This window comes from Aristolochia californica, unplaced genomic scaffold, assembly GCF_029961685.1.
Source record: "Aristolochia californica isolate CCGP_79_NKW_82.1479 unplaced genomic scaffold, dmAriCali1.0.hap1 SCAF_5, whole genome shotgun sequence".
Taxonomy (NCBI): Eukaryota; Viridiplantae; Streptophyta; class Magnoliopsida; order Piperales; family Aristolochiaceae; genus Aristolochia; species Aristolochia californica.
The window spans coordinates 9,493,069-9,564,118 of record NW_027182214.1 but is presented as its reverse complement, the minus strand read 5'-3'; the positions used below and the strand labels follow the sequence as shown (position 1 = coordinate 9,564,118).

The 71,050-nt window shown below is 37.4% G+C and overlaps 5 protein-coding genes and 1 long non-coding RNA gene across 11 annotated transcripts; 2 read left to right on the top strand and 4 right to left on the bottom strand.

Moving 5' to 3' along the window:
- Nucleotides 1-31,009: 31,009 nt before the first annotated feature.
- LOC137965658 (putative E3 ubiquitin-protein ligase XBAT31) lies at nt 31,010-33,972 on the bottom strand. Its single transcript, XM_068811946.1, has 8 exons — nt 33,414-33,972; nt 33,256-33,315; nt 33,041-33,112; nt 32,827-32,948; nt 32,596-32,736; nt 32,401-32,508; nt 31,898-32,162; nt 31,010-31,820 (listed from the first exon to the last, which is right to left on the bottom strand). Exons 1-8 carry the CDS (start codon nt 33,591-33,593, stop codon nt 31,437-31,439), a joined length of 1,332 nt encoding a protein of 443 aa, XP_068668047.1. The 5' UTR covers nt 33,594-33,972; the 3' UTR covers nt 31,010-31,436.
- Nucleotides 33,973-36,383: 2,411 nt separating this feature from the next.
- Nucleotides 36,384-38,851, bottom strand: LOC137966714 (uncharacterized). Its single transcript, XR_011116237.1, has 3 exons — nt 38,692-38,851; nt 38,510-38,584; nt 36,384-36,822 (listed from the first exon to the last, which is right to left on the bottom strand). It is a non-coding gene; the product is annotated as an uncharacterized lncRNA (long non-coding RNA).
- Nucleotides 38,852-43,752: 4,901 nt separating this feature from the next.
- On the top strand, nt 43,753-52,667 carry LOC137966095 (uncharacterized). 4 transcript variants are annotated; one of them, XM_068812576.1, is made up of 7 exons: nt 43,753-43,861; nt 44,564-45,507; nt 45,826-46,301; nt 47,460-47,647; nt 48,175-48,241; nt 48,329-48,399; nt 52,360-52,667. In XM_068812576.1, exons 2-6 carry the CDS (start codon nt 44,679-44,681, stop codon nt 48,365-48,367), a joined length of 1,599 nt encoding a protein of 532 aa, XP_068668677.1. In that variant the 5' UTR covers nt 43,753-43,861; nt 44,564-44,678; the 3' UTR covers nt 48,368-48,399; nt 52,360-52,667. The 4 variants fall into 4 exon arrangements, with proteins under 4 accessions (XP_068668677.1, XP_068668679.1, XP_068668678.1 ...); XM_068812578.1 differs by lacking the exon at nt 52,360-52,667 and adding an exon at nt 51,882-52,351; XM_068812577.1 differs by lacking the exon at nt 43,753-43,861 and adding an exon at nt 44,024-44,040.
- LOC137965225 (mitogen-activated protein kinase homolog D5-like) lies at nt 52,288-59,447 on the bottom strand. Its single transcript, XM_068811583.1, has 7 exons — nt 59,418-59,447; nt 58,784-58,887; nt 58,483-58,591; nt 58,049-58,268; nt 53,375-53,580; nt 53,032-53,215; nt 52,288-52,460 (listed from the first exon to the last, which is right to left on the bottom strand). Exons 1-7 carry the CDS (start codon nt 59,445-59,447, stop codon nt 52,288-52,290), a joined length of 1,026 nt encoding a protein of 341 aa, XP_068667684.1.
- A 2,497-nt stretch (nt 59,448-61,944) lies between these two features.
- On the bottom strand, nt 61,945-66,086 carry LOC137966489 (uncharacterized). 3 transcript variants are annotated; one of them, XM_068813123.1, is made up of 12 exons: nt 65,725-66,086; nt 65,486-65,620; nt 64,922-64,988; nt 64,629-64,707; nt 64,477-64,536; nt 64,186-64,264; nt 64,022-64,105; nt 63,678-63,718; nt 63,225-63,290; nt 62,791-62,850; nt 62,665-62,716; nt 61,945-62,582 (listed from the first exon to the last, which is right to left on the bottom strand). In XM_068813123.1, the coding sequence occupies exons 1-12, from the start codon at nt 65,861-65,863 to the stop codon at nt 62,500-62,502; spliced, it is 945 nt and encodes a 314-aa protein (XP_068669224.1). In that variant the 5' UTR covers nt 65,864-66,086; the 3' UTR covers nt 61,945-62,499. The 3 variants fall into 3 exon arrangements, with proteins under 3 accessions (XP_068669224.1, XP_068669225.1, XP_068669226.1); XM_068813124.1 differs by lacking the exon at nt 62,665-62,716 and having other exon boundaries at nt 61,945-62,629; XM_068813125.1 differs by lacking the exon at nt 64,022-64,105.
- A 3,100-nt stretch (nt 66,087-69,186) lies between these two features.
- Nucleotides 69,187-69,468, top strand: LOC137965051 (signal peptidase complex subunit 1-like). Its single transcript, XM_068811448.1, has one exon. The coding sequence runs from the start codon at nt 69,187-69,189 to the stop codon at nt 69,466-69,468; it is 282 nt and encodes a 93-aa protein (XP_068667549.1).
- The last annotated feature ends 1,582 nt before the right edge of the window (nt 69,469-71,050 follow it).

The window sequence follows — 71,050 nt, the reverse complement described above, 5'->3', positions numbered from 1 at the left end:
CGACGACGAAATTGAAATGGAACTTTCCAAGCTTCAACAAGTGTTGCATGCCTCCTTTCATATGAAGGACCTTAGACACCTCACATACTTCTAAGGCTGGAGGTACATCACCATCCCAATGGTATTTTCTTAAACCAGCATAAGTATACTCATGATCTTATTTCTCTAACTGGATTGGAGGACACATCTTCAGTTGCTACTCCTATGGAGGTCAATGTCAAATACAAGAAAGATGAACGGACGCTTCTTGATGATCCTACTATTGATCGGCGACTGGTTTGGAGTCTGATATACTTGACTACTACTCGCCCAAACATCTCCTATGATGTGCATCTAGTCAGTCAGTTTATGCATCTCCTCGACACCTTCATCTTGCGGCGGTTCGGCGCATCATCCGCTATCTATGTGGTTCTCCTACTCGTGGGTTATTCTTTCCTACAGGCTCCGCACTATGACTTGTTGCCTACAGTGATGCAGATTGGGCTGGATGCCCAGATTCCCGTTGATCTGCTATAGGTTGGTGTGTGTTTTTAGGGGAGGTGCTGATTTCTTGGAAATGTAAGAAACAACACAGGGTGTCCAAGTAATCCACCGAGGCTGAGTATCTCGCCATGCCTACTGCCTGTTCTGAAGTTATCTGGCTCCGCAACCTTCTTACTGAGCTCCAGTTTCCTCAAACCTCTACTACACCACTTCATGCGGATAATAGGAGTGCGATTCAGATTGCGGCCAACCCTGTTTTCCATGAGTGCACCAAGCACATTGAGGTGGACTGTCCCTTTATCTGTGACACTTTGGAGCGCCGGGTAATATCTCCTCTGTACATTTCTTCGGATCTTTAAGTGGTTGATTTCTTCACCAAAGCATTGTCTCATCCACGGTATAATTTCCTAGTTGGCAAATTGTTGCTGGTTGACTCACTAGCATCAATTTGAGGGGAGATGTTACGATATTTTGGAATGTATATTAGGTATAACTTATGCTTGTTGTATGTTGTAATATTCACATAGCTTAATGGGCAAGGTGGGATTGCGGTGGGCCCATGGGCTGATATGTAAAATTTGATAACCCTAAGTATAAATAAGAAAGAAAAGAGAGGGAAGGGGTATTGCATTCCCATCCTCAAACGTTTCGCCTTCTCTCCTCTCACCCTCGTCCTCGACGAGAAACAAGAGAGCGTGAGGCTCTCTGTCGGGACTATGCCGTCAGTCCCCAGAGGTCTTGGTGGTTCCGTCCACCATCAACGGAGTTTAGTGGTCTCGGAGTGAGAGGAGTCGAGAAGACCAATGCGTGAACACTAGTCTCGGCTGATTCGTTGGCCCTCGTTCTTGAAGAATACCTCGGTTAACACACTCGACCAAGGAATAACCACATATCTAAGAGTATTGTAAGATGGGTCACACGACCAACGAAGACCCACAAGATGGGACCAAGCACATAAGAAGTAGGACCCACCATGATTACCACGAGCTGGCATCCTTATCACATAAGTTGGAAGATCAAGAAGGAGTCACAAAGGCATCTTTATCTTATGGTCACGCCCTTGAAGAGTTCTAGTTTGAGTTATGTTTGTCTTTTATCTATATTGACTTATTTAATTATGCTAGGACTTATCTTTAAGTGTTAGAGTTTGGGTGTAAGTGGGACAAAGGTTGTTTTATTGTAATTGGACTCTACTACCTTTCTCTATTAAAAATAGAGGTTCATGTTCTCTGATTATAATAAGTCAATGAAGTATTTCTCTTTTCCATAAATTCAACACCAATAAAATGACAATCAATTTCAATGTGCTTGATTTTTTCATGAAAACTAGATTAGTTGCAATGCAAATGGTTGCCTGATTGTCACTCTGGAGTTGCATAGGTTCGGGTATATAAAACCTAAGCTCAATCATTACCCTATATTCTATTTCGGCACTTGACCTAACCACGACATTATGATTTTTGCTTCTCCAAGTGACTAAATTAACTCCCATGGTTGTATAATAACTAGAAGTTGATTTTCTATAATCTAGAGAACTAGCCCAATATGCATATGCAAAATCCTTGATATTAGTATGTCCATGGCATTTATATAAGAACTCTTGACCTGGATTTTTCTTTATATATCGGAGTACTCTCTCCAATGCTATTTAATGATATTGTTAGGGTTGGTGCATAATTTGACTAATGACACTCATGGAATAAGATATGTTTGATCTTGTGACTATGAGATAAATTAATTTTTCAACCACACATTTTGAAATTAAAAACCTGAATTTTTTGGCACCAATTTAATTGATAAACAATAGATCTATGATTGCCTATAAAAAAAAAGTCAGAAAATCAGCCATACATGAGTAGAAAAGGGCAAGATTTTCAATAGATCAGGCAAACTGAAATTAAGACATACTTTGGATTTTTAGGAAATGATTTTGTCTGAGTTAAAATAAATTTTAATGGACTGAAAACACTTATTTGATTTAGAAACTTGCTAGAATTTGAAAAATCTAGCACCTTGCTTCCTTCGATGGCTGAAAAAAGCTCCTCATTTGCTCACTTTTAATACTTTTGAAGCAGCTTGATTTGAAACCCTACAATCTTGTCTTTCATACCATGTTAGATTCTAGGGTTTCATACTTAGAAGAATTAGGTTTAGAAGAGAAGAGGAGAGAAGGAGGAAAGAGGAGAAGAAGATTTTAGGGAAAAGAGACTAGGAGCATGTGAGAGAGAGAAATAAGGGTTGGAGGGCAGAAGTTGTGTATGCCCTCTCCCTCAACTTCTTATTTATAGTTTTAGGGTAGAAATCCTAGTACATGATTAAAAGAAAAAAAGAGCTTAAAATCTCCCATAATTATATTTTATGTCACTCACTCACTTAATTACAAGAGATGCCACTCGTACTACTTCAAGAGACTTCAAAGAGAAAATTTGGTAGAATATTAATGCTCCACTATTCGATCTCTAGGATTTCTTTTCCGCCTCCTTTAGCTCTCCCAATTCTCACTCTTCTTCAACTCACTTTCAAATAGCAAAGGGAGTCACTATTTATAGAGGGATGAATGTGGCCATCTTTCTCTTCTTCAATCTTTCATTATTGTTAGAAGATGGGCTCAAGCCCACACGTCCAAGGAAAAAAGCACACACTTCCGAGAGGTGGCATCTTTGAAAATAAGAAGACTCTCATAAAGATGACATAAAGATGTAGTTACTTGTCTATTTATGTCTCTTCTCTTGTAAAGATTGTAGCCTTAAGGGCATTGTAGTCATGGTAAAGATACACTCTAAAAAACTACAAATAGAGGCCCTTGACTAAAAGGTAGAGAATTAAGTGTTAGGAAACTCACGTTTCCTAAGTTGGGAAACATATTTTATTTAATTATATTTCATATGGGCTAAAATTAAGTAGTCTAATTTTGGTAAGCCCACTAAAGAATGAATATGGGCCAATTGAGTAGATACCCATATTATTTTAATTAGGGAATTATGGGAACCCTAATTAAATAATATAAATAGAACATCAGGGTTGTGGTCCCCAATACACTAAATCAACACGGTTTCTCTTCTCCCCATCCGGAAGAGTCACGATGGTCTGTAGTGGAATAAGGGTGATTTAATTGAGGAAGATCAAAAAACCATTCTATTCGTCATAGTAATTCTGCATCAGAAGACAAAATTTCGGAATGGATCTAGGTATGTATCTGAATCCTAATATTCTAGGGTAATGAAAATTTTGGATCATGATTTAAAATTACGGTATTCTAACAAGTGGTATCAAAGCAGTATTACTATTAGATTATTGGGATTGGAATGGAGGAGTTCCGTGGAGAAAAAAGGATGGTTCTGTACAGCGTCGACGTTGTGTGTGTCGCTCTCCACGGAACTTGGTTTGGCACTGAGCGTCAGCCGGCATCACCGGCTGCCGACATCAGACAGGAGTCCGACGTCCGGCAAAGGGCCACTGGTGAAAACCGAAGGTCTTCTCTACGCGTGGCTGGAGGTTGAAGACAACCTCCAGCGCCCGCGCTGGGAAGAAAGAAAGAAAAAAAATTGGAACTTAAGTTACATTTGATTTAAGTTACGAACCCGCGCGCATGAGTTCACGTTTGGCGCATAGGACCAGTACGCCAACTCGCATCCTTGTGTTAATATAGGATAAATAATATTATATATATTAAATTTCATAAATTACAGAATCTGTTTTTTTTCACAATTTTCATTTATGTGACTATTTATGCATGCACATATAGTTGTTTAATGTGCATATTTAAGTTGATTTTTTAATTGTGAATTTTTTTTACTGTTTTTATGCAATTGGATCCAATATTTTAATCAAATTGATTAAAGCTACATGTTGCCAAAGTAACCTCTATAGTGTAGATTAATTTGACTAAAAATACATAGATGTTTGTACGGAGTTATTTATGCAAATTGTGCTCGGCCCAATGGAAGACACAGTTTGGCCAAATCAACAACGTACCTATGATGATAAATGTGTGACAATTATAAAGACTTTTCATGTGAACAGTAGTCGGTCCAAAGAAAGGCTATTGTTTAACAAAACTGATTTTTAATATTTGATCATTGCACTGAGAGTACCACTTACAATTAATTTCTCTGTCCAATGACTAGGAATTAATGTTGTACAATGGGAAAAAAAATTTATTGTTTTTATGCAATTGGTTTGGTATTTTAATCCAATTGATTGAAGCTGCACGTTGCCAAAGTAACTTTTGTAGTGTAGATTAATTAGACTAAAAATACATAGATGTTTGTGTGGAGTTATTTATGTAGACTGTGCTCGGCCGAAAGGAAGACACAGTTTGGCCAAATCAACAACGTGCCTGTGATGATAAATGTGTGACAATTATAAAGACTTTTTATGTGAACAATAGTCGGTCCAAAGAAAGGCAATTGTTTGACAAAATTGATTGTCAGTATTTGATCATTGCATTGAGAGTACCACTTACAGTTAATTTCTCTATCCAAAGACTAGAAATTAATGTTGTACTAGGTATCTTGAGATGGGTCCCCAATTTGGGTTGTTTGTACATGTCTTATTTTTCTTTATATGACATGCTAGTTAATGTGAGTATGTTTGTTTATTTTGTTCTATATACAATTTTTATTGCTACTACTACGAATGTTACTGCTTAAATAAGCAACACTCCAATGCTGAGCGGGACGATATTTAAGGCATGGAAAGATACTATGGAAATTTCCCTCGGTTGTATGGATTTAGATCTTGCACTTCGAGTGGAACAACCCACTTCTACTTCGGAAAACGTCAATGAGGTGAAAATTGAGAATTGGGAGCGCTCCAACTAGATGTGCTTGATGATCATGAAACACTCCATTTCGGAGGCATTTCGGGGCTCTATGACTGAAAGCAAGAGCGCCAAGTTCTTAGAGGAAATTGAGGAATATTTTGCCAAGAACGAAAAGTCGGAGGCAAGTAGCCTTTTGGCTAAACTTGTTTTGATGACATATAAAGGCAAAGGGAACATAAGGGTGTACATAAAGGAAATGTCTCATCTCACGTCAAAACTCAAGCCACTTAAGTTGGAGTTGTCTGAGGACTTGCTTGTGCACTTGGTTTTGATATCTCTTCCTGTACACTTTGGACACTTCAAAGTGAGTTATAACACTCATAAGGACAAATAGTCCCTAAATGAGTTTATATGTCACTGTGTATAAGAGGAAGAGAGGCAGCAGAAGGATAAGACTGAAAATGCTCACTTGGCCTCGACCTCTCAAAACAAGAAGAAGAAGAGAGGTAAGAATGTTGCAAAAGTATCTTCTCAGAATAAGAATAAAAGCTATCAAATTCGACCGTGGTGGTGAATACTACGGAGGGTATGATGGATCAGGAGAACAACGTTCAGGATCCTTCGCGATTTTCCTCAAAGAGTGTGGAATTGTTCCGTAATACACCTTGCCGAGCAAACCCAGCATGAACGGTGTTGCAGAGCAAGGAAACCAAACTCTTAAAGATATGGTAAGGAGTATGATCAGTCATTCCTCTTTGCCAGAGTCACTTTGGGGAGAAGATTTAAAGACCGCAGTGTACTTCCTTAACAGAGTACCAAGTAAAATGGTTGTCAAAACCCCTTTATGAACTTTGGGCAGGCAAGAAACCTAGCATTAGGTACTTGCACATTTGGGGTTGTCCAGCTCAAGTGCGGCCTTATATTCCACATGAAAGAAAACTGGACTCAAGGACGGTTAGCTATTATTTCTTTGGTTACACTGAACGCTCTCGGGGCTATAAGTTTTATGATTCTACATCAAGATGCTTCTTTGAAATGGGAAATGCGAGATTCCTTGAGAATATTGAGTTTGGAGGAGAAGAAAATATAAGGAATGTTGTCTTTGAAGAAGAATCAGTTATTGACAGTGATCGGGTCTCTATACCTATTGTTGTTCAAGACACAGTTCAGGCACTAGAGGACAATGTTCAGGCTCCTATTCCTGACATTGTTCCAGATCAAAACAACAATGAGATTCTTCCTCAAGCATCGCCTTTAGAACAAACTCAACAACCTCAAGAAGTGCCATTAAGGAGATCCACTAGGGAGAGGAGAAATGCAATTCCAGATGATTATATCATATTTCTCAAAGAACATGAGGATGGCGTCGAATTGATAGAACATGACCGGATTAACTTCTGTCAAGCCTTGCACAGTTCTAACTCACAAAAGTGGATTGATGCCATGAAGGATGAGATTAAGTCTATGAATGACAATGACGTTTGGGATCTCATCGAGTTGCCTAAAGGTGCGAAGCCCACTGGTTTTAAAGGATATTTAAAACCAAGAGGGATACAAAGGGCAATGTCGAGAGATATAAGGTTCCTCTAGTTGCTAAAGGTTTTACTCAAAGGGAAGGCATAGACTATAAAGAGATTTTCTCTCCGATATCTTCGAAAGACTGTTTTAGAACAATAATGACACTAGTGGCTCATATAGATTTAGCGCTATATCAGATGGATGTCAAAACTATATTTCTCAATGGAGACATTGATGAGACAATTTATATGGTACAACCAAAAAAATTTGTATCTGGTGATCCAAAGTTTATGGTCTGTAAATTGAAGAAATCCATTTATGGTCTCAAACAGGCTTCCCGTCAATGGTATCACAAGTTCCATCAAGTCATAACCTTGCACGGTTTTGAGGTGAATGTTGTTGATGACTGTGTATATTATAAGTTCAGTGGGAGTAACTACATCTTCCTGATATTATATGTCGATGATATTCTGCTTGCTAGTAGCGATATAGGCTTACTACACGAAACCAAGAAATTTCTGATGAAGAAATTCGAGATGAAAGATCTTGGTGATGCCTCTTTTGTATTAGGTATACAGATACTTAGAGATCGTTCTGAAGGTATCCTTAGGTTGTCACAAAAGAGCTATATCGATAAGGTTTTGAGTAGATTCGGCATGAAAGATAGTAAACCAGGAGACACACCCGTCAATAAAGGAGACAAGTTTAGTCTCAAACAGTGGCCTAATAATGATATTGAAAGAAAAGAGATGCAGAAAATTCCCTATGCATCAGTAGTAGGGAGTTTAATGTACACTCAAGTTTGTACTCGTCCCGACATAGCATTTATAGTAAGAGTTCTAGGCAGATATTTGAGCAATCCGGGTATGCAACATTGGAATGCAGCCAAACGCATGATGCGTTATTTGAGGAGAACAAAAGACTATATGCTCACTTATCAGAGATCAGACAATTTAGAGATCATTGGGTTCTCTGACTCCGACTTTGCTGGATGCCAAGATAGCAGATGCTCCACATCAGGCTACATCTTTATATTAGGGGAAGGATCTATCTCATGGAAGTTTGCTAAGCAGAATCTCATAGCTTCTTCAACCATGGTTGCGGAGTTCATTGCTTGTTTTGAGGCGTCCAACCACGGAATATGGTTGCGAAACTTTGTCACTGGGCTGCGAGTGGTAGATGGCATTGACAGGCCATTAAAAATTTATTGTGACAATAACTCGGTGGTACTTTATTCCAACAACAATAGGAGCTTAATGCCTAAGGTCTTTCATGAGCACATTGCTCATATGGGCGTGATTTCTGAGGATACCTTGGTTTAGTGGGAGTTATTTTTGTACTATATGTTTGTTTTAGACATTGAGTTATTCAATTTTTTATGTAATAAAATTGATTGATTATTATTCTATTTCTGAACTTGCTTGTGTTTCTTTTATGAGCAATGTTCGCATTACATTAAAGACTTTGGAAAGATCTCACTAAAGACTAAACAAGGACCAGTTGGAAATAGGCATGTCCGAGATCACATTGCATGTAATTTCCATGCTACTCATCCATATTTGAGCTATGTCATCGAGTGTATTAGTATGGTGATCATCGTGGTTTAGTCACAACTGGATTGTGATGATAGTCACGGTGGTTCTATTATTAATATACAAGATGGTTCCATAGTATACATATGCGCGCCTAAAGAATTTGTGATATAATTGTTTCAGGAATTATATGTAACCCAAGTGGGAGATTGTTAGGAAACTCACGTTTCCTAAGTTGGGTAACATATTTTATTCAATTATATTTAATATCGGCTAAAATTAAGTAGTCTAATTTTGGTAAGCCCACTAAAGAATGAATATGGGACAATTGAGTAGATACCCATATTGTCTTAATTAGGGAATTATGGGAACCCTAATTAAACAATATAAATAGAACATCAGGGTTGTGGTCCCCAATACACTAAATCCAACACGGTTTCTCTTCTCCCCATCCGGAAGAGTCACGACGGTCCGTAGTGGAATAAGGGTGATTTAGTTGAGGAAGATCAGAAAACTATTTTGTTCGTCATAGTAATTCCGCATCAGAAGATGAAATTTCGGAATGGATCCAGGTATGTATCCGAATCCTAATATTCTAGTGTGATGAAAATTTTGGATCATGATTTAAGATTATAGTATTCTAACATTAAGTCCTCTCCTTTTTTTCTCAAATTCGTCCAAGCTCTCCTTTCCCTTCTCTTGGTAGCCAAGCTCTAAACCCTCTTTCCTTTTTCTCTTCTTTCCTTAGTACTTTTGAAGATCTCATGGAAGATAAGTGATTTATGGTTATTTTTTTCATGCTATGTACCGAGCCTTAAATCTATATTACATCAAGAAAAAAATTGCTTTCATATGAGAAGTTATGAAAGATAATACTTGGTGTTTAGAGAATTGTGACCTTGATCTTCTTGTACTCAAATATTACAAGTTTGATCAAGATCGGTTGCCTACAAGTTCTATGAAGAACTATTGATTATAAAGTTTGTATTTATATGATGAAAGAATAATATGAGACTTGCATGAGACTTAGATTGATCTCTCATTCTTCAAGACCAATATTTTACTTGATTTTTTGGATTAAATCAAGTCGTGTTATGGTCCCGGATCTGACACGACGATTTGTAGGGAAGAAGAGAAAGACAAAAATCAAGCCGAAGGGAAGCTTGAAAACCCTAAGTTCTTTGAGATAACGCACACCCCTGAGTGCGTTTAGAGAACTCAAAACCCTTGTTTACTCTAAATCAATGCTTGTTTTTTCTCGTTACTCTTACCCCTTAAATAGGGTTCTCGCTTACAAGGTTTATGATAAAATATTACAAAAATACCCTTGTAGATAAAATATTACAAAAAAAATGCTCCTGTGGCCTATTAATTCTTTAACTGAAATAAAATAAAGTTAATTAAAAAAAAATTAATTAGACTCTTAATAATGTTATTGCGAGCATAACATTACACCCCCTTGGGAAAAAGAGCTTGTCCTCAAGCTCTAAGGTAGCGTCCGCTTGCCCGTGTCGACGTTTCCACCTGTTCTCAAGTAGCATTTGTGGTATTTGTGTTAGCCCTCTGGACAAAAAAACTGGAGCATCCAACTAGATAAGCAATTTATTTTTTTGCCAATACTGCCAGCTTCACGTGTTGTAGCATACCCCAATACGGATAAGCAACTGAACAACAAGTTGAACTATCACCTGCTCCAAACTGGCAACTTATGTTTTGATATAAACAGACCTTGTCAACGGTTGCCTCATTGGCAAAACTCAGCATATCCCCTGTAACATCAGTCTTTGGACCCAATCCATGTTCAGCAAAGTGCCGAACATTCTTGACTAAATTACCATGAGTGTTAGCACTGAACAGACGTAGGTAAGTGACCTCATCTAATCCAACAACTTGAGTTTCCATTGTACCAAACAGTTTTAGTGAAGTTGTGCAGCTTCATCTACGGATCCCTTACTAATGAAGTTCGCACAAACTGCAACATACTTCCGCTGTTATAGTCTTTGCTATAGCCGCAGACCAATATGGTGTATGCCTGTGTTGGCGGCAACACCATTGCAGGAAATCTACTGAAAGGACTCACAAAGAGCAAGTAGTGCGCTCTTGGGACTTGCTGTAGTAGCAGCGTAGAAGTTGGCAGTCCTTGCCATATATGGCATCGCTATTGCTGTCAAAAGAACACACTAGGATTGCTTCAACTGTCCCAGCTGCCCCAAGTAGCTCCCTTTGTTGAAGACAATGAATAAGCCGCTGAAGTTGAGAAGTTCTGCTCAACTGCCTAAAAAGTCTTTCTCTCAGGTTGCATGTTCTGATGTTTGGCACCTTTCTTCACTGCAACAATAGCAACACCACTGAACAGCAGAACTGGTATATCATGTTGAAAAATGTGGTGCAGTACTATTTTGTGCACTGGTTTCTGCACTGTCACAACAGTTCTGTTTTCTTGGCTGTTTTGGCATCACAGTTTTTAGCAGTGCCATTGTTGTCAACACTGATTTCTGCAGTGTCATAGCAGCAGGACAAAAAAAATTGGTGAAGAACTCATGTGCTGCTTTAGGTGGCCAGTTATATGCATACCCTGCTGTACTGAGAGCAGCCACCCAACAGTCACAATTTACATTCGTTGGAGCCAGTCCAAGTGCCTCACATTGGCCAGCATGCTGTACTACTCGACCCATTTTCACCTTCCTTAACAATGAACATACAGAAAGAAGGCCAGATATAGTTACAAATTTGGGATCCATAGTTTCCCACTTCCTTTCTGGCAAGATCTCTATGGCCTTGCTAGGATGACCTCTTTGTGTAGAGCCCAACAGCAGTGTTGTCCATGAGACTGTCCAGAATTTGATTTTTTTTGTATCCACAATATGCAAAATCATTCTCCACAGTATATTTTCCACCATTTCCAAAAAAACCAAACTACTAAGCGTTAAAATCACTATTTTCAGCAGTGGTTTTTGGCTGTCTAGCAACAAACTTTTCTACACTGCCACAGCAGCTCTGTGTCCTTGTCTGTCTAGCAGCACTTTGTTCGGCATTGTGTCCTTGGCTGTCTAGCAACAATGTATTATGGACTGCCACAACAGCATTGTTTGCTTGGGTGGCTAGCAGCACTAGTTTCAGCAGTGCTACTGATGTCAGCACTTGTAGCTGCAGTGCCACAGTAGCAGCACAAAAAAATGTGTGGAAGAAATCAAGTGCCGCAAAACCAGCAGCTTCCTCTTGTCTCCTCTCCCGAGTTCTTCCATCTAAGTCCAAAGTTCCAACATTCACACTCATTGAGGGCACAAAATCTGGTACCACATTTTTTTAAAGCATTTCAAGGAAAATATCAATCCACTTACATGCGAAGCCATTTAGATTATATCCAGAAATCAGTGCATTCCAGGTAGCTGTATTTGTATTCTTCATGGAACTGAATATCAAATTGGAGGCTTCAATAGTCGAACTCTTGCCATAGGCATCAACCATGGTTGTACCCAAAACAACATCAAATGTTTCAGTCCAATTCACGCCCCTTGCATAACCCATAATCAAGGAATTCCATGACACTAAATCTCTAACAAGCATGTTGTCAAAAACCTGATTTCCTAAATCTACTCTTCCCAAAAACATCAAACTCCTTAACAAAGGATTCCAGTACTCCACCTTTATTTCAGCCATTTCATCAAGCACATTAATTGCCTTGAGAATAATTCCACGATAAAAAAATGCTAGTGCAGCTTCCATGGCACCTATGACAGAAAAACCACCAAGCACAAATATGCCTCTTCTCCTTATTACAAAATTTTTGAATTAAGGATCCCTTTTCCATGATCATGAACAAGAAAAAGAAGAACGAAACCGAGAAAAGGGGAGGAAAGCTCTCGGTAGAGAAGAGAAAAAATAAAAGGAGAAGAGTGGGCTGCACCAAGTATGGAGAGGGAGAGAGAGAACCAACTCGGGATTAAATGTGTGACTTGATTAATTTCGACTTACAAGACCTCTCTTTATAGTAGAGGAGGAGGTAGAGTCCTTATACAACTTATCATTCAATCCTAATTACATTCCAACTCTAACTCTTCAATATAAGTAAGTCTATTTAAACTAAACAACTAGAACACCAACTTGAGTAGAACTAGGAGTCCTTTATTATTCACATGAGGGGAATGGATAAGCCAGCTCGTAGCCTTATCCTTGTGGGTCCCTCATGATCTCCGAACATACCTTGATAAGAGTGCCAACTTGTGAGATCTTTGTGGGTCCCACTTGATCTTCAAGTCTTCTAAATCAATTCAGCTTGTGTTTATTGCTTCCTTAACTTGTGCTTGCTTTGGGAGAGGACTCCTCTTGGTGTCCCACATCCTCTAGGACTCTTCTTGATGACCTACGTCCTTATGGTGGGTCCCACATTGTAACACTCCCCCTCAAGCTGGTGGTGAGAAGACATCATAAACGCCTAGCTTGCAACATATGGTAAACATAATCTTATGAGTGACTAGTTTTGTGAGGATGTCTGCAACTTGATTTTGTGATGAGATGTGCATCAGGGATAAGAAACCAACTTGGAACTTTTCTCGTATAAAGTGGCAATCTACCTCAATGTGCTTTGTCCTCTCATGGAAGACTGGATTAGATGAAATATGTATTGCTGCTTGATTATCACAATATAGATCCATTGGAGCTTCTTTATAAAATCCCAATTCAGTGAGAAGAGACTTTATCCATAAGAGTTCACTTACAGTGTGTGCCATGGCTCTGTATTCTACTTCTGCACTTGATCGTGCTACTACATTTTATTTTTTGCTTTTCCATGTAACCAGATTTCCTCCAACCATCATGCAAAAACCAGAAGTAGATTTTCTATCATTTGGGGATCCAGCCCAATCTGCATCAGCGAATCCCTCAATGTTGAAGTGACCATGTTTTTTATAGAGGAACCCCTTCTAGGAGCCCCTTTCAGATAACGTAGTATCTTCACATGTGCTTGCCAATGACTAAGTTGTGGCTTGTGCATACACTGACTTACCACACTTATTGCATATGAAATGTCTGGCCTCGTTACACATAGGTAAATAAGTCATCCCACTAACCTTTGATATTTGCCAATATCGACATCTTCTCTAGTGCCTCCACATAATTTTGTATTTGCATCCATAGGAGTGTCTACCGGTTTACATCCTATCATACCTATTTCTTCCAGTAGATCAAGGGTATATTTTCTTTGGGATAGAATAATCTCATGTCTGGATTGTAAGACCTCAATACCCAAAAAGTATTTCAGTAATCCATGATCCTTTGTCTTAAATTCAGCACATATTCTCTCTTTTATTTTCTAAATGCCCTTAGAATCACGTCCAGTTAAAATAATATCATCAACATAAACAACTAGAATCACCTTACCTCTTGTTGTGTTCTCAATAAATACTAAGTGGTCTGTAGAGCATCTGTAAAAACCTACTCATATGATGGCTTAACTAAATTTCTCAAACCATACCCGTGGGGATTGCTTCAGTCCATAAAGAGATTTTTTAAGACGACATACAGACTCCCCCTCAACCATATATCCAGGTGGTTGTTGCATATAAATCTCTTCTTTGATATCACCATTGAGAAATGCATTTTTTACATCCAGTTGATATATTGGCCATGATGAATTAGCTACGAAGGATAATAATATACGTACCGAGGTCATTTTTGCCACTGGAGATAATGTCTAATCATAATCAATGCCATAACATTGAGTGTATCCTTTTGCAACTAGTCGAGCCTTCAGTCATGCAATAGTCCCATCTGGATTATGTTTTACTGTATAAACCCACTTGCAACCAACGGGTTTTTTATCTATAGGTAGAGGAACCAGTGACCATGTATGATTATCATTGAGTGCCTTCATTTCTTCATCCATTGCTACCTTCCACCTTGTATGTTGGAGAGCCTCCTAATATGACTGAGGAACAGATATGAAGGAAATAGAAGAAATAAACTCACAACATAAAGATGAGAGGCGATGATGAGACACAAAATTTGAGATGGGATGAGAAGTAGAAGTTTGAGTGCATGAACGAGGTTATTTTCTTAGAGCAATAGGACGAGTATCAAATTCATGACAAAAAATGACTAGTGACGAAGGACTTACCTCCGGTGGATCCAACAACTCGACAGGTGTGGTATCGGCCATTTTCTCTGGGGGTTGAATAATCCCTGTATCACGAGGCACAACCAGTCGAGGAGAACTTGGTACTGATGACATACCAGGTGGAGCTCTATTAGAATAATATGAGGAGTCTTCAAAGAATGTTACATCCCTGGACAGAAATAAACGTTGCAAAGAGGGACTATAATAAACATAACCCTTTTGTGTGCAAAAGTATCCCCAAAAGATACACTTCATAGATTTAGGGTCAATTTTGTTGTGTCTAGGTAAAGTATTATGAACAAACCATTGACAACCGAAAACTTTCAATGGTAATGCAAGTGGATCATCATGTGGTAATAGTTTAGAGTAAGGGGATTTATTCCCAAGAACAGTAGACGGTAGACAATTTATAAGAAAACACACAGTAAGGATAGCATGGGGCCAATAAAAATATGGAGCTTCATGGCATATAATAGACCTCGAGTTACCTCAAGAATATGACAATTTTTCCATTCAGCTACACCATTTTGTTGAGGAATGTAGGCACATAATGTTTGATGGATAATATCATTCTCTTGACAAAAGAAGTCAAGGTCTTTTAAAATATACTCTTTGGCATTATCAGACCGGAGGATTTTTATCTTATGACCAAATTGTGTGAGTACCATCGCAAAAAAAGATTTAAAAATAGATGGTATCTCTAAATGCTTTTTAAAAATAAACAGCCAAGTTGTACCAGTGAAATCATCAATAAACGTGATAAAATATTTGGCTTGAGAAATATTAGAGACACTCAAAGGCCCCCAAACATCAGTATGAATCAATGAAAAAGGAATGTTACTTTTGACTTCTGGACGAGGAGAGTATGTACTCCTTTGATGTTTAATTAACTGACACACCTCACATTTGAGCTCTGACCTTATCTTAAGAGATGGAAACATATGATGAAGAGGTTGTATGGAAGGATGTCCCAACCGATTGTGCCATAATCGTGTCTCATTCTCAATAGTAGACACCATATTGACTTTTGGCACATCCAAGTAGTAGAACCTCCCTTGTTCATGGCCTCCACCAATCACCTACTTCGTTATAAGATCCTGAAAAACACATGAAGTAGGTGAGAAGGTAACTGAGCAATTAAAATATTTTGTAAGTTGACTCACAGAGAGCAAGTTTAACTTAAAGGAAGAAACAAAAAGAATATCATTGAGCGGAAGTGATGGGGTGAAAGAAGTGGAATATTTTCCTTGGACTTTGGTTTGAGAACCGTTAGCTATGGTAATAAACTTGTGTGAAAGACTCGAAGATAAAGAATGTAATAAAGTTTTGTTACCTGTAAGATGCTCGGAGGCTCCTGAATCAATTATCCAGGATGAAGAGGAGGCGGATAGCATACATGAAGCAGTAGTGGCAGAGAGGCTAGGAGAAGACCCTAGCATGGTCTTCATTTTCTAAAATAATTCATACTCTTCATCAGTAATAATTTTGTGTCTAGCTGGTGTTGGGGGATGGTCTGCTTGCGCATCACTTATGAGGGCTTGATTAGCCCTTGTTGATTCTGACTTGTCATTAGCCTTATAGCATATTTCTTTATAATGGCCATATCTACCATGGTAAGTGCATGCCCTATAACGGCACTGGTCTATAGTGTGGCCCAAAAATTTACAATGAGTGCATTTAATATCATCTGATCTGCCAGCACTATAGGGTCTATGCAGTGTTTCAGGGCATGGATATAGTTTAGTACATGTCTCCCAAATATGTTTAGCAGTGTCAAGAAGAATAACCTTACTAGAGACATGTTCTTCCATGCTATTTATCAGCCAACCAATTACCAAAGTATCATTCTTCAGCCATTTCATATAAAAAATATCATCTCCATCAATAGGTGGTCCTCGGGTAGTGAGGTGACCAAGTAGATCTTTGGTTATGAGAAACTTCCTAACCGAGGTGGACCAACTCATAAAATTTGATACCCCACGTAAGGGTATGGTGGTAATTTTTAGTATATCACCTTTGATATTCATATTCTCATCAGCCATGATATGATCTTCTTCTTCAAAAAACTTCAAATAATATCACCAAGTAACACTTCCTCAATCAACTCGGTATATGTAAATAAAGCATCAATGCTAAATAATTTTTTTCCCATAAAACCACTCATAAGAGGCTCAATAGCAATCTTCTGTTATAAGGGAAATCTTATCCCATGAAAAAAATTTCAATAATCTGAGTATGGATTGGTCTCGGTAAACATAATTTCCAAACCAATAAAACTGTTTTGATAACTCCTTCTAGATAGAGGGGCATGCATATTCATAACATAATAAGATGAAAACATTCACATATTCATCCTTAAATCATCATCTAAAAATGAGAACCAGTAGCATAAAAAAAATATTTTTGAACACTTATCTCTCGGCTAGTGTTCTTCCTTCATAAAAGAGCTTTCTTTGAGTGGTGTTGATCATCACTTCTCTAGAGCATTCCTTTGTCGAGGGATCCTAAATATCTTGCTCTGATACCATGTTGAATTTATGATCCCTTTTCCATGATCACGAACAAGAGAAAGAAGAAAGAAAACCGAGAAAAGGGGAGGAAAGCTCTCGGTAGAGAAGAGAAAAAAATAAAAGGAGAAGAGTGGGTTGCGCCAAGTAAGGAGAGGGAGAGAGAGAACCAACTCGGGATTGAATGTGTGACTTGATTAATTTCGACTTATAAGACCTCTCTTTATAGTAGAGGAGGAGTTAGAGTCCTTATATAACTTATCATTCAATCCTAATTATATTCCAACTCTAACTTTTCAATATAAGTAAGTCTATTTAAACTAAACAACTAGAACACCAACTTGAGTAGAACTAGGAGTCTTTTATTATTCACGTGAGGGGAATGGATAAGCCAGCTCGTAGCCTTATCCTTGTGGGCCCCTCATGATCTCCCAACACACCTTGATAAGAGTGCCAACTCGTGAGATCTTTGTGTGTCCCACTTGATCTTCAAGTCTTTTAAATCAATTCAGCTTGTGCTTCTTGTTTCCTTAACTCGTGCTTGCTTTGGGTGAGGACTCTTCTTGGTGTCCCACGTCCTCTAGGAATCTTCTTGATGACCTACATCCTTATGGTGGGTCCCACCAGCTCGAGCACCATGGTGGGTCCCACATTTTAACAAAATTAAATATCAGAAGCTGCATAATGACAACCTTTCTTGCATAAAAAACTAATAGCAACATTATACAACAAACCAAGTTTCTCATAATCTAATTGTTCAATCCAGTGAAGCAATTTGAAGATACCTGCTACACCACCTTCTCTCCAGAGCACTCCAATGATGAAGTTATAGCCAGTAGCACCAGAAGATCCCATCGAGGTCTTTTTGTACTCATCAATTATTGTACAATATGTAACTAAACTAGCAACCAGGCCCAATTGAGGCAGTTGCTTAACGAGTATAAACGCATCCTCAAATGCCCCCATAGATAATTCATCTTATTGTTCCACCCAACCACAGAAAAATAATTCACTGATTGTAAATTTTCCACAGACATGGACCGACAGAACCATTGGTGCTATTCTCATCAACAGAAAAATAAAACATCACCCATAGAAATTTTATTTTTTCCATTCCCGGAATCCCCAAAAAATTCCCATCTTGCGTTTCAGGCCCAAATTTCAAAATTCCATAAAATTGTCTCTGTTTCTCTGCTTCATGGAACAATTTCAACGCCATTGGAGAGGAATTTTTTAAAATAAGGAGGGATTTGAGAAAAGAGAAGACGAAATTTGAAGAAATTCGTTGCACGAGTTTACCCAAAAAATTTTGGAAGTTTTTTTTTTCGTTGTGCTGACAAGACCGAGAGTGAATTTGAGAGGGAGAGTGAGAGTCCAAAAGCCAAAGCCCACTGGATTTGTCTCCAATGGCACGGACGGAGCCTCTTCTTTTTCCGGTGGTGAACAGCAGCCCTTTGGGTTTTCATTGCGGGGAGATTTTTTGAGACAGAGGGCTCTCGGATTTTTTTTGTCCCCTGTTCTAGGAGACGTTTGGCTTCCCATGTGAAGGGGGTTTCCACCGAACCCAAATCAGGACTTTCCGACAAGCTTTGTGTTGAATACCCCTCCGATTTTGGAATTGCAGAGCCCCTGCTACTGGACTTCGGATCTGGATTTTCCTATGCGAAACTTGTGAAATTTTCTAGCCCTTGGCCTTTCTGCCTATCCAAGACAACATCTCGAGCTAGTTTAGGTCATATGACCTTTTCTGCGGTAGCGAGATGCCTCTCAATTGCAGAAATTTTAATGGAAGTTTTACGCTTTCCATCCAGCAAGGCTTCTTCCCATACTATAAGTCCTGCATGTATTTCTTCCAATAGATCGAGCATGACAATCCATTTTCCTTGGAATGAAGAATCGCTCATTGTGTTCCCGCTCTAATACCAGTTGTTATGGTCCCGGATCTGACACGACGATTCATAGGGAGGAAGAAGAGAAAGACGAAAATCAATCCAAAGGGAAGCTTGAAAACCCTAGGTTTTTTTAGGAGAACACACTCCCCTGAGCTCGTCAAAACCCTTGTTTACACTAAATCAAAGCTTACTTTTTCTCATGACTCTTACCCCTTAAATAGGGTTCACCCTTACAAGGTTTAAGATAAAATATTACAAAAATACCCTTGTTGATAATATATTAAAAAAATGCCCCTATGGCATATTAATTCTTTAAATAAAATAATATAAATTAAATTAAAGAAAAATAATTAATTAGACTCTTAATAATGTTATTGCGTGCATAACAAACATGAAGAAGTTGTTTGTGGGATTTTATCGAGCTCAAAGAACACTTTGTTTTGGCAATTTATGAACATGTGAAAGTTTCTAATCCCTTCTCCAATACTTTAATACTTATGAGCTATTTCATTGCCTAAAAGATTTCTGGAAATATGTAAGAAAAAGGTGTCTTTTTAAGTGATAAGATGACACCTCTTGTAAAGGATAATTAAGCCATGATTTTGGTTAAGATTCAGCCATGAGTTCTTGCGGTTTTTTTTAAGAAGTTATAAAAAGTTTTGAATTTGAATTGAATGAGGGGATAATTGACTCACTTAAGGCACGTTTTGCTTCCTTTGAGGCTGATTTTGTGGTGGTTGGTTGGATGAGAAAGTTGTTCAAATTTGACTTAGTGGATTATTTTCGTTCAAATTTGAATTATAGTTGTTTTTGGCAAACATGAGCCTTCCAAGATTCATATTTTTAGTTTGAATTAAAGCTTAAGCCTGAATTGAGAGGAAAGTTATCCCACTCAGGTTACCCTTTCCTTTGGACAACATATCATTGATTTAATTGATTCTCAAGCTTGAGAAAGTGACTTTACTTCAGTCCACATAAGTTCTTAAATATTTGATTATAAAAATTGCTCCAAGTTTAATTGGATTTTCAATTTGATTCTTCATCATATCCTCTCCTTGTTTGTGCTTTGTTATGTATTAGTTTGATTGAAGATGGCTGAAGGAAATACTAGTAAGAGTGACATACTCAAAATTACTACTATTCCCTTAAGAAGATTTTCCAATTATCTTAGTTGGTCTCAATTAGTTAGAAGGTTTCTTATTTCTTGAGACTTTTTTTATTACTGAACCAAGCTTTCTCCAACGATTGATGAAGAAAGTCAATCCTATTTAATGTGGGTTAATGATGACAATTTGGTATTTAGTTGGCTTATTAATAGTATGGAAGAACATGTAATCAACAATGTTGTCCACTTAGAAATAGGCAAACATATTTGGAAAACTTGTACTAAGTTATATTCTAGTACGAAGAGTTTACAAAAGTTATTTGATGTATTGCAAAATTTGCTCAATACTAAGGAAGGAGACAAACTTCATGAATTTTTTGCTCGATTTTGAGGTTTAATTCAAGAGTAGAAGATCACTCAACCATACTCCATAGATATGTCAGTTCAAGAAAGGCAAAGGGAAGCTTTAGTGGTTATTGAATTTATAGAAAAGAGAAATACTTCATTGACTTATTATAATCAGAGTACATGAACCTCTATTTATAATAGAGGAAAGTAGTAGAATCCAACTACAATTAAAATATCTAGGGAAAAATCCAAAAGTGTGATTAGAAATAAAATAGAATGTTTGTATGTAATTGGGTAAAGTTGAGGGAAAAGGGGAATGAGGCAACGACAGGTTGGTTTTCCAAACCAGTTTGGGTTTTTTTCAAAATTAGGTTTTGGAATTAGTCGGTTAGGGTTCCACGCAGGTCAAGTTTTCATAAAACCAACCCTCACGCAATCCCTTCTCACCCCAAAATACTAAGTATGCTATATTATGAAAATATCTTGGAAAAAATTCACAAGCATGATTAAAAAATAGAATATTTGAATGTAATGCAATCATTATATTCAAACTAATACCATTGATTTACATCACATTTGGGTTACAATTGGCTCAAATTTCGCACCTCCTATGTCTAAGTTTTGTCAACATAAATTTCTAACCGGTTCGGTTTGAATTCACACCTCTTTTGAATAAACTTAAAATATGTTTACACCCATAACAAACCAAAACAAAGAAATAAAATCTAGGTTGGTTTAGGCTCTTTCTCCTTTATTTTATCTTATTTTTTGTTTCAAGTTGATTTAAATCAAACTCTGAGCTATAAAAATACACTAATTTTTATTTGGGGAAGATGGCATTTTTTGTGCATTTTATTCTTTTTACCTCCCTTTCATCTTCGGTATATTGGTTTCCAGCATTAGCACTTCTCATTTAGGAGGTTCCCAACATTAACGTACGGAAGCTAGTTAAATTTAATACAAGGGCTGGTCAATAGTTTTGCCAATATAAAAAGGTTATACAAGTTATTAACTATTATTATTTAAAGACTTGAAAGTAGAAACACTACTTAGTTTACTCTTTTTTAAAAAAACAAACCACAATTTATAGGAATATAAAGAAATTTGAAGAAAATACATAAAAGTAATATCAATTAAAATGGAAAACAAAGGAAATCAAGGGCTCCTGGAATTATCAAAAGCTCAATGTGAATCTGAACCGTTAAAAATTAAAACGTTAATATTCATTTAAAAAATAGTGTTTCCTTTTTTTCTAATTTGTAGAAATCTTACTTGGATTTATCGAATGACTGTTATACCCTCTTACTTGTATAATATTATATCCTACTTTGAAGATGATGAAATTAGAAGTTCATACTGGTAAGTATTTCTCTGACAAGTAGCTTGCTTGCCTTATGTACTAATCCTACTCGAACACAACAACATCTGTGCCACTTAAAAGGGAGTTTGTTCTTGTTTTCAGAGAAAGAAAGATGATGAAAGGGAAGAATGGGATTAAGGGCCTGTTAGCGCACTGTGTAAGTGAAAGTGAATTCTGACCCTAAACCCAATCCAATCACTTTCACTCGCTCACTTGACGTTCTCTCTCACCGTTCCCTTCATCCTCCTCTCTCTAGACAATCTTTGCTTCCCAACCCTCATCTCACTTGTCTCTCTCTCTATTGGCTCACCATCTCCCTCTCTCAACCTTCTCTACTTCCCAACCCTCATCTCTCTCGTCTCTCGCTCTCTACCGGCTCACCTTCTTGCCATTCTGTTGAACCTTCTCGTTGTCTCAAATCCTCTCATTCTTCCCTCTTTTGACTTCAATATCTCTCTCGTGTCAACTATACCCTTCAAGTCCCCCCATTCAACCTTGATTTCCCATTAAATTTTCTCCCCATTCGGCTTCGATTTCCATTCTTTCTTCGATTTATTTATTTTTAACTATATTAATTTATTCTACACTAAAATCTATCTTATGTTATTAATAAAATTCTATATTTTTTTATTATATTTATTACTATTAATACAATGTTAAATTAGTGATTTAAGAGTAATAATTAATATATTGTTAAAGTAAGAATTTAATCAAGTATCTAGTCATTATAAAAGAATACATTTTTTTGTTTAAGTGAAAATAAAAGTTCCGGTGGACAGTCAGCAAACTAGATCAACTTGGATGCTGATGTGAGGCTTCACCTATCTATCTCTGGATGCCTGCGAATTAGAAAGAAATCACAATCGAGGATTTGTCCGGGTCCGGAATTTGAACGCTACTTTCAGTTTCCAAATTCCAATTCCGACGGGCCACAGTCATAGTTCCTTAATTGGTACACAACTATGACTCATCTATGAAGTTCTTGAATAAGGGTGGCTATCGAAGTGATTGTCTGTAGAGACAGTAGGAGAAGGCTACAAGCCATAGCGACGATAGGTTTGAGCAGTGACGATCTGTTCTTGAGCAGTGATTTGTGGTTCTTCGCACGAAACCTAGAATAAATGAGAAATTTTTTTCACCAAGGAATCGATGTCAGTTCATTACTTCGGGGGAGAGCATTGTCGAAGGGGAGAAGACTCGTGTTTCACCTAGTTGGTGGAGTTTCTGGGTAAGGAGCTGCTGCAACTCATCTGTTTGGATTCCGGAGAGAAAGCAAGAAGGGTTCGAGATGAGGATGAAGTCCTCAAGAATGAGATTATCTTGTAGTGAGGGAGGATCAATGACAGTAAAGGAAAGAGGATGGAGTGATGATCAAGAAGATAATAAAGGAAGAAAAGACAGTGTCTTCTTTTCATGGATTTGTATGCGACGAGTCTTCCCTGTAGTACATCTTCTCTTTGCAAGAAAGAGAGAAGAAAGACACTGATCAAACCGATTAAATTAGTCGCAATTGTTCGTTGTTCCATTAGATTAGTCTTTAATTGGAAATTTCCTCTGTACATTGGGGCCTCATTTTTTCTTTCATTGAATTTTCATTGAACGTTAGAAAACGTCGATCGATCGATTAGAATACTAGCAGTTCTTAGTTGATTGTTTTCAATGGTATAGTTTACTTTTGTTTTGTTTTTTTATCAGTATGCAACTGTAACCAATCCATTACTGTGTGGATGATCGAGATTATTGACAATGTATATAATATCAGTTTCCATTGTAACTCTTCGTTTGTGTATTAATTGGACTACTTTTTTTCTTTATTATTCTTTAATTGGATTTATTGAAAGATTACATTCAGAGGACCCATTCTTGCTGCTATCATACTCATTCTTGATCTCGAAATGGTATCGAATTTTTAAAATCAAGGCTGTAGTCTGTTTTTTCACTTTGCTTTAGTTCTTGTTTTCTGGGTTCTCCGTTCAATAATTCCAGGTACGTGATTTTGAATTGAGTTCCAGTGACTTCTTCTTGAAACAATCTTCCAATTATTCACCCTTTTAGTTTCAGAAGGCTTCGAGAAAAGCAAACCCATAAGAATCTTGCATCATTGAAGTGCCATGGATTTGGCCTCTAGGCGGAGGTCGTTCAGGACCACTCTTAGCTGCTCCAGGTTGATTGACTTCACCACCACGACTGCCGAACCCATCGGGAGACCAACCGCCTTGTATACCACCACGGTCACCCTGGCACCGATCTTGTGAAGGAGATGGTACGAGGAGCACTCGGTCGGGAACGGTGCTGGCAGAGCATTCTGTGGAGGCCGGTCAACCTCGAGGGAAAGGGACCAGAAATTCAAAGACCTTGATCGCTACATCTTCTACTTCTTTTTTTTTTTTGTGTTTCTTCTTCAAGGTTCTTGTTATCAGAGAAAGAAAGATGATGAAAGGGAAGAATGGGATTAAGTGTTCTTGTGAATGGCGGAGAGAGGTGGCCGTGTTCGTAAGCAAAGCACCTACACTTCTTGTTAGTGAGGAAATCGTAACTGTAACTGCGACAGTTATTGCAGTTTCTTTCCCGCCTTTTACTGTGTAAACCAAAAGTTGAACATTTTTGGTCTAAGCGAATCAAAAGAAGTCCGACAATTAAATTGACCCAAGTCCAATAGACCCAGACACAAATAAATAGTTTGATAGATGGCTATGACTAGGGGTCACACCAAGCAAAACCAGCTCACAAACCATTCGAGTTCAGCTCAAAAAAAAAAAATCGACTCAAACTTGAAATAAGGCTCGTTAAGTATAACAAGTCAAACTTAAGATTTTCCAAGCTCTACTTGTAAGCTCGTGAACCAACCCGTTAGCATAGATTTTTTTTATGAAAATACCCCTTACTCTAACTGCTCTCGTCAATTCCCTCTTTAGTTGGTTCACTGTTGCTTTTATTTACCTTAAACCTCAAAGATGATCAATCGTTCAGCCCTTTTGGGTCCCTCAACATGTAATATTGTTGTTTGCCAATGGAATAAACACTATTAATAGAGGTGTTTGTTCTTTCTTTTTAGGTCTATTAAGCTGGTTATTATACATTAGTATGCTCCATTGCAAAGTCTTGGCCTCCTCTGTGATACCTTTCAGTTCAATGGTACCAAGGTTATCACAATATTCTCTTCAAATTAAAAATGTTAGTAGCAATTCTTTTCAAAATCAAAAACTAGATTTCAAACCTGCTTACTTCAATTCAGGGAAGATGATCGCAATAAGGCTTCTCAATCAAATTCTTCACTTGTTGTTTAAAATGGAAAAATAAATAAATATATAAGAAAACTTAGTAAATGAATAATCCAAAATATTTCAAGACATTGGCACAAACTAACGTTTTAGCTTCACTTAAGTTTTGATAAACAACTGAACTTCAGTTCTTTTTTTTCCTCGATTGAAGACCCACACAAGCTTGTCGTGGTAGCACGTGGATAATTTGGGTGGATGCCCACATATGATAACCTTACTCTAATACCATGTCAAATTGGGTAGAAGGTTCTATCCCAAAATGGCTAGTCATTTTAGGAGTCAGCCCTCTCTCTTTGATGATTTCTTGTTTTAGGCTTTTCCTATTGCTATTATCCCTCTTGTGCTTGTAATTCACGGTTCATACTTCCCTTCTTGAGCTTCTTTCATAATGAATGTTAACCACCACAAGCTAGAAATTATGCAATCTATAAAATCCAAATAGTTTTAGAGCAAATAGTTCTGGCATCATCCAATTCCCATCATTTTGTTTTCCTTTTGTGGGACAATGTCCCATGGTTTTCCCTAGAGACAAGCTAGAAAAGAGGTTTCTAGGAGAGGGGAGATAGAAATAAGGGAAAGAAGAGATACAAAGAAATGTAAAATGAGGAAGAGAATAAGAGAGCAATTGAGGATGGCAGTCAGGGTAGGTTAAGAAGAAGAGAAGATGCCCGGATGCAAGCCCACTATAGGTGAGAAATACCACGAGTAGGAACAGGGCCAAACTAGGGATTTTTCCAACTTATGCCCTAGTTTAGAGAGAAAACATCGAGGGCTTTCAAAGGATAATTCAAGATACAGAGACGGTGTTTGGTGGCACAAGTAGCGGCGCAATGACTTTTGCATTATCATGACCCTTGTTTTCACAAGAAAAGGTAATTATTGATTTCTAAACTGATGGTCCTCAACCAATCTCACTTCGTGAAAAGAGAACACGATATATTGATTTGATCATTTGAAAGATGAGAGGAGAAAAGATATGTGAGGAATGTTTTTGAAAGACTCCCAAAACAAATTTTGAGAGGGAAGATCAGTCTTAAGATTAACATACAATTGCTTAATCAATACTCTAATATGTGTTCAAGGTGTTAGAAACCAAAAAATGAGAATCCCACCAATTCAACAATTGACATGGAATAAATAGAAGTACATGTATAAGTAAGTAAAGCATAAATAAAACCCAGAAACTTGAATATTTGGTCATTCTTGCATTGACCGTATTGAGATTTTGACCATTGTAAAGTATTGAGGATAAAATAAAAGTCCTTTAGTCCCCTGATTGAGATTCTAGAGCCAAAAGAAATGTTATCAAATTTCAACTTAAGCAAAAGGTGTCACAGGAAGGACCTTCACTGGAAACATCTTGATATAAGCTCCCCATCTGGTTAAAGTAGATCTCAAACTCATGTTGCCCAGGCTAGTCTCCACCCTGGTTCAATTGTCCAGAAAAACCATTAAAATGAATATGATCTTAATGTTTTTACAAGAAAAGGTAATAATCGATTTCTAAACTTATGGTCCTCAACCAATCTCACTTTGTGGAAAGAGAACACAATAATCTATCGATTTGATCTTTTGGGAGATGAGATGAAAGATTTTTTTATGAATGCAATTGAAAGACTCCCAGAACATATTTTGAAGTGTTTTAGACTATGACCGTTTTGACTAGTTAAAGGTGTTTTGTCATACGACTATGAGTGATTTTCTTCTCTTATATTATTTTTTGTCCAAGTTGAATCTTTGTCCTTTTTATCCCTAGATTGATAGGGAGAAAAATAACAAGAAGTAAAAGAAAGAGGTATTTTATTCCACATGTTGTGTTAATTTTTATATAACCAAAATATTTAAGAATGGAGGAGAGGTCTCACAGAAGAGACTCAATTAAAGGTGTTTTAGTTATATTAGTTTTTAATTTATGTTCAATTATTCTAGGACTTATCTTTTTGTGTAGATTTTGGGTGTAACTGGAAAAAGAGTAGTTTAATTGTAATTGGATTTACTTGTTTTCTCTATTATAAATTACAACAAGTTAGTGAAATATTTTTCTTTTCTAGAAATTCAACGTGGTATCAGAGTGGGTTCTGTGAATTGACTCGGTCAACCCATAGAGATAATGTGATCCATTTTTTTATAATCTATAGTAGTTTAGGTATATTCTACATTTTTTTCTTCCTTTCCTATCATAGTACCCTTTGTTTACTTAGGGTATGCACCTTTGTAGTGATAATGTACTTCTTTGTTTAGATATTATATCAATTCATGATTAAGTATTTTTACAAAAAAATTATTTTATCATGGCTTTAAAAGTATTAACATAGATTACCATGTACATAATTTTTATAATAAATTATCCTATTTCTTTATATATATAAATTCATGACTTTTAATAATATATTTAATTACTAATTTAAAAGTAATAATGTAGATATTATAAAAGTAAGGATTTGATGAAGCGTCTAAAAATTATTAAAGTAACCATCTTTGCTTAGGTTTTTTATTTTTTATTTTTTATAATTAATTAAATTAATATTTTTATTTTTATTTTAATTATTTTATTAATTTATACTACACTAAAATCTATCTTATTTTATTAATAAAATACCATATTTATTTATTATTGAATTTATGAAAAAGATAAATATTTCATTGACTTATTATAATTATAGTACATGAACTTCTATTTATAATAGAGGCAGGTAGTAGAGTCCAATTACAATAAAATTACCTTTGTCCCAATTACACCCAAACTCTAACACTTAAAAATAAGTCCTAGCATAATTAAATAACCCAAAATAAATAGAAGATTAACATGACTAAAACACCTTTAAATTGAAACTCTTATGTGGGACCATATCTTTTGGGTTTGGGCCCATTTTCCAATATTCTTAGGTATGTGGGTCTTCCTTAGTCGTGTAGGGTTGAGCCCATCTTCTATGGATCTATATCTTATGGACTTGGACCCATCTTCCAACACTCTTAGATATGTGGGTCTTCTTTGGTCGTGTGGACTTGGGCCCATCTTCCAACATTTATTTATTATATTATTAATTTTTAATACTATCTTAACCATAAATTTTTAGTATTTTGTGTTTCTCATGGTATCAGAGTGGGTAATCATATGTGGGCCTACACCTAAATTATCCACTTGTAGAACCACAAAAAGAGGGCATACATTTAAAAATTATCCACTTGTAGAGCCACAAAAGATGGTATACCTAAATTTATCAGCTTGTAGAGTCACAAAAAGGGCCTACACCTAAAATTATCCACTTGTAAAGTTACAAAAGAGGGCCTACACCTAAAATTATCCACTTGTAAAGCCACAAAAAAGGGCCTACATATGAGGGGGAGTGTTAAGGAATAGTTCCACATAGATTAGTGAGTACAAAATCCTTAAGTTTATTAGTTGGGAAAGAGGTTTCTTATATTGGCTAGTCATTTTGGGATAGGCCTTGGATCTTGCACTTTCTTCTTTATTTCTTTGTTCTATCATTCATTCATTTTCTTTCCTTCTTTTTTTCCTTTTTCTTTTTTTTCTTCCTACTTTCCTTTTTTCTTTTTTTTTTCTTTTTCATTCCTTCTTATTTCTTTCATTCTTGTTTCTTTCTCTTCTACTTTATTTATTCATTGTCTCTTTATTTTTATTTTTTTATCTATCTTCCTCTCTTTATTTCTTCTTCATTCTTAGTTTTTTTTCATTCTTCTTGATTCTCTTTTTATTCTTCTCTCTTTCTTTCTTCGTATTTCTTTCTTTTTTCATTTTTTCCTTCCTCTTTCCATCTTTCTTTTTTTCTTTCTTTCTTCTATTTCCTTTCTTTCTTCTCTCCATGATTAAATTTTATGTTAAATAAGTTGGTTGTGTGCTTATGGTCTTACAATTTTAAATTATGTTGTTATAGGTCATATTAAACGTTACGATTAGTTTGATGAATAAAAGGTCGAGTCATTGTGCTCCTTAGTAATGTTTCAACTCCTTTAAATTCCCTTACTTTTTCTAATGATGATGATCCTATTTCTATTTGTAATCCTACTATTTCTAGTTTAGGTGGAAGATAGGAGGATTCAAATACAGAGATAAAACCTTTTGCACCTAGGAAAAGAAAATCGAAGTTAGATACGTGATTGGATTTTGAAAAAACAATGCTACATGTTTACATTGTAATAAAAAATTTGATCGAACGAGTTATAAGAACACCTCTCACCTTAGAAAGTATGGATCAACATGACTAAGAAAAATTTGTGGGGAACATTAAATAGAACTTGTCATCATCTAAATTTGTGAATGAGGAGCAAGACAAGATTGTTAACTTCAAGTTTTATTAGCAACACAGTCATAGAGATCATGCTAACTGTAAATGTAAATATGACCTCTTTTAATTTTTTTTCTGAAAACTTGTAACCTCAGTTTAAACTTTGTTCCAAAAAGAGGTTGTAAATATTTAGAAGAGGAAAAAGAGTTGAATATTTTTTTTGGATAAGCTAGATGTCTAGTTAACCTCAAGAGTGATTTGTGGTTGTCTAGTAAGACTATGAGTTATGAATGCTTAATAACTCATTTCATTGATGATGAACGGATTTTACAAAAAAAAAAAAAAAAAAAAAAACCTTGCATTTCAACATTTGGATACTTCACATAAAATTAAAGTTCTTTATCAAATTTTGGATTAGGATATTGATAAGAAGTTGTTTATCTTCGCCTTTGATAATGTCTTTTCAAATTATGCAATGGTTAGATAATTGAAAATTTGGTTGTGTGACAAGAATTTGTTGACATGTAGCGAATTTTTTTCCATATTCCGTGTAGTACACATATTTTGATTTTAATTGTGCAAGATGGTTTGTATGTAATACTAGGTTTGTACAGTAGGTTGGGAGTATTGTATTTGTGAACAAAACTTTTGAGAGGAAGAAAATTTTAAGAAAATTATACTTCATAAATATTTACTTTCTAATAAAGATGTTTGTTTGGATGTGTCTACACGTTGGAAATCAACTTTTTTAATGTTTGAAACTGTATTGCAGTTTAGAAATACTTTTGGTCGTTTACATGACATTGATTATGAGTATATTAATTGCTCTTGTGATGATGAATGAGAGGTTGCTAGTCATATAATTGAATGCTTGAAATTATTTTACAATACTACATATAGCCTTTCTAGAACTAATTATTTTGACAAAAAAAATTGTATCTTGATGATATTTGTATTGTGCATGTTGAATTATGGGAGTGGATTAACTTAGTGAATATCATTATTTCGTAAAAATAAAAAATATTTGATCTACAGTTCAAGATGAATTACATCGATTACATGTACGAGACAATTTATAGTGATGTTGCAGAGTCCTATATTTAGAGAGTTTGGTTTTTTTTCTGTATGACTTTTATTCTGAGTTTAGTCCACTTGTTTGTGCTTTTCTCTAATTAAGAACGGTGGAAAGTAAGTTATTGATGAGAAAGAAAGTTGTGAAGCAAAGAAGCAATTAGGAGGTTTTGTAAAATTCTTAAGCTATAGATCATTTGTGAAATCAAATTTTAAAAAAAGGTAGGTTGGTTTTGATGTGTAATTGTAGTGGAAAGGTTAGGAGGTCAAATCTCGTATTCTTTATAGAGATATTTTTGTAATTTCAATCACTACCGTTACTTCTAAATATGCTTTTAGTACATGCTCTAGAGTTATTGATGAGAATTATTCTTTTGTTAAAGAGACTATGGATGTATTGATGTGCACATCGGATTAGTTACCATCTTTGAATGAAAAATAAGATATTTAATTATTTAATAGTTAATTAAAATAATTTTATAAAATTTTAATAACTTTGTTTTTTTTTGTTATTTTGTAGAAGATTTTTTTCATAATCATGTTCATGACAAAATATTTGATTAAATTGTTTTTATATTAAAAGGTAAATAAGATTCATATTGGTGCAGGGCATGGTGGGAACCATTTCACAAGGTGACCACATTTTCTAAAAGGTGCATCCTGGCAAAATCTGTCTTCCAAGTGTTGAAATAAATATGCTAGAAAATGTGACATTAAGTGTAGTAGGTCCCAGTGTTATAAAAGACCTTTGGCTTGCTTCATAGCCCTGTCTCCAAAAAGAATAATTGAGGTCCCAACACTGCTCAATTATCAATAGACAAGGTCACATCATCCACCACAACCCCAACAGCTTTTTACACACTCTATATTGTGAAGAAAGTACAAACATAAAAAATAAAAAATAAAATTCAGCTTTTTGAAAATCCAAGTTTTCCAGACAAGTGTCTCTTACAGAGCCTTGAGATCAGCCACAATGGGGGGTTCTAAGGCACTCTTAATATTTCAAACCAATACTGGCTTACTTCCAAGTAGCAAGTTTAATATATTTGCTTTCCATTTTCCATCTTATGAGCACCAAAGCCTCATCATCCTTGCAGCAAAAATAAAACTCTCCTTGTTCCTTCTCTTGTCTTTCACTTGCAAGATGCGAAATCTACAACCAATGCTATCTTGTATATTCCCAACAAAACCAACCCTGCTTCCCCACCTTGCTCAAGATTTGTCCACACAGTCGCCACTGTCTGCAATTCTTCCTGAACCGCGACCACCCATCTTTCCAAACGAACCCATGGCTGATAAGCCTTTGAAGCTGCTGCTTCCCTCGCTGAAATTTCTCGAGCGCCTCCACTTCCAAAGCTTTGATGGGTTGTTGTCTTTGTCTCCTTCATCAGTCTTAATCTTAGCAATCACCAATTGGGCTATGTTGCTTCGACAGAAAGGGCACACTGGGGCTGTTAAGCACGCAGTGGTCGGGTTGGGTTTGTTGTGGCAACACAGTGCTAATGTGCAATGGGCACACATTTGATGACCACAATCTTGGACTTGGATGGTGCAAACTTGGTCAAAACAAATACAACAAAGTTCTGAATCATTGGTCTGCACAAGGTTTAGATTTCCCACTGATTAGTTGAGAGTTTTAACAATCTTAACGATGAAATACCCGAAAGAAGTACCTCATCAGTATCATCATCTGCTTCTGCATCAGACTGAGATGGAGATGGAGATGGCAGTGAATAATTGGCTCCCTTCAAGATGTCTTTCTCTCTTGCCTTGTTAGCCTCCATCAGTGCCCTCTCCAGTAAAACCTTGGCCTCTGGATTAAGTTCAGTTATGAACTTCAGAGGAGATGGCCAGACCAGAGGCTCAGCTGAGGCTGGATTCAACAATGCTGCACAAGCCCCATGCTTGTGTTTTAATGCAACAACATGTGGTATCCTCCTGTGGCCACCCACCAATATTCAACTTCAGCAAACACAATTCTTCAGAATATCTCATCTATAATGCTGCTTCAAGGCTTTTATTTTTTTTGGAAGAGTAAGCTAGAATGTTTTCGTTGAGCATAAACAGGCTTGTATTATTATCCCTTTCTGGTTCAGATCCAAGACGAAGCTCTTGATGCAGGACAAAGAAAGTGGAGCTAATTTTTCTGTAAGAAAGAAAAGTGTTAAAGTTTTACCCAGCCGAGTCTCTTTGAAGACGATCTGCACCCCACGCAAGCAATTCGCTAACACAATCTAATGAACCTCCACGAGCTGCCAAATGAAGTGGTGTGCTGCCAGGGGATCTGTCATCAGGAATCTGTAAGACCAACTTCATTTGAAATAAAAATAAGATCGATCAGGCAAATCCTTCCAAGCACATCGAGGTTTACCCGTATCCGCCCGTTGAAGCACACACAAGAGCTCCACTGTCAAGGAGAATATGAACACAATCAGGCCGTCTTTGCCTAGCAGCTAAGTGTAATGGAGTAGCTCCATTACCATCTCTAATATTCACAAATCGGGTAAACCCCCTGTCAATGATAAACAAAAAAACAAAAACTTATTGAGATTTTCGACATTGGAGTGACTGAGAGCAGCTCGAGTTGAAACTGGAAACCCACCAAGAATCGGCTACAGGAGTCGAATGGGCAGCGGAAATTATTGCGTGCAGGCAATCTGAATGGCCATAATAAGCCGCGTAGTGTAAACAAGTTCTTCCGTGTAATGAATCGAACGTCAAAACCTATCGGAAAAAAAGGAGAGGAAGAAGATCTCTGATCAGTCATTTCAATTTCTTTCCAAAGCAATGAACAGCCAAATGACAATTTCACTCACTTTGGCACCTGCTTGGAGGAGCTTCTGCACACAAGAAATCTTTCCGTGCATTGCAGCCAACATCAGCGGAGTCTGCAGCGAACACCAAAACAGATGCATAAAAAGGATTGAAAACACAGTCGTGTTAAAAAAGGGGAAAAAGATAACCAAATATCCCCTCGAAAACACTACCATCAAGGAATCGAAGAATCAACAAAAAAATTCGGTTATCTCACCTGTCTGTGACGATTCAAGACATCTGGATTCACAGACTTGTCCAAAATCCTAGAGAGAACCTGCCGCACATGTAAAACCAGTCAACAAAAAATGACATAGGGAAAGCCCAACCCCCTAAAGTACTCCAAAGGATGAAGCTACACAAACTAAACCCCACCTCGACTCTACCATTAGCAGCAGCAATATGCAAAGGAGAGAGGCGGTCGTACACGGTGGTGCGGTGTATGATCTCGGATTCTCTCTCCACCACGGCCTCAAAAGTATCCAGATCACCCATCTGAACAGCTTTGAAGAAGCCATTCTCTTGGGTGACCCTGCAACTCAGCTTCTGCCCCATGGGAGCCCGCTACAGACCCAGGAGGCGCACCGAATCAGCGTGCGCCACCTTCTTGGGAGGGTGGAGGAGAAAAAAGAGAGGAGGAGAAGCTTTAAAAGGAGAGTGTTTTTGCTTTTCTCATATCTGTGTCTTGGCAGTCAGATATTTCCGGTCAATTAGATTCGAAACCTTCTACAGTTTGTAAGAAAGAGACCTTTGTTCCAAATCTGAATTCCCATTCGTTCTCGGAGTTGGTTTCTTCAAAGCGGCCTTTCTGAAGGGACATCTCATCCGTCAAATCCAAACTCCTACCACCCACGCCGTCCGATAGACAAAATTGGTGGGGGAACGTTTCTCTTCTCTTCTCTCACGTTGGACTTGTCCGACGGGTTACCTGGAAAGCAGGTTCAGGTGTGAACCATTAATATATAAATTTGAAAGGAAGAAGAAGATATTAGTGGAGATTTGATGTTGGTGTGAAGCAGCCACCAGGGATTCTGGGTAAACGTTTTCCCCCTTGTGAGTTTGGTGGGATTTAGACTAGAGCCTTTTTAATTAACCCATCTAATTTCTGGCATTTGGATGCCATCACCCTTCACCAACCAACAATGCCTCTGGCTTCAAATATCTGCCTAACCTGTTCTTCCCAACTTCAGTAAGCTCTGCTTTTCTCATATTCTCACATTTGTTTTATCTTATATTTTCAATTGGTTTTCAAATCAATCTCTTTTATTCCATTCACGTATAGTCTTTGTATTATTCAGTTTTATTCTATTTAATAAATAATATAAAAAAAAAATCAAGTAAATGGAAAGAGTTTTTTTTGACTGTTTGAGAGAAAAGTATATCCAAATGGGAACTTAATCAATGAAATTTGGAATCTAAGAGGAAGCTTGAAGCAAGGAAACACTCTCTTCATAATTTGAATTATTGCAGAAGGCAATAGACATTAAAGAGTTTGCTTAAAAGAAGGTAGCAAGTCAAATGAGATTGGGCAGCCGATCAACAGAACCCTCCCTCTCTCTCTCTCTCTCTCTCTCTTCTTTTCTTCTGGACTCCTGGAATTTGATTGCGTGTTTTCATTCGTTTTTAAAGCAAAAGTGGGTCCTCACCCGTTCTATTAGATCGCAGAATTTTTCTATGCCAGTGGTTATTGCGTCAATCATTCAGTTGCCTCTAGTATGAGATTATCCTTTTCTCCTAGGAAGAATAAGAAAATTATGATTTGACAAGCCACCGTTTTGGAAATTATTTATTGTGGAGCCACCCTGATCTGATTAGATTTGCAAAAGAGCAATTACTAAATCTTATATTATTTGTTGGTACGCCTAACGCTGCTTAATTTTCTCAACTTGAAGTTAAACGTTCAATGTATGAAATAAGAAACAAATTAATTGCTTAAGACTTGAGCAAAACTCTCTCTGACTTATAATTCATTGTGACTCTAATAATTAATCTTAATAAAGGAAAGCCACGATGATGTTAAGACAGTTGCAGCATTCCTGTCTAAAGGAAAGTCTCATCAAATCCTGAGCTGACCCTGCTATTATCACTGAGTAGCCTATTAACAAATCAAATAAGGATACTGAATGACCATCAATACTTGAGAAATCCACAATATGAACTATAGTTATGCTCCCCTTTTCTCTCCCTCTGGGCTATCACATTTTACTCCTTATGGCATATATGGAATCACATATAAACAATCTACAAATAATATTACAATTATGAGACCATAAATTATCTCAATTTTCACTTCTTCTTTTAACCTATTTTCCTGAACTCCTTTAAAACCTTCTTTTTTCTTACTTGTTTTCTTCTTTATGCATTCATCAAATGAGATTTGGGATTTCAAAATTTTAGTCCATCTCATTAATTTATTCATTTTTCTTGCTCAATCTTTGAGTTTAATGGACATTGTCCTAATGACATTATAGACACTGTTATGTAGATAATATTCCTCAAATCTAATCTTAGATTTTGATCTAAATTCAAACACAACATTAATTCCATCAATATGGGTCTGATTATGAGCTTAGGTGGTGAATAAAGAAGAACAATACTAGCCTACTTTTACCATTAATTTGGTTCCTCAACCTTCTCTTGTTTTGAACAAATGTAATTTCTTATTCCTCTTTCCTTTTGAAGAGGGATTAAAATCATCTTAAATCTTTATGAATTCTAGGCTCCTGATTGGTTGTTGATCTTCAGAACTTTATGGATTAGCTCATGGAGAAAAGGAGAGATGACATGTTGGAGAGAAAACAAGAGGAAAAAAGAGATTATGGACATGTGTTGCAAAATAGAATTGGACATTGATAGCCTCTTGGTATGGCAATTTGACCATTTGGTATGGTAGGAAGTTCAATGACCAAGAATTTTTCTTTTCAATCGTATCGTGTTCATATTTTAGAAGCATTTATTTCTATAAACTCTAATTGTGCTAGAAAATGAAGAATGAAAGAAAATTTGATTATATTTATTAAGATTAAGCCTAGTTCTATCTGAAAATAACTAGCTATTTAGGGCCCTATTGTTCGACTTTACAAACCAACAATTCTTTTTAACAATTATCTATGTGGGACTATTCCCAATAACACTCATCTTCACATCTAAGTTTACACATGATCATGAAACGTGAACAAAATAGACCGGTTACGAACTCAATGGGAAAGCAAATTAGGCCCAAAAGGCAGATTTTTTGTTCTAATACCATGTTAAAAAATTATGCCCTTTTCTTAAATCCTATATTTGTGGGACTATTCTTACTAATACTCTCCAACAACTCGATGAGAAGCAAATTAGGCCCAATAGCTGACACAGTCAAATGTTGATATAATTATCATTACAAGTAATAAACTAACAAAGCAATGACTATTTACCAATTTTACCATTTTTTTATTCATGTATCCCTAGATAAGATTAGTTTTCCAGTTGAACTAAACATGGCCAGCCTATTGGGTTGATTGAGTTGAGACTCTCAATCAAGGTTCTGTGACTTGTAGAGGTGTGAGTTGAACATTCAAACCCTGGTTAAACTGCATGTGCACAAGGATATCAGTATTGATAATAAAAGAGTTCTTTTGATCAGTAAGAAGGCAGACAAGGTGCTGGAGATGATTGTGCCACAAGTATATCAGATGCAGATTGGTCAACATCTAGCCCATCAAACTCCTCCAAAACAAGTGTAATATCTTCTTGACTAATCTTTCCCATCTCTTTGAGCTTAAATACAACAAACTCTGCTGCACTGAGGAAATAACAGAAGAAATACCGTGATCAGAATTTAGGACATAAAATGCATTGAATAACCAGTTTAATGGAATTTGCAAACAGAAGTAAATGAAACAAAAATGCTCAACAGGCTGAACCAATTTGACGACTGATTGCCAGAGACTCTACACTTGATTTGGTTAGAAACAGAGACTTGCTGACTGATGAGTGTATTATTTATGATCGAGTTGACTCATTTCAGCCAAATCTTGTTCATTGATTTCCAATCCTCCATAGAAGGGGAAAGAAGAGTGAGAGAAGTACATAATGAATCAAACTGTCCATACAACAAATTTAAACTATTTCTTTCCTGGTTTCTTGTCAAGTGAGCTAAAATGGAGTTTCAGCCGAGTACACCTGAATTCAGTTGCAGATCAAACAATCCATTGTACTACAAGTAAAGGAAAAAGGCTAAAATTAAATGTTTAGAACCATCAACCACATCTCTACTTTATGATATCTAAATTTTACATTCTTTTATGATGACAACTCCATCGTCGTCAAGATCTACACTTGTCATCTGTCTTGTATGAACCCATTTGGCCAGTGATTTCTGCCAGCTTTCAGTATTCTTCTCTGCTATGTAAAGAAAGAACTGAGCTACACAAATAGTACTTGCCAGTATCCAAAATATGGCAAATAGTCTTCTTCCTTGAGTTGAAAAGCTCATATCCCCATAACCCAATGTTGCAATTGTGGAACAGACACTATATACCGCATCAATGACACCATTTGTTTTGTGGCCATTGACTTGTTTTCTCACTAAGTAGGAGCAGAGGGTGCCTAGTCCAAGATACATGGCTAAGGCTAGAGTCACTTGCCTCAAAGAGAGATGGAGCTTCTCTAAGATGTTTAGGGAAACTAGGGAGGATAAGCCGCCTCAATTCTTCTCCACAGTGACGTTCTCCTTTGGAGGAGCACTTTTACACCGACAATACCTTCTCATTATGTTGGAGGTTTTCTGCTTCTGCTTTGAGGGGCTTGCAGGGTCTACAGAACCTGAGAGCTAGGGTACTCTTGCTATATCCTCATAGTTGACTTAATTTCAACAAAGTCATCTGGTTATATGCTATTTACTATTAATTGTTCTGACGTTTTCCTTCAGCAAGAGAAATAACAGAAAAAAAAAAAAAATGAAACTTCTCAAGAGAGCCGAGGGAAAAAAGGTGATAGAACTGTACACGGGAAAAAAAAGAGATCAAATGTGGGTCAGGTAAAATCCGGAAATCTTCGCTTGTTGGTCATGGATCTAAATATTTCATATTGTTGCATTTACTTGAAAAAGATCAAAATTTCAGGGCGAGCAGGACCCAACACCCAATTCTTGGATTCAAGAGGAGGAAACCAAACATGACAAGAAACTAAAGAGAACTCTGTATAAATTTTTCTCGTGCATTTGCTAAGGAAGAAAACATAATAGTTCCATCCAGACACAGAATAAACAGCAAATGATTTTATTTTACCATGAATTGACTCCGAAAATGACTTCTATCAAATAAAACATGCGAAGTCGAGAAGATGGAGTAATTCAGATATTTAAAAAAGAAACGAGAAGTCGAGCATGGTGCAACGTCAATCACGAAATGCATGAATGGATAAAATTAACTGCAATGTCCCATCTATTAATGACAATTAAGAAATCTTCACGAGGAAGAGATTCTGACGAAGCTCAGATGGAGTCCATAAGCCCGAGATCTAATGCTATTATCCGCAACTTGGCTCCTCTGTCTTGAGTGTCTCTGTTTGAAACAATTTCAAAAAATTTCGAAAGTTCTGCTGTCAGTAGAGAAGTCGAATGACCAAAATACCTACCTCTTATCTACATCGATACAGAAAATCAGTATACCTGTTCCAGAGCAATAATTCTGGTGGGAAGGGAGGTGAAGCGGTGGGATGACGGATCGAGAACCGTGAATGATGATCCGAGAAACTGTCTGATCCTTCAGAGTAAGAAAAACAGCTCGGGTCACCATTAAAAAGGAATATCAGGCGGCACTACTTTTAAGAATTTTGGTGTAATCTGAGAAATTGGACAGGCCATCATCTGACCAGGTCTGGTTCAAAAAGAAAGCTGGCGAACTGTTATATGTAAAACGACAGAGAAGGCGGGGGTCTCTCTGTCATGGAGACAATAGAAGGCGGGGTCTGTGTTCTCGGGGGCCCTCCCTTATCAATGATTGTATAAAAGGGACGGAGGAATCGGCATATTGTCCCTCGCCTCCCCCTTTTTCTTTATTCGTCCCTCCATTCGCAAAGAAAAAATGGGGAGGGGCTACCCTACCACTCTTCGATTCCGACGGCCTACGGGCAACCCATCTCCAGGTAAGCCCTCTACTTTCACTCCATTTCTCATCCATTTTCATTGTCTTTGTTTCCCTCTTTTCCCTCTCTTTCTCACATGTCGGTTTTCCAATCCTTATCATAGTCTCTCGGCGGAACTGTGGCTGGTTTGTCTAAAATCGTAGTCAAATTATACAGTTTCTGCTTCATATATATGTAATGAGTTTGAGTCATATCCCAATTCTGTGATTATTTCGTCGCCTTGGTTCTCTTTCTGGGTTGATCCAAGAATTTTTGCTCCTGTTGTTTGTTCGCCCTTTTCAAAGGAAATGGTGGTTCGCGGAGATGAGCAGGGAGAGAAAATAGATGCTCCTTTATCAGCCGTTTAGTGGCATGGAATGGGATTCGACAGGAGGGAGGAAGATGATGTTGGGTGAGATTGTGGATATTTGGAATAACGGATCCAAGGTAGATTATATTCTCACCGAAGGAGCCGTTGGAGATCTCAGCAGATACTCAATCTGGGTCTTCCTTGCCGTTGTCGTTATCTTCGAATTGAAGATAGCTTTGCGCTCCAGACAGTAGTCGTGGATCAGTGATGATATGTCATCGATGATGCTATATCGCCGTCTAGCGGACGTGCTAGTTCCCCGTTCAAAGCAACCCCACCGCGCTCGGTATTCATGTCAAACAAGATCGATTTCCTCTATTGTCTCTCTGGGTTTATCCTAGATGGACCAGATCAAAAGTATTTTTACCGGGGAAATTGCCGTCCACAAAATTGACCCCCGAAGTCTCTACAAAATCCTTCACACTCCTTAAATACGTTGATGAGATGAAAAATTAAGAACTTTGTTGTTGGTCGAAGCAGCGATGCAACATTCAAATAAGACTTTAAGAAGCAAGAAGATATAATTCAATATTTTGGAGAATTGGATCCCACTGGAGAGAGCATTCAAACAAGCCAAAAACAAATTGCTGCCAAAGAGTGTAATTGTACCATTGCTGATGTTGAAAATGCGCTGGAAAAATTCACATATGCAGAGGAGGCTATGAAGAAACTAAAAAATTTGAAGAAACAAGGGAAACCACTGCCGAAGAGCAGCCTTGTGAAGCAAGAAGGATAGATACAGGAAGAAAATTTCAACTGCGAAGAATCTTGTGCCTACTACTTCTTCGGCGGGAACGAAGGCTTAATATTAGAGTCAGAGACCTCTCCCATTGTCATCGGTGCTCGCGGGGACGATGACCTGTGCAGTGAAAGATCTCTCATCCTGTGCGACTCAGAGGCAGCGTTGTGGAGACGATGAGAGTTCAAAATTAAACATGCCAAGGGAGCAAGATTTAATTTCAAAGACCAGTGACTCAGACCGGATTGGACCAGACCAGATTCGGACCTGACTAGCACAAAACCAGACTAGACTCGACCTGGACCAGATTCGGACTAGGCTCAACTCAGAACAGACTAGACAAGACTACCTGGACTAGATTCAGACCAAACTCGACTCGAACTAGACCAGACTCGATCCGGACCAGATTCGGACCAGATTTGGACCAAACTTGGACCTATCCAAGGTATTCGAGATGTATATCTCAGGCAAAGACAAGTTGGTATATTTGGAAGGCGATCTCCTTCGAGTTGATACGAGAATGATCGAAGTTTTGAGCAAAGCTTCAGTCACGACCCAGACTTGATGGTATTGACACCTCCCAGGTGTATGATCTCCGGTGACATGTGACACCAGTGACTATCTTGAAATATTCTAAAATAATCTCGAGGACTTTTGGTATGAAATAGACTTCCGTTGACCGAACCCGATGGAGTGCTCAAGAAGAGCAGATATACAGCCTAGACCATATCCTACCATGGAGAAAAACCTTTGAAGCCAAAATAATTCGATTTTCATTGGTTAAATCTGAAGACTAGTTGCGGCAAGAACATCTACTACTCACTTAGCATGTTGGGCATCAAAGATCTATACTCACCAACTTGAGGGGACTGTTGGCGAGAGTTCCTCCAGAGGAGGATTTCTTCCTCTGGAGCGGTCTTCCAAATCCGTAAAAACAGGGGAAGAAGTCCTCTGTAACAATGGCTTCGGAGTTGATCCGAGAGACTAGTTAAAATAACCATAATCTCTTTGTATATAAATTTGATGTATTTGTATGAAATAATAAAATAAGAAAGATAGATTTTATAGAAAGTTTACACTCCATTTATCCTATACTTTCTCTTTTACTATTTCTTTAACGAAGAACTTCTTCTCGTAATTCTATTTCTTGTTATTGTTTATTCTTCTCTTTCGCCTAACAGGTTATTCTTTTATTACTTAAAAAGATGAAACAATGTCGTTCTTCAATTGAGCACAGTCGTGTTCTAACCGCTGCTTACTTATTGGGGTCTTTCTAGAATTGAAAGCAAGTTTTCACTTTGTTAGCGAAAAACTGATCGTGGAATTATGTGGTCGATAAAATTTGGACCATTTCTTTTGTTACCTTGTCTCTATATCAATTAATATTTGATAATGGTATCACTGGATTGTAGGTGTGAGAGGTGGTGGAAATGTCTCCCCCACTGCCCAAGTCGGGTCTCGTTATTGGAATCAACAAGGGGCATGTTGTCACGAGGAAGGAGTTGGCTCCTCGCCCTTACGACAGAAAGGGTAGAGTTCAAATTCAACTTGAATGTTAACATTTGCTCTTGTACATTCTTTTCTACTTGGTTTTCGAGGATTAATTTTTGGTCCAATTTTGAATACGAAGTGTTATTTGATTTTTTCAAAACGAATTGAAAATTTCCCTCTCTACATTCTTTGTGCTATATTTAAGTCTAGCAGGTTGCTGGCTTTTGCAGATTAAGATTGGTTCTATTACAAGATTAAGATTGGATTTTTAATTTAATGTGTACTTTCTCCTGGTCTTTTAATTTGGATCGTATTTTTGGCTGATTTTCCAGAAAATGAGTAAAAGCCCACTACACAATATTTTAAATTGCTCCTCTACTCCTAGGGAACCCTTGCCTTAGAATTAAAACTTCCACTATCAATTTCCAAATGGCAAATACAATTTAGAACTACAAAGGTTTAATTATAGCATCTGCCCAAACACTTGGGATTTATGGTTAAAAGCTCTAGGTACAGGCACCTAGACGCAAAAGGGTTTTAGATTACAACTCAATCAATTTAGCCTCAATGACTTCTGAGCAAGGGTTACTTGCTTTTACAATTAAACCCACAAATACCTCTTTGTAGGTAGATATCAAATTGAAAATAGCACCGAGTTACACCAAGTTTTTAGGTGAACTCTAAAATGATCAGTAGCACTAATATGTATTAAATTAATTCAAGTGATGCTTATTGAATGACAAAATATATCACTCTTAGCCCCTTTTTGAGATGGAACCTTGAGTGGGAGACTTCAGATCTCAAATTTCAAAATCTAGCATTAGGAATCCGCTTAAGATAACAAACGAGCTTTAAAAATTTCAACAGTTGTTATTTAGGCTAGAGAAGATTAACGTTGGTCTCTCTTCTATTTTCTCTTTCCTCTCTCATGTCTTTTCCTTGTCTCATGTTCTCCTATTCCTCAAGCATGTCTACCTTATGAAACTTATTAAACACAAAATGTGTAGGTTAAAAAATGCAATTTATGGATTTAAAAAGTCCACTACGTCATTTGAGAAATATAACAAAATCTTATTGGCATTTAGTTTTACTAGAAATTTTGATCAGGACACACAAATTGTCATACTGGTCATATATGTAGATGATATTATCATTTCTATCAATGATTTAGAAAGGAATGATAACATTAAGGCTCTTCCCAAGGAAAATCATTAGGCTAAAGATCTCGGTAAGCTCAATTATTTTTAGCAAATAGGTGGCACAAAGTAAGGAACGAATTGTCTTATCATAGAGAAAGTATATTACTTATCTCCTTGCCTATGGAACGTCCAATAGATCTAATTTTTGAATTACATAGATGTCGAGAGACCAAACCTAGAAGATCAAGTAAAGATGCTACAATCAAATCTCTAGATATATTATACGATTTTGTCGGAGTAGTCAATGAAACTATGGAGGAGCCTAGGAGAATTTCCTAAATGCAGTGATTAGAATATTGAAATATCTTAAGGGGCTGACCAAGTGAGGCCAAAGTTTATAAGTCACATAAGCATGCACTTTGGATTGTAGTTAGTTACTTTCATGCTGATTATACTACGTTCTAGTTGGACAAAAGGTAGTTTGGTTACTTGGAAGGCTTTTGTAGAAATGATTATAAAGTTATCACTCATACAACTTATGAGCTATTGTGGATTAAATCACTTATGGCACACCACTTCTTCAAAAAAAATTCATTAAAGCAAGTCAAATGAAGAATTTTATTAGTCCCAATGACCAGTTTAAGCTCTTTAATTTATATTACCCAACTTGAAGGTTAGTATAGATCATTAGTCATTTCATCGTTAATCGATTCAATTAATGAGAATGAACTGCTAATAGCCTCCCGGTTTTTGAGTTGCTCCTCAAGGTCCCTTTTTCCGGTTCTGGTTGGATTTTGAAATTTCGAAGCTTCTTAAACTAAACACCGTACTCATAGCTTAACCAGTGACTTCCATTCCAATCGAGCTACGAGCGTGCTCGAAAGCCAAACCTTCTCCCAATGTGATAAACTGATACTACGGTAGTCTGTTTTTTTCTTCGCTGGCCTCTCTGCTGGAGCTGTTCGTTGTCGACGAGGTAATTCTATATTCATTTTATTCGCCGTTTTCCTTGTTCTTTTTACTTTTCCCCTTTCCTCTTACACCAGGAGGCCCTTTTCGCTCGACGGGCAGATTCCGCCCCTTCGCGCGCTTTTCTCTATTCTCCATGCCGTCCCCCTCTCATTTCTGTCTCCTTAAAGAGTCGTTAAGGTGGAGGTAGAGGCCCTCCTTCCCGTGTCTCTAACGTCTGGGTTTTCCATGGAAGTGACACGAATATTTGAAATCGTTTATTTGTTTTCGTTCCACTAACAACAAATTTTTTAGGTCACTACCAGTTTAAAAAAAATCTATCTGTAAGTTAAAAATCAGATCAGTACGTTTTTTTTTTTTTAATTTATTTTTGAAGATGAATACGAGTTCATAACAAAAAAAATTAATGATAAGTTTCAAATGCTGATTGGCACTTTCACCACAATACTCCAGAAAATTGGGTTGGGGTTTTCTGCTCCTCCCTTGTGTTCTCTGACAATATAAGTTTTACTAGGGGAGAAGGGCGAGGTTATTATCTGTATTACTGCATACAAGAATGCTCTCTCTCTCTCTCTCTCTCTCTCTCTCTCTCGTATTCATTTTCTGCTTTTGTTTTCTTCACTAAGTTTGATATGAATAAGTGTAAGATTTATATTTGAATTGCATTCGTTGGCTTTTCTTTTCTACTTACAGAGAGAGGATGTTGCAGGTTTAAGGCATTACTGCCTTTGGTGATATAGGACCACAGCTTTAACTCATGCTATTCTGAAAGATCACTTCTTCTACTGGGTGGTCTGAACCAAAAAAGTAGGAGCTATTTCTTTATGTGGCTGTTTCCAGACCACTACCTTTCTTATGCCACTGATTGCTACGGTCTGCATCCAAAGTCATCCCTGTTTATCTCAATTGAGGTTCCATTTCTCTCATCCATGGATGAGCGCAAAGCCTCATTGATTCTTGAATTTCTCATCCGCCAACCCCTTGACGATTGGGTAATTCATCGCCTTGTCTCCATTCTGCCCATATCAGATGGAGATCTTCGCCTTAAAAAATCACTTGTTCTCCGAGGAATATACTCTGAAGTTTTAAAGGATTCAATCTCCGAAAAAATACTAGAGTCACTGGAAGCATATGAAAGGCTGGTCCAGCAAGAGGGAAGTGGGGATTTACATTCATTGAAGAGGGCATATCATGCCGTAGCTGTTGAATGCTGTGTGAGGTTTTTGAGAGAAGAATTTGGAATTTTTAAAGAATTTGTTTGTGCTGTTGATCGCATATGGAAAGGTAGGGTTTCTGCTTTGGAAAAGTTGGATGGCTGTATTTTGATCTCGGATCAGTTGAGAAAATCAAAGAAGGAGATGATAAAAGCTGTTAGGAACTACAGGGTTCGCACTGGTTTACTGGGAACGGATACAAGGGAGGAGGCTATGGATTCTATTAGAGCTTTCTGGGAAGAGTCAGTGAAAGAAATGGGGCTGTCATTTCTGGAGTCTCAGGCAAAAGTCCAGTGTGAAGAAGGTAAAGGTGTAGAACAGATTCCAGATGAGCATCCTCATGATGATCACATGGCAATGGGTGGCTGGAACGTTAAAGCAATGAAACATGATGGTGTAGCCATGGACAATGACAGGACATTCCCACCCTCTTCGGCAGGTATAACTATGTTTAGGTTTTTTCATTCCATTTTGTATACAGCAAACTTATTTCAGTTCATTTACTCTTTTATCTTATCTAAGTTGCTTTCTTTTCTTTATTATTTTTTCTTCCTATTAATTTACTGGTCGAATGCCCACTATTATTATTTTTGTTTGGTATTTAATGTTTACTACTACTTAACCAATATTGTGGTACATGAGTTAGGAACTTAGGCAGTGCTGGGATACATATCATTTGTATATATATGTCACCTCTTGTGTATGGTTTCAAATATCCTTCTTTTGAGATAAACTTCATTTGAAATGTATCACTTAGATATGGATGGAGGCAATTTGCCTCCCAGAGAAGTAGAAGCACCCATCAGAGATGTAAACGACACCGTTGGAAGGAGTTATGCTAATCAAGATTCCCGAGCAGTGAATCAGGATGCTACTGATACTAATGGAATTACAAGGAATCATGATCCTCTTTCAACGCATGAATTTAGGAAATTACAGAGGGCCCTTATTGAAAGTTCTAAAAATCTCAAATTAGTGGTTGAAGATCCTTTACCTGAGGCACTAGATGCAGCTGAAAAGCTGCTGTATAATAGCACCACTGTACAAGAAGATGCTACAACTCATGAGCAAATCCAGAATCAAAGCAGTGTGGATAGAAATGGTGCACCTATTGGCGAGACTTATGGAAGCACTCATGGAGAAATAAGTACATCTAATCAGAATGACAAGAATCATAATGGGACATCATGGCCTGGCTTCATGTCCCGGAATCCAACTGCCCAAACTTACGAGGCAAGTTTTTTCATGATCTCTTTGACTTGATCTTTTTGGTGGTTGAGAATCACTGTTTTGACTATGAAATAAGGCCTGGGATTGCATTTTATGCTTTTTGAAATTGCTGGAACCACTAAAGTTTCCAATTGAGTCTATTTAGCTGTATTTATGATTTTCATATCATGTACTACAGCATGATGTTTGTCACCATATTTTCATTCTATGCCACTCAAGTTGCTTTCCTGTCTTATTTAGGTGTATAGCTGTCTGGATTAGTTTATGGTGTGTATTATCATTCTTTCAATTTGGATACATCACGGTGAGAGATTAATAATTTACCTTCTTGGTAGTGTGTGTCAGAGTGGTTCCGTCCACTCTTGTTAGAGTGTGGTCTGAGTTAGGTACTTGGCTTTCCGCACCTTAAACGGCTAGTCTTTTCGGGTTGTATTGGCTAGGTATTTGACTCAGAACTCCGAAGTTAAGCGAGCTTGTGCAAGAGTAATTATAGGATGGATGACCTCCTGGGAAGTACTCTTGCCTAGGACTTTAACATGGTATCAGAGCTAGGCACGCCACGGCCCGCGTTCGTATCCCGTGAGAAGCGGCTCCAGAATGGGCGGGGTGGGTGTTAGAGTGGTTCCGCCCACTCTTGTTAGAGTGTGGTCTGAGTTAGGTACTTGGCTTTCCGCACCTTAAACGGCTAGTCTTTTCGGGTTGTATTGGTTAGGTATCTGACTCAGAACTCCGAAGTTAAGCGAGTTTGGGCAAGAGTAATTCTAGAATGGGTGACCTCCTGGGAAGTACTCTTGCCTAGGACTTTAACAGTGTGTTCTTAATTGTTGTAAATTGTGCTTAATAGTGCTGGTCATTGTGAATAATTTACTTTTTCAAGTTATGACTTGCGACCTGGTGAGCATTGCAAGGATGATGCATTTTGTTTATGGCTTTCCCCTGATACTAATCAGATTCTTTCCCTTTGATCTTGGCAAGGATCACTACAGTAAAAAAAGTAATTTTTTGGGTATCTAAGAAACATTTTCAAATTTCTATTGATTATAGAAATTACAGATTTCTATTGATTATAGAAATTATAGATTTCTATGCTTGTACCAATTTTGGAAATTTGTGATTGTTGTTCTAGGCCTATTAATCTTTGTTTCACTTTTCATGTTCTAGTGGGATGAAGATTTGGGTGAATCCCCATCAGATAACTCATCTCGTTCAAAAGGAGTTCGCTTACCTAGTCCTAGTCAGAGGGTGATTTCTCCTTTGAAGATGCAAGACATGAAGAAATTTGCTAGAAGGAGGAGGATTAAAAAGTGGAGTACATTGGAAGAAGAAACCTTGAGAAATGCAGTCCTCAAGTATGTTGGTCTTTGTAAAACTGCAGATATTGCTACTTTTTTTTTTTTTTTTTTTTAGTTTTTAATAAGAACTGCAATTATTGAGAGCTTTTATTGAAATGGAAAATTCTTTAGCTAGTTCTGTTTTTAGTTTTTGTTCTATGAAGTTATGCATAAAGATGAAGTTACTGTATTGCCATAATCTGCAGAGCTTTGCCCCTGTGCTGAGGGTTACATTTTGAGATCATCCTTATTTTAATACTTGCTTATCAATGCTGCACTGGAGCCACTACCCTTTTCTAGAAGTCACACCAGGCTTCTGATGTGACTGGTTGTAACTGCAGGCGATTACCTAGCTTCCTTACATAATATTGGATGATGCTTTGAACTGAGTCTTTTGCTGATTGTCCTTGAGTTCTTTTAGTCAGGCTGGTTATCAGCGGTTACATAACTACCATATTTTAAGTATATTAGACTCTCAATTTTTAGTTATATTCATGAGATGAAATGCTGAAAGATTTCTAAAATTCCATTATTCTCTTTTGCAGGCATGGTAAAGGAAATTGGAAATTTATTCTAAAAAACTACTCCACTGTATTTGAAGATAGAACTGAGGTCTGTATTTATGTATGTTCCATGGGTATGTCTTAAGTATGCCAAAATCTACTTTAGATTTCAATAATGATAATTTGCCATATACAGGTTGACTTGAAGGATAAGTGGCGGAATATGGTTCGATGAATACATATATTTCATGGTCTTTCTAGTGGAAGGTACAAGCTTTTCCCAGTATTCTAATTTCTCATTCTAATTATCACCTTTTTTTTTTAGTAAAAGGTGTAAATGCTATTAAGAAGAGTGAAAAGTACAATACCTGGCTAAAAAGGGCCTTCCTCCACAACAAGGTGTTGGAGTGAAACACCCAATTTAGCCTGAGTGTCCGCTAAATGATTAGCGGATCTAGGAATGTATTTCCAGTTACAGTTTAATTGAGAAATTAATTTACAAATATGAAAAAACAGATCCAAGTGCCGCCAAGGAGGATTAACGGACTTCACACACTAGTTGATAACAATTTTCGAGTCGCCTTCTATGCAGAGAGGGCCCACCTGACGTTGCTTGAATAGTTTCAGTCCATTAAACAATCCAGAGAGTTCCGTTGTGGTTAAGTCAGAGAGTCCAATTGGCCCAACGAAAGTGAAAAGAAGGTTTCCATTGTCATCATGGATAACTCTCCCATATCCAGCAGGGCCTAGATAGCCAAAAGTGCTTATGTCAAAATTTAATTTGAAGTGTCCCATCGGAGGAGGAGACCAAATTTCCATACCCGGGTGGTGGGAACGATATGACATACCAGCTATCAGTCGACAATTTCCTCGTAGGTTGGGATCACTTATATTTCGAAATTCCTTACGCATGAGGATCCACGTGGAAACTTGGCCCACAATATTTTCAATCAGAATGTTACTAGGAATAGATTTTAGATTGAATTTTCGGTTGTTTCTTTCCTTCCATAAGGCCCAAATGATATGACCAACGCAACATGAGATAAGCAATTTTCCAAGCTTTGGGAGGTAAGCACTAGTAATCGTGAGGATTGTGGATGAGAGATTTTGAGAAGGGCAATATTGGAAACTGATTTTGTTGAGGAGGCCAGTCCAGACAGAGTGAGCAAAATTGCAGTGTAACAGGATGTGGGTGGCTGTTTCAGGAGAAGTTTGGCAAAAGGGGCATAGGGGGTCCTGGACAGTGGTTCCTCGACGAATTGAGGAATCGGATGTGAGGATTTTTTTGCAACATGCACTCCAGATAAAAAATGTTGCTAGGGGAGGCGCAAGTAAGGACCATGCTATGGCTTCAGGATGATTGGTTTGAGGGGGGTAGGGGAAAAACAAGAAGTTATAAGTTGAGGCAGTAGAAAAAGTACCTTGTTTGCATGGAGTCCATATGAGTGTATCGGGTACATTTTTTAGCCGTACTGAAGATAGACATGTGATGAGGTTAGAAGCTTCTAGTGCCTCAGCGCTCTCTGAAGATTTAAGTTCCATTAACTAGTGTGTCATTTCCTTGAATTCCTCGGGAGGGTAATCTTGCTTTTGGTCTTTGAGGAATTTGATGAAGTCGGCGGCTTGAGCCTCAGTCTGATTTATCTAAGCGAAGTTTGCCAGATAATCAGGTCTTGGGGGGGGGGGGAACACTTTTGGGTGTGCTTGGTTTTGGGGGGCTGTTTACTTTGGCTTTGCCCTTCTTCTTTTTTCTGGAGTAGGTGAAAGCGAAAGGGGTGATGGGAAGTTTTTTTTAGAGCGTCTTTGGAGTGAGTGGGAAGAGGGGGTGCTGGGATATTTGGTGGATTCAAAAAATCAATCAAATGCTACACCGGAATGGGTAATCTGACAAAATTTTGGTCAGATTGGTGGGTGGGGCCGAGCATCATCAATGTCAGACATAGTTTGATCTCATCCTTGGCTAGAAATAAGGATGCCACCATTTCAGACCAGAGGGCCAATTCTGGTGAATGGAACTTAAATCTCCGGAGAGCGCTTTCGGATGCTGAAGCACTAGAAGCTTCCAACCTTATCACCTGTCTATCTTCGGTACGGCTCAGAAATGTACCCGATACACTCATCTGGAATCTATGCAAACAAGATACTTTTACTACTGCCTTAGCTTATAACTTCTTGTTTTTCCCGACCCCCCTCAAATCAATCATCCCGCAACCATAGCATGGTCCTTACTTGTGCCTCCCTGAGCAAATTTTTTTATGTGGAACACATGTCGAAACAAAATCATTACATCCGATTTCTTAATTTTTCGAGGAACCCCTATCTAGGACCCCTTGTGCCCCTTTTGCCAAACTTCTCCCGAAACAGCCACCCACATCCTGTTACACTGCAATTTTGCTCACACTGTCTGGACTGGCCTCCTCAACAAAATCGGTTTTCAGTATTGCCCTTCTCAAAATCTCTCATCCACAATCCTCACGGTTACTAGTGCTTACCTCCCAAAGCTCAGAAAATTGTTTATCTCATGCTGCGTTGGTCATATCATTTGGGCCTTATGGAAGGAAAGAAATAACCTAAAATTCAATCTAAAAACTTCTCCTAGTAACATTCTGATTGAAAATATTGTGGACCAAGTTTCCACATGGATCCTCATGCGTAAGGAATTTCGAAATATAAATGGCTCCAACCTATGAGGACACTGGCGGTTGATAGCTGGCATGTCATATTCTTCCCGCCCCTTGGCTATGGAAACTTGGTCTCCTCCTCCGATGAGACACTTCAAATTAAATTTTGACGGAAGCGCATTTGGCTGTCCAGGCCCTGTTGGGTATGGGGGAGTTATCCATGATGACAATGGAAATCTTCTTTTCACTTTCGATGTGCCAATTGGACTCTCTGACTCAACCACGGCTGAACTCTCTGGACTGTTTAATGGCGCAATGTCTGGTTTGCATAGAAGGCGACTCGAAATACCCACAAATCAAATTTCTACTCTAAATTAGCATCACTCTACTAGTTGATACAAACTGTTAACCAAGAAGGGATTTAGAGCGCAGATTGCATTGAATAAGTCAAGAGTTTGCTTTAGAAGGGTCAAAATTTGCAAAATGAAGTTGGAATAGCTGAAGTCAAGAGATCTTTTTGCTTTATAAGGATCAAAATTTCCAATATGATGTTGGAAGAGCTTTGGGGAAAAGAAAAAAAGCAAACGTCGACCATGGGTGTGGAACCTGCAAAACAACTGACACCAGTACAAACTGTCCCAAATCTTTCCACTACAAAGTAGGTTCTTCTTTTGTTTTCCACCCTGAAAAATCTTGGCAATACTGATGGTGGAGAAAAGAAAGTATACTACAAAAAAAGGCTCACATGTTTATAACTGGTCTGCCAACACATTCCAGGCTTGAAGATTTATACAAGCTTCAATCCCAATTTCACATGAAAAGAACTAAAAAAGGAATGATGAAATAATTTTCCACACTGCTGCCAAAAGCTTGGAAACGAAAAATAAAATAAAATATACAATACATATGGTTGTCACACAAAATACAGTGGGAAACCTGTTCATCCCATTTTTACATGACTAATCAGATATGCTTATTAGCTGCACATAAAACCTGATGAAGTTTGAGGATAATTACACATGTTTATGGGATCACACGAATCGTTCGCCAATGTCATTTATTGGTTGAAATCAGGATTAAATGCAAGGACTCTCTGTATATTAGCTCCTTTATCTGATTCTCTGTTAGGGCATGTTGTTCAAAGTCGAAGGAGAAGGGTTCTGGACAGGTAGGTTCATCTGCTATGTCGTGCAACCTTGCAAGGTAAGATAGGCAAGAGCTTCTCACATGTTTATAACTGGTCTGCCAACACATTCCAGGCTTGAAGATTTATACAAGCTTCAATCCCAATTTCACATGAACAGAACTAGAAAGGAATGATGAAATAATTCTCCACACTCTGCTGCCAAAAGCTTGAAAACGAAAAATAAAATAAAATATACAATACATATGGTTGTCACACAACATACAGTGGGAAACCTGTTCATCCCACATGACTAATCAGATATGCTTATTAGCTGCACATAAAACCTGATGAAGTTTGCGGATAATTACACATGCTTATGGGATCATACAAATCGTTCGCCAATGCCATTTATTGGTTGAAATCAGGATTAAATGCCAAGGACTCTCTGTATATTAACTCCTTTATCTGATTTTCTGTTAGGGCATGTTGTTCAAAGTCGCAGGAGAAGGGCTCTGGACAGGTAGGTTCATCTGCTATGTCGTGCAACCTTGCAAGGTAAGGAAGGGCAAGAGCTTCTTCAACTGCATCAAGCAAATGTAGTTTTAGAAATCAGGTAGTAATCCAAAGAACATGAGAAGAGAAAACAGATTTTCCCTAGTCATCTCAGTATTTTCATGTATTTAAACAAGCATATGGGGACTGGCCTGAAAGTCATGTACAGCACAAAATGGATATGATACAAAACAAACCACGACATTCTGGACAAGCCTCAACACAAGGGCAGTTAAAGATAGTAAAAAATAATGAGCTGCTCCATAAAAATACTGCAATCAAACATTAATAATTCTTGCATGTAACTGTCCTTCCACACTTCAATAATTGTGCAGATCATGAATGCTTGGGAAACCAAGGCAGTGTCCAACTACAAGTAAAATTTAACTCTAAGAGTTGCTTAACAAAAATATTTGGACAAAAGATGTTAAATTTTCAAAAACAATCATAAGGCAACAGAACACTTTGGGTTTTGATAAATAACTGAAAATAATACTTCTAAACTCGAGGATATGCATTTTCTTGTTCAATCATGTCTTTGATTCCTCAAATTTATCAAATTTTAGGTCTCAAAAAACTTCTCATTGATAAAGAAAGTACCTGTAATTCTCTTGTCAGGATCAAAAGTCAACATTCTCTCTACAAGATCAATCGCGGCTGGATGAATATGTGGGAAAACCCTTGATAATTGCTGGCGAGGATGATATGGAAGTTGTCGAATACACCTCTTTACATCTTCATTCGTAACAAATCCAAGCTCAGCCTCATTTGGAGTACCTAGAAACTGTAAAAGAAAAACAGTGTTTGAGCATACGTAACTCAACAAAAGAATACTAATAAAAAGAAAGGGAGACTCCTTTGCCCTAAAATTGGGGTAGCATTTTGCGTAAGCATGAGTGATATGCCCTGCTAGTTAAAATGTGAACCCACCTCTGTCAGTGACTTCCATCTGATGGACATGATCTCTACCAGCAAATAATGACTGTCTGTTTATTAGCTCCATGAATATACAGCCCACTGACCACTGATCAATGGCTGCAGTATAATCCGTAGAGTTGAGTAGCAATTCTGGAGCCCGATACCATCTAGTAACAACATACTCTGTCAAAAATTCACTTTCTGATGTGTGGCGAGAGGTGAGAGAGAGGGCTGAGAGGTGAGGGGCACAGGGACATCAGAGAGGGCCGAGAGCCGAGAGATTGTTCCAAGACGTAGAGAGACCACCGGAGACGAGAGGGAACCTTGATACACATAGACGGGAGAGAGGACTGAGAGACGTAGAGAGGAAGAGAGGGAAGAGATACAAAGACGATGAAGGGAGAAGAAGCTGAAGGGAGTGCGAAGATGAGAGGAAGAAGAGAGCGGGAGAGAAAAAAATTTCGGGAGAGGAAGGCCGAGAGGGAGAATGAGTGCAAATGAGAAAAGAAAATTCATCGTCGGAGGGAACGATGCGTCCCGAGCGACATTTCAAGCGGATGATTCGCAAAATTGGGCTGAATCACAATTCCATGATTTTAGCCTTAGACACCTGCATTTTTCAGATGATGCTAGCGCTCATTCACCACTAATGGCCTAATCGAATGAACCATGTAACGTGTGTGAACTTCATTTCAATTTCATTGTTGACTAACCCCCCTCCCCCTTATTTTATATGCAAAAAAATTCGGTTCATTGAACCTTTTTTCTACTCCTTGGCCCTTCATTGTGCCCAACCTTTTACTATAGTAACACCTATGAGAATTCTGTTATGTTAGAAAATTGATTCATAAATTTTGTTTGTCAAGGTATAAATTGTTATAGAAATTCTGCGAAAGTAGACAGATTTGCTCTTTGCAATATGAAAACTTATGCAACAACTCTTAGATTTGCACTAGAAAACCAATCTCTCTTTATTTGAAGAATGGACTGCTTCGAAACTAATTGTTACAAACTTTTTAATATCTCTAATGAGAGAAAAATAGTACTCAACAATGGGAACGGTGGTTGCTCAAAAGAAGGGAAAAAAAACAAGTAGGTTGGAGCTCATGCTTTAGCTTTTTCATGAAGGCAAAGAATTAAAACCAAGTTCAACTTTTTGTTTGCTGCCATACTATTCTGCAAATTCTAATTAAAAGATTTTTATTACATAAAATTTCTGTCTTAATCCCTTTAAACTAACTATTCTACCCCTTAACATCTATTGTTGAAGAGATGATATGAAAGCTTCTTACATGACTCTCACAATAAGCAGTCTCACAGAACAAGAATTAATATGGTGGAATCTTACAAGAGTCTCACAAAAGGTGGTCTCATAGGAGAGTCTCAGTTTAAAGGTGTTTTAGTTATATTAGTCTTCTATTTATGTTGGCCTATTTAATTATGCTAGAATTTATTTTTAAGTGTTAGGGTTTGGTTGTAATTGGGACGAGTGTAGTTTAATTGTAATTGGACTACAACTTTTTTCTATTATAAATAGGGGTTCATGTATTCTGATTACAACAAGTTAATGAAGTATTTCTCTTTTCCATAAATTCAACATGGTATCAGAGCAGGTTTTGTGAGTTGACTTGGTCAACCCATAGAGATAATATGATCCTTTTATGATCTATTATCTCTAGCAGTTAAGGTTCATATCTATCTTTTTTTTCCCTCTTTTCTGTCCATATACTCGTTGTTTGATTTACATTTTCACCTGAGCTTTTAATATTACATATTATATATTGACGAAGTTTTATTTTGAGAATCATCTCCTTCTCTATTTTCTCCTACTTCTTGGTATCTTCTGTTATCTATATTATTGTGCTGGTGCAGTTATCATGTCGAATATAGTTACCTTGTTGTTTTGAACTGGTGATATTTGATACGTTGGAATCTCCAATTTATATCAGGAAACTCATTCTAATCAAGACGTGTAAGATATAATTATTTCCTAATTGGAAGCATCTATCATTCAGACAAGATTCGTGGCTGTATTTGCATCAACTTCCCAGTCTTTCACTTTGTCAAAAATTATTTCCAGTATAGAAGAGAGTTGGGCCCGTTTGAGATTTCCAGTTTTAATATTGCTGCTGGGGCTAGTACTTACTGAATAAGCTGCTGGTCACGTGTTCACAACAACCTTCCATTATATTATTATTTGAGGTTTATAATAATTATTCAAGGATATCTTCCAACCTTCCATTATTTTCATGCTTCATGTTACCTCATGGGTCTGCATACTTGGGAATTAAGCTCTGCTGGTGATGTTTGATGATTGGTTGAAACTCTAAGCTATAACGATTTACAAAAATCAATTAACAACAACGGAAATGCTTTCATTCTACTCACACTAACGAGTAGCAAAAGACAAAAAAAATTTCTCCCACCTTTCTCTTCTCTGCTACCTTATCTGCTTCCACACCCAATTTATTCTTTGGTTTTGAATACTTAACACCGATGAGTATGCCTTGAGGAGAGAAATTTCCAGCGCGTTGCTGATTATTCATCAAAGCTTCAACATGTTGTGACCTTAATATTTGGAATTCTAGCATGAGGTGTTCTTATTGTTCTTGATTGTTTTATCTAGGTGATGAATCATCTAAGCAGGTTGATAGAGATAAAGATAATTAGTGTTTGAATTAGATATAGACTCAAATGGTAGAGTCCTAATCACCTACAATCTCTCTGTGTAATTCTATAAATAAATTACACCTGATCAATAATAATGACGACAATATTATTCTTCATTCTTATATTCTATATGGTATCAGAGCTTCTGATTGATTAATCAGAACCAATCTGCCGTCGCTGAAAATCCTTATCGGAAGCAGCCTTTGTAGCTGCAACCCACTACCACCGCTCATACCTGGTATTTTCTCTCCCTTTCTCTGTGCAATAACGTCGAAGGTATTTTTTAAGAAAAAAAAAACAACCTTGTTGCCGAAATCCTCCTTCGTTCACCGGCGCAAACCCAGAACCCTTTTCTTCCTTCATTATTCTCATCGCCATCACTGCTGAGCCATTCCCATCGCTCGGTGCGGCACTACGCAGGATTTTCCCTCAACTATCTCTCCAGCTCCTCTCTTGTGCTGGTCTGAGACATCACCACCACCTTTCGTCTTGCCGCAATCATGTCGGAAGTATTTTTTTAGAAAAAAAAAAAAACTTTGCCGTCGACCATCCTCGAAGTCGCTGCTACCCCAGCTGCCACCACTACCTCCACAGTCCGCAGCCCGCTACAGCCTGACGTTGCCACCGTCCGCTCTGCCAAAAACCACGCACGCCGGTGCCACAACACAAAACCCCCGACCTAAGTTCAAGGGGGGATATTATGTTCCCCCTTATGCGTTGTCCCGCGTACGTACGTGCGCAACATGCGAACTCGCACGTGGGCTTTCACACGTGTGAGTTTCGCATGTGCGGAAATTTTTTTATTTAAAAAAAAACTCTTCTCCTTTCTGGACTATGTGATTCCATTTGCCCCAGCCGTTGCCCTTCCTTCGGACGTTGCAATTTCGTCCGCCTTTGCCACCTCTAGTGTCGTTGCTCTACCACCTAACAATGAAATTCCGTCCGCACCAGCCGCCTCCAGTGCCACTGCTCTTCCATCAGACGAGGCAATTCCGTCCGCACCAGCCTCCTCCTGTGTCGTTGCTCTGCCACCTAACGATGAAATTCCGTCCGCACTAGCCGCCTCCAGTGTCGCTGCTCTTCCTTCGGACGATGCAATTCAGTCCGCACCAACCACCTCCTGTGTCGCTGCTCTTCCACTTGACGATGAAATTCTGTCTGCACCAATCGCCTCCAATGCAACTGCTCTTCCACCAGACGATGCGATTCCGTCCACCCAGTCGCTTCCAGTGCCGCTGCTCTGCCACCTAACGATGAAATTCTGTCCGCACTAGCCGCCTCGAGTGTTGCTGCTCTCTCCTAACCACTTCCAAGAATATTCTTTTTGAAGATCAAGATTGGACTCTCCTTTCGGAGCTCCATCTTGCAGGGGCATGAAAGAGATAGAGATAAATATAATGATAGATATAAAGATAATGATAGATATAAAGATAATGATAGAGATAAAGATAATTAGTGTTTGAATTAGATATAAACTCAAATTGTAAAATCCTAATCACCTACAATCTCTCTGTGTAATTCTATAAATAGATTACACCTGATCAATAATAATGACGATACTATTATTCTTCATTCTTATATTCTATACAGGCCACGTTGCTGTCTTTTAGAGAAGTCTTGCCATTGATATTGGGAAGTTGTTGTTTGATGCTATTATTCAGCAACTTATTGATACCACACTATTTATTGTTGATTCCAGTACCTACATACTTATCTTCATTGTTGGTCACGTGCCTTTTTAAATCAGGAACTTCCATTACTTAAATAAGAAGAGTATGTGGCAGCTTATTCCTTGGTCAACATGTTATTTGGTGGACAACTTTCTGATGGACTCGCAACAGATTATTGTATGGGTATTTTTTAAGGATTTTTATTATTTGGTATGTGTTATTGGTCTCATTGAATTTCTTAGAAAAATAAAACACATAGTGGCCTCAGCATCCTATCTTCCTCTTTACCCATTACCCTTTATTTGACTCTCATATACCTTTTTGGGCCAACCTCTTATGTGTTGCTTTGATTGGTTTACCTTTATTATTTAGTCGTTTAAGGCGCACATCATTGCTCTTATCAACAAGAATCACCTCCATTGACAAATCAGTTGGATCGACAGCATTAAGTGCTGCAAGAGTTGGTAACTTGCTTCCTTCTTCCAATTCATTGCACATGAGCCATATGTAAGGATTCATTCCCATGATGTTATAGAAACCATCTGATATCTTATCAGTATATGATAAGACACCAGTAGCCTGCAAACGTATACGTGAGGAGAAAAAATAAGAAAAATTACAACAGCTGGAATGAGCATGCAGTAAACACCCAAACATTAAAAACAAGATAATGGCAAATCCTTAAAAATGAGAAAGAAGAATTAAGAAACAAAAAGTATCCGATGACCCTTCTAATAAGAAACTTTGAATATACAAACTGTCGAATATGTAGCGAAATTAACAGGAGTCGCACCCATAGACGGTAAGAAACAACGTCTGTCACAGAGTCGGTGTCACTGGAAGGCTCAGAAACATATGAACCCCTGTCCGTCAAAAAATTGGCTCTCATCAGGTAGATAGGCCTGGATACCAAACGAACTGCAAGAGTAAGCTGCAAACAGTAACTTTCTTGTATATTTTGCACCCAATTCCCTCTACGGCTTTCAGCTCGAACACCTCTTTCGTCGTTCTGCAGTATGATCTCTTAATCCTTGGTATCACTTGAAAAACTATCATCAGCCGTGGAAAACAAGGTTCTACTTGCAGAAGCTTGCCTGCAGATAATTCGATCGCTACCTTCTATCATGCCTCTCCCAAGCTCTGAATCACCATCTTGCATTCGAAGATACTGCAACGGAAGCTGCTCCCTATTCAACAACTGTGTGCAATGAGACGTAAAATTATGAGCTATAAATTTGTTACCGCAATTTATAGACGTGAAATTTGAGGAAACGATTTGTTTCCTTGATTTCAGGATCTAATTTGGACCTAATTTTAGGTTGTAATTGTATCGATAAATAGCCTCCGTTTGAAAGAAAATACATCGGAAAAATTATTCTTGAAACTCTGTTGTTGGTCTCAGTTTCACATGGTATCAGAGGAGGAGAATCTTCTCCTGTCGCAGAAGAACAGAGCAGCAACTACTCTGCCGTCTCCGTGAATGAAGAAGACGTGGTTTGCGTTTTCTGCGGCCGTCGCCTAATCGCAAACCACTGCCACCCGAACTCCGTCGGGACTCACCAAACCGTAGCAGAACCACCGCTTAGCCTTCGAGCGCATCACCAGCTCGACGAAGAAGGAGAGTTTCCTTTGCCATCGCCGTGAACAGAACCACCGTTAGAGAAGACTGGAGGAATTTCAGAAAGCCGCCAATGCCGAGCTACGGGTCGGCCTCCCAGCAAACCGCACCTTCACCGGCAAAACCAGAGAGACTGCCATCGCCGAAGACGAAGACGAAGACGACAAGGTATGCTAGAATTTTTTTTTCCGCTTAACTTAATCCCGAGTTTGATCATTCTGTCGACTCGGATCGGACCACATGCTCAAACCGGGTCAAGCCAATGACAGAAAACGAACCGGACCACGATCAAAGGCCTAAATCAAGTCAACCCAGCGAACAAAAAGCAAAATCCGTTGACGTTGAAAAATCCGGTGCTGCTGCTGTAGAATCCATTACCACCGCTGCATAATCGGTTGATACCGCCGTTACTGTTGGCTCTACGAAGAATCAACTCTCCGTCAAAGTTTTTTTGTCCTCGAATTTCGTTACCATTGTAAAACTACGCTACCATTACAAGCACATCAACCAAACTTATCCCAGCACCAATACCGCAGATTATCATACACCAAGACAATTCTGCCTTTCCAACTGGAATCATCCTCGATGAGACCAATTACCCATTATGGTATCAGCTCATGGAGATGCGTATTGGTACTCGCAACAAATCTGGATATCTTACCAGATAAACGAATAAACTAACAAACTGGAGATCCCAATCTTGGCGCATAGGTTACTGAAAATCAAAGAGTGAAAAATTAGCTTATTGACTCAATGAGTCCATCGCTAATGCAGCGATTTATTTGCCTCTCTGCCGCCAAGGAGATCAAACAAAACCTGTATATTTGAGTTGAACTAGAGATCTTTTTCTACCAAACAAAATGGTAGACCATTATCAATGTACTATAATGAATTTGTTACTATTTTTCAGGAAATTGATCATAGAACTACATCTCAAGAAGGAAGAGTCAAATGACTTAATCTAATTGCACTCTGCGATGGCTAGGCTTCGAGTTCATATTTTTCTCAGTGGGCTTGACTCTGATTTTGATCAAGTTCGTAAAGAAATCTAGTGAAAAGACCCAAAACTTGATTTGGAGAACACATATGCATATGTCAGAAGAAAATATCAATAGAGATAGACAATAGGGAACTATCGTCCAATCTCTGATAACTCGGCTATGCTGGTCAACCACATTTGACAAGGATCATCAAACAATCGAAACACTCAAACCTCTGGAAAAGCTAACAACTGGGTATGCACTCATTGCGGGGATAAAAGTCATTCGCAACAGTATTGTTACAAGATTATTGGCTATCTGGAGTTGTGGGACTTATAAAAAAAACTCGTAAAAAGATTATTGGGAAAACTATGATGACATCCACTGAAGAAAATTAGTTGTTGTCTACGACAAATATTGCCCATATAGGTATTATCAAAGCATCAATATTATCTGCAAATTCTAAGAATAGAACGTGAATTATTGATATAGGTGCATTCGTTCATATGACAGAGGGATTTCAGTCACTTATACCTCTCCTATTACTGTGAGAGAGATATGTTATCTTGTCTAATAATCTTATATTATATTAGATACTCTGGACGGAAGACACGTCCCGTCATTTTCGGCGTTAACATGTTTATTCCCGTGATCATGGACAGAACGAAGCCGGGGACCGGGCGATTCTCTTAGGGAGATATAGTTGCGCCAACTTTGAGGCATTTTCAAGAACCTCACGAGATATGAGTTTTCAAACCGCAGATGCCTGTCCGCATCGTTCAAGTGTCTACCTCGGAGAGTGGCTTTTACAAGTACAACTTCACAGGAAGAACGAGAAGAGATTGCCTGAATCGTTCAGTTGACATTCAAAATAGATCTTTGCTTTTTTTTTATGAACGATTAAAAAATAAGTCTGAATTACGATCAAAGACGAAATATCTGAAAGTCATCAGGAGCTCCATCCATTAGGCAGAGGTTTCATTTCATTCGACAAAGTACAGAAGTCGTCCAACAAAAAAAAAATGTATTTTCGCGGACCTCTGCGGAAGCAGTTTCATGCAAAAGTACAAAACCTGATTGCGGCTCCGACAACCAACCCTGAATGAAGCAGACGGCCGTTTGGCAGCAGAACTCCCCCTCTCTCTCTCTCAACAGTGGAGGCTCTGTAAATTTTTTAAAACCTCGAAGTAGAGAAGGAAGGCGAAACGAAATAGAAAATTAAGCGCGAGAGTCCCAACGACACGTCGGGTTAAACACTCTATTAAGTTTTAAACACTCTGTATTTTCTTGTTTTTTAAATGAAGAGGGAGGGAGAGGGAGCAAGAGGATGGGGTTCTATTAAGTTTTAGGATTCTATAAAACTAACCTTCGAAAAATACTATTAAATTGTGTGCTAGAATGGATGAAGAAGCTAGCAAGGAGATAATGAAAGAGAAGAAGAGTCGGAGTAGGGAAGGAGGTGATCCAACTAGAAGAAGAGAGAAGGAAATAGGGTAAAAAACTTACATCCCCTCTCCCATTACTTGTATTTATAGATTCCACTGGAGTATAAATTACAAGAATATCTTTCACATAGGTTACATAAAAGAAGTAGGTAAAACTGAAATATAAGTACCAATACCTAAAATAATCTTAATTCCTTCTTGGTTGGCCACCCTCCTCTCTCCTTGTCTATTGTGGGGAGCTCACTATGCAAGCTAGGTGAAGGCAATGCCTATCCTCTCCTATTAGTGGCCACCGAATTATCATGATATTTGTTTATGGAGAAACTATCCCCTTGTTGACGAAAACAGGGAGGAGAGGACCACCTTTTCGTGCTTTACAGGCCAGATATGGATGGTGTGTATTCCTCGACTGGCAAATTAATAGTAGAGGTTTCTGGTTTTGCTAATCAATATCCAACTTGCTAGTTCCAAACCTTGCTTTGACTTTTTAACTTTTTGTCCATTTTTTCTTTTTATTTTTTAGATTCCTGATCACGCATTGCATACTACACCTCATTGTCCCAGTTTGACTTCAACTTGTAGACATTCCAACAGGGCAAAGCCATTGGGAATTGCAATTTCATAAGTAGCACCATTTCGTGATCAAACAATTTGAATACAGTGAAGCCCCTGCTGCATTGAAACATGGAATTGCTTGCAAGAGGTCAAATGTCACTTTGGTTTTCTGCAGTGCTTCAGAATTGGGCTATGCATCCAAAGGTTCTAGATCAATATCCCAGAAACTCCTTGACATTCCATGAAATGCCCCTATCGTAAGGGTTTTTAAACCGAACCACTTCAAAGGGATGACCTGTGAATTACATCACATGTAAACTCCATCATATTGGAAAGAAAAATCTGCAGGATGAAAGAGAAGAGAACTTGTGTATAACCTGATAGTGGTTGAACAACAAACTGAAACTCTGGATATTTCTTCCAATTTATCTGAGATTAATGGTTTTGAAATCAATGAAAGGCAGCAAGCATGATAAGATAAAATGATGCTAAAGAGTACTTACCCACTCATCTGTTTTGATATTACCAAAGATACAGTAAATATGCCATACCAAGAACACAACCTAGAAAGAATCAACAGATATACAGTCAAGCATTTGACATCAACAGAACCCATCCGTTCCACTGCTCACAGGTATAACTTCAGCAAAAGTAAATGAGCTTTTCCACTGCTATTGTGCTCAGTGAAGATTATATAAAATGAGCATAAAGTGACATGAAGAGGAACTCGGCGTTACAGAACATGTAATCTCTGAGTAATTTGCATGAATGACTCAGACTAAATAAAAGAAAGATGATCCAGCAGGGAAATGCATGTTTCAAAGACTGAACAATAAAATGATGAATGTAAGAGAAAGATTTCATTTGAAATGCAAGTAAACTAACAAACAGCTAACAACAAATTAAACAAAAGGAAGATTATGAAAGGATCCAGTACCTGCCATGGCACTTGAAGGATAGAGAAAAGCATTGTACTCACAGGTAAGTTGTTTGAGATATTCATCTGCCAAATTAGGTAAGGAGAACCTTCAGTACATATGAGACAAGAAGAACATATAAATTAGCGAAAAGATATCACTTTGTCCTTTGTGATACTTGTTGTTCCAAACGCTCACCAACTAATAAAACCGAAAAAATTTCACACAATGGATGAAAATAATGCCAAACATTTGAAATACTTTAACAATATTAGAAATCACAAAAATGATGGTCAAGATATGAATGTTTGAATCTACAGAAACTGCTTTCTCTGGAAGTATATGAGAAAGAGCAATAGTTTTAGAACGTTCTCCAGTTCCCTTCCTTCATAATCAAGGATTGACGAATAACATAATAGCAGCTATCTCAATGCTCAAAATATGACTGCAAGACAAACATATGTAAGGTTTACCTCTAAGCCAATTGCAAGTATGTTCTGTCGTATCACAATAACTGCATTCCATAATGGCAACCATTAATGAACCCAAAGGCAAAATCAAATAGAAAAGAACGGTATAGATTCCATATTGATAAACAAGAGCCAAAATATTTTTGCAAAAGAAACATATAAGCATAACCTTTTACCAAGCTTCCACTGAAATTTGATAGCATGAAAAATGCCATCATTGATCTTTTTTTTTTTCCTATTAATAGTTAAAATTTAAGTGCCACATTTGATCTAATTGTTATATCCAACTAACTAAAAATAAAGGTAAGACTGCATAAAAAGAATAACCAGTAAGATAAGTTACTTACATTGTGAAACACATTGTACATAAGAAACCTCAACAATGATAAACCCAATGAGAAGAACCAAAAAAAGAAGATAATTCGATTGACCTGAGTATTAGAAGATGTGTTTCACGATTGATGAAAAAAGTAAGAACATAGATCATAAAGCCACAAGTTAGGAATCATACCTATACAGTTTCCAAAAGCAGGACAGTGATGGTCAAATCCCTTTATATAGGCGTTGCATATTTGACAATATCTAACTCGCTGTAGGAAAAATGAATTCAATAAAAAAAATAGAGATAATCAAAAGTGCATAAACATGAGAGAAAACAAAGAAAGGCAGAGAAGCATTAACGGAAAAGGAATTTCCTGGACGTTCATGGACTTAAAAAAAATTCAAACGTGTAACTCCAAAATAAATTAGAACAAGGTAACAGGTTGAAATTGCACTCTGTATCCAGGTAGTGAGGATGTACTTCTATTTCTTTAGAACATTGTTTCTGAGGCAACCCATTACTTTCTGACAGCATTCCTTCCTATAAATAAAAGCAAAATAGGCTCAGAAAATGCTACAGCAACATAAGATAGATCCAACTATAATATCTAAATTATAGAATAAAAAACTGACTGCTGAATGTGTATTTGGGTCAGCTCTATCCAAAGAAGAACGGTGAGTTGTAACAAAGCCAGGATCACTATGGTGGATTCTGCAGGAAAAGAACAAACAACAACACAAGGTCAAAACTTAATGAAAAATGCATTTGCTTTTCTTTTATCAACAACCTCTTCGAAATCAGATACTCCCCTTTGATCATTACAAAGAAATACCACTTCTGAAATGCATCCACATAAAATAAATCTGCCCAGTTCAAATAACAGGAAGCACATTAACATGATCAAATGCAGTGAAAAGAAGCTAACCTGTAAAGTCCAACCACAAGAAGGGCAAACTCTGTATTGATGATGACATTCTTCACAGGTGAAATACCTACAAAATAATAAAAAATGAAGGCACGGCTGAAGGTTTGGAAACACCCAAACTTCAATAATCTAAAGTAGTCCAATGGAAGACCAAAATATGCTACTAATGGAATACCTTGCTTGGTAATCCACTATTCTTTTGAGCATACACGTTATATGTATAGATTGGAACAAATTATCCAGTGAATTAACAATTCGACGAAATTTGTGTCTTGTCAATGAACTTAAGCATCCACTAGCATTTGAGCATAGTCCGCGTATGATCCAGGACTATTTATTTTAAGGACTAATCTCACGCTTATTAGTCACGCTATCAAAAAAAAAAAAAAAAAAAAAAAAAAAAAAAAAAAAAAAAGCCATCAAGTTTAGCTATATGATAAACCAACAAGATTTTCTCCTGCCTGAACAGGATGAGCATCAGAAGCAATCCAACTTAACAGCAGAAGAGAACCCAAACTATATAGACAATTTCCAGAAGTACCATACGGTCGGAATGGAACGGACCTTCTCGTATAACGCTGATATAAACTCCCCATACAAACAGGACGGTGAAGAAAACGAAAGCGACGGCAGAACCCGAAATACCAAGGAGACGCCGACAAAATTTACCGAAAACTGCACCAGCGAGGAGAAGGGCACCTGCAACAAGCAGCAATCTCTATAATCAGAGGGAGTACTGATTCAACAGAAAGCCCAAAGAAATAAAGCCGAAGCCAGATAGATAGAGAGGGAAACGGAAGAACCTGAAATAGCAAGCATGAACAAAAGAGAGAGGAAAGGGAAATAGAGGGGGACAAGTAACAGGGCGAACTGAGAGAGGAAGACGGAGAGACAGGAGAGAACAGAGGGTAACAGAAGCTGAAGCCGGTTCTTCAGATGCATTTGAAACGGTAAGATATATGCTTCAGCGCCAAAACCAACAGCTTTTTGCCTGCCCGTATCGCCGTATCGCAAATCGCAGGAAAACCGGATTACAACCTCAGATGTCCGAAGCCATCAATAAACACCTGATACATTTGTCACGGCCTCACACAGACAAAATCGATGGGAGAAAGCTGGTGTGGTTTATCCCTAGCCCTTTCCATAACTTCGAAAAACACACACGGCTTTCGTTTAGGAAGGACGGCTGCATTTTAAAATTTTAGTTTAATTTATATCTTGCCCTTTTTCTTTTCACAAATGTATTCTGCTGCTGCATGAATTCAGGGGAGAGATAATAACAAAAGGAGAGTAAAAGAGAAAGAAAAATCATTTTGCAAGAGTAATAAAAAAGATCCGATCTTCTAGATTTACGAAGTTTGATTTTTTCTCCTTTTCTCCCTACTATTTTGAAGTAGGAAAACCAATTATTCAAGTTTCTTCCTTTCTTTCATTGTGTATATGTTGTTGTAATTTAGATTTATTGATTTAGGACAATTATGATGATTGAGGTTGGAAAAATAGATATCTCTACATCTAACTAGGGTGTAATTCATCCCCTTGGAAACGTGACGTAAAATGATAATAATTTTTTTTATTATTATTATTATTATTATTAGTACGAATTTTGTTGCTATTATCTATCATTACTAATTCTATTACTAGTATTTATTAGTACCAATTCTATTAATATTATTATTAATATTTCAATAAGCTTGTGTCCATTTTATGGAACTAGTCATATCTTCAAGCTTGTCTTGCTAGAATATAAAAGAGAGAAGGGAAATAATGGCCTATGATATATTATCATGTTGATTTCTTCTCTTTTTTTTTAAAAAATAATTATAAAAAGTACTTCTTTTCTTTCTAAAATCATTGTTTTTCTTACTAAAAACATTCCATTTTTACTAGAATCATTGATTTTCCTATTAAAATCATTGTTTTTTTTTGTTTGTTTTAATGCATGCCTCCATTGTTGAACAACTCCTTGTTCATCATACAAGTTTTCCTAAGATTTATTTAACGTAAACTTGGTGTTAGATTCAAAGACTCCAAATCTGGGACTATTTTTTAGTTCTTGCCAAGATCTCATTTTTATTCTAATTTTCTACATTGATTTGCAATAGTTGGTAGGTGTGAGATTCTAGGGTTTTATGCTTGAAAAAGCTGAAGTTGAGGTGAAGAAGTAGAAAAAAGAAATAGGGAAAAAAGAGAGAGAAAGAAATGGTTAGAAGGAGACCAATGAGAGAGCACGAGCTAGGGTTTTGAACCTCACAAGGAGAGCTCAAGTATGAGGGGGGGTTAGTCCACAATGAAGTGGAATCAATTCCCCCTGCATTACCTAGTTCATCCCACTTATGGCGTTAGTCTAGAATGACTTGAATTGAAGTGAGATAACACCATTTCATCTCCTCAGGCAAAAATGACGGAAATCTGATTCCGCCCTTTTTTTCAAGTCATCCAATTACCGCGAGCGACGACCTCCCCCCCCCCCCCCCCCCCCTCCCCTCTGAAACTAAAAAATCACGCTCATTTCCTCTTCTCTTCTCCTCTCGCTCAGCCTTCGTCTCTGGGCGAAATTTTTCGCCCGACTTCTTCTCTCTTTTTCGCTGTCTCGGCTCTTGTCTGCTCCTCTCGCTCGGCGCTCATTTTCCTTCTCTGCTCCCTCTACTGTATCTGCTCCCTCTCTCTTGTTATCTCTCGTTTTCGCCCCATCTCCCTCTCTCGTCTCTTTCTCTCTCGGCCTTTCTCTTCCCTCTCCCTCTCGTTTCCCTCTAGGCCTCCATCTCTTTTCACTCTCGGCCTCCCTCTTCCTTCTCGTTCTCGCTCTTCTCTTTCCTCCTCCCCCGATTTCCTTTGATTTAACCTATTCCGGTTTCGATATCCTTCAATTTCCTTCAATCTTCTTCGATTTTCGACAGTTAGGCGTCAATTTCTTCCATTGGGCTTACATTTCCCCATTCGGCGGTGATTTCCCCCAAATTTCAGAAGGTAATCCAAAACCCTAATTTTTTTTCAACTAAATTAGTGTTGTATTTGAGTTAATTTTAATTTTTGTGCGTAATTGATCTTGATTGTGGCCTAATTGTGGGATTTAGGGTTAGGGTTTATGGGATTTAGGGTTCAATTTCGTCTTGATAGGGTTTAATTTCGGGATTAGAGTTGGGGTTTGGGACTTTTAGGGTTTTAATTTCTGCAGATGCCCTTTTATCTTGAAAGATACTTGATAACTTTTCTGATATATTTATTATTTTTTAGGCCATTGTTGTTACTCGCACTGTCTGTTCTGCTTCCTCTCTTTTCAGTCATATATTACTCTGTGATAAAGTTTTATTCTTGGTACTGTTAAACTAAAAGATGAAGAGGAAAAAGAATAAGAAGAAGAAAGAAAATTGAGTTAAATGTCTACTGTTCTTTTTTTCTGGTATTTTGGCTTTCCTATATTTGAATTAGTGGTAGTATACTAGAAACATGAATTTATTTTTGTACATTTTATAGCCATTATTAGACCAAGGATTTTCAATTTGTATTAATTACTATTAACTTGTCTAAGCTCGATGGTTACTCACTGATGTTCTCTTCTAGGTCCTCAAGGCCCACAGTTGCAAAAGGTCTTGGAAAGGCTAACTAGGCAGCACACTATTCCAAATGTTTTTATTGGTAATCTAACCCTTTGCAATGCCTCCGCTCTGATGACAAATTTTCCAAGTTGATCTGCATTTTTAGACCTGTTTATTTGGAATATTAAACGTGTGTCAGATTCCAAGCATTCTTCTATGGTAATATAGTGATGTTTTGGACCACCCAAAAGTTTGAGTATCGATATAATGTATAGCACTAGATGATTTGGTGCTCTGTTTATTGTGTATGACATGTTTTTCCTTTTTCACCTGCCCCTTAACTGTATACATTGGATGCATAACTCTGCAAATTTTGTGGCTTGTTTTTTTGCTGGGGAAAAATAATTTTTTTTTTTTTTTTATGATACTAAGATGGCTTGTCCAAAGGGTCAAGTTTTACTTTTTGTATTTCTCTTCTTTGTTGTTATCTAGCAATTTCTTTTTATAGATGAAAGTTTAATTTATGAGGAACAAGTGCTATACTGTTTTAAGCAATCAACTGCCTGCTATACTTGCTCCTGTCACTGTTTGGCATTTGTATATCTGCATGTTTTCACATAAAACTTCACCATATTTCTTTTGGATATTGAACAGCTGGGCGAAATGGACCTGTTCTGCTTCTTGAATCCCTGCTCTCTCCGGTCAATCCATCTTCGCATAGCTAAAATGGATTGGCAAGGACAGAAACTGTCGGAGATGTTGATGCAGACCATGCTTGTTGTCCATGCTGTAGTGGCATTTGTTGTTGGCTACACATTCAATTCCTTCCAAATGATGCTCGTGATTGTTGTTGGTGGAGTTCTCCTGACGACATTGGTAACCGTTCTTGATTGGCCCAGGTTCAATCGTCATCCTCTCAATTGGCTGGATCCAGTTGAAGTTGAAAAGAATCCAAAGCCACAACCTCCAACTTCTAAAAAAAAGACCTCTAAGCATCACCTGAAATAGGTTTTGATAAACATGCCAATGTGTTTTAGTTTCAAATGTTAGTATCTGCTTTGGTTATAAACAAGTGATTGTCACCTGATGATTCATGTAGTTAATGGTTGGATCATATTCGTACTTTGTTTCTAATATAAGCATTGAATCATATTCGTACAATGTTTTGAACCTAAGTATCAGGTTTGTTTTATTGGATGTTTGGTTGTATGCATTCAGAACTTTATGATGAGAAGTTTGAGACAGTTTTCATGTCGCTGTATAAAAAAAAAATATTTCTTTTGGATATAATTCTATATGTTGTTTTACTTGGTGACCAGGTTGTTTTACTATATATTATGTTATTACAAAATAATTTATTTATTAATTATATTCATTTATGTTATTTTTAACTGTTTTATGTACTTTAAATAATTTATTCTAGTCACACGTAATTAGTATATTAATTTATAATAAACTGTAATCATTAATTGGTTTAATTATGCAATTGCTATAATTAATTAAACAATTAGGTTTATTTATTATATTCCCTTATGTTATTTTTTAATTTTTATTAATTTTATATAATTTATTATAGTCACACGTAATTAGTATGTTAATTTTATAATGAATTGTAATCATTAATTGGTTCATTATCCAATTTTTAAAATTAATTAAACCATTATGTTTATTTATTATATTCCCTTATGCTATTTTTTAATTTTTATTAATTTTATATAATATATTCTAGTCACGTAATTAGTATATTAATTTATAATGAATTGTAATCGTTAATTGGTTAATTATCCAATTGCTATAATTAATTAAACCAGTAGGTTTATTTATTATATTCCCTTATGTTATTTTTTAATTTTTTTTAATTTTATATAATTTATTCATGTCACACGTAATTATTGTTTTAATTTATAATAAACTATAATCATTAATTGGTTTAACTATCCAATTGTTATAATTAATTAAACCATTATGTTTATTTATTATATTTCCTTAATGTTATTTTAAAAAAAAAATTAATTTTATATAATTTATTGTAGTCACACGTAATTATTGTTTTAATTTATAATAAACTATAATCATAAAAGGTTACTCATTCTCTTCTTTATTTAGAAAAAGACACTGAAATCTGTTTTCCAGCCACTTCAACTGGCCTGGACTAACACCCAAACATGAGTTGAAGTGGAAGCAATTCATCTCACTTCAATTCAATTTTCCACTTCATTTCCACTTCATTGTGGACTAACTCCCCCTAGCCTCTCCTCCTCATGATGTCTTATGTATAATCAAGGTTAGAAACCCAAATACATGATAAATATAAAAAGGAATTAAAATACTTAGTAGATATGCCATTTAAATGCTTCTTCAACACTCCCTCTCAAGCTAGTGAAAAAATATCAAATATATCGAGTTTTGTGCCAATACAACCCAGGGTCCTACTATAATGATTTTTGTGAAAAGGATATATTGCACATATATGACACCAACTTGAAGCTTCTCTTGAACAAATTGACAATCAATTTCGATGTGTTTTGTCCTTTCATGAAATAGTAGATTAGCCGCAATATGAATAGTTGTTTGATTATCAAAATGAAGT

Coding starts and splice junctions, on each gene's coding strand:
- LOC137965051 (XM_068811448.1), top strand. CDS start 69,187: ATGGATTGGCAAGGACAGAAACTGTCGGAGATGTTGATGCAGACCATG.
- LOC137966095 (XM_068812576.1), top strand. CDS start 44,679: ATGTGGCTGTTTCCAGACCACTACCTTTCTTATGCCACTGATTGCTAC. Junction 46,302..47,459: donor CAACTGCCCAAACTTACGAG/GCAAGTTTTTTC, acceptor TTCATGTTCTAG/TGGGATGAAGATTTGGGTGA. Junction 48,242..48,328: donor TATTTGAAGATAGAACTGAG/GTCTGTATTTAT, acceptor TGCCATATACAG/GTTGACTTGAAGGATAAGTG.
- LOC137966489 (XM_068813123.1), bottom strand. CDS start 65,863: ATGCATCTGAAGAACCGGCTTCAGCTTCTGTTACCCTCTGTTCTCTCC. Junction 62,717..62,790: donor ATATCAAAACAGATGAGTGG/GTAAGTACTCTT, acceptor CATTAATCTCAG/ATAAATTGGAAGAAATATCC. Junction 62,583..62,664: donor TGTTGTTCAACCACTATCAG/GTTATACACAAG, acceptor TGTAATTCACAG/GTCATCCCTTTGAAGTGGTT.
- LOC137965658 (XM_068811946.1), bottom strand. CDS start 33,593: ATGGGGCAGAAGCTGAGTTGCAGGGTCACCCAAGAGAATGGCTTCTTC. Junction 33,113..33,255: donor TCTTGAATCGTCACAGACAG/GTGAGATAACCG, acceptor TGTTCGCTGCAG/ACTCCGCTGATGTTGGCTGC. Junction 32,737..32,826: donor ACTCCTGTAGCCGATTCTTG/GTGGGTTTCCAG, acceptor TATCATTGACAG/GGGGTTTACCCGATTTGTGA.
- LOC137965225 (XM_068811583.1), bottom strand. CDS start 59,447: ATGGCAGTCTCTCTGGTTTTGCCGGTGAAG. Junction 53,216..53,374: donor ATCATGTCCATCAGATGGAA/GTCACTGACAGA, acceptor TTTCTTTTACAG/TTTCTAGGTACTCCAAATGA. Junction 52,461..53,031: donor TCCTGACAAGAGAATTACAG/GTACTTTCTTTA, acceptor TGCTTGATGCAG/TTGAAGAAGCTCTTGCCCTT.